Source organism: Alnus glutinosa, chromosome 5 (genome assembly GCF_958979055.1).
Source record: "Alnus glutinosa chromosome 5, dhAlnGlut1.1, whole genome shotgun sequence".
Lineage (NCBI taxonomy): Eukaryota > Viridiplantae > Streptophyta > Magnoliopsida > Fagales > Betulaceae > Alnus > Alnus glutinosa.
This window is the reverse complement of record NC_084890.1, coordinates 5,643,919-5,700,956: the sequence shown is the minus strand read 5'-3', so window position 1 is coordinate 5,700,956 and position 57,038 is coordinate 5,643,919. Positions and strand designations below refer to the sequence as shown.

Genomic DNA, 57,038 nt, shown 5'->3' with positions numbered 1-57,038 from the left:
AAAAAAAAACAAAACAATGGAGTGATTTTTTTTTTTTCATCAAATGAAGTATGCAAAATCTATGATGAGGAAAATTGCATACTATTAAGAAGAAGGCAATAAAATAGAATAAAAAAAAAAGAATTTACAGGACTCTTGGATCGAATACTGACGTTAGCTTTTAGCTCTGATACCATAAAAGAAAACATAATCTAATGAAAAACTTGAGAATAAAGTGTGGAAATAAAGAAATAATAATCTTAATGTACTAAAAGATTATATAGGTTAACCCTAGTTAATTTGACCTATTTAATTCAACGGGTCAAGCCCCTTAATCTCAACCCGTTAATTTTGTATTGAATTTATATCGAATCTGCGAAACGCATTAAAAATTGTTGGCATTAATTAAAAGGTAGGGCATGGATCATGCACTTTGCATTCTTTGTCCCTACTCTATAAGAACGAGTAATGATATATATGACTCTTGTGTCCTTCTTTTGTCTCTTCAAAATTGATGTGGGTCTTAAAATTACCATTGAATATATGATAGACCATTATTAGATTTTGATTCAATTATAATTTTAAAAGCCATATTAATTTTGAAAGGACAAAAGAGAGACACAAATATGATATGTAACACTACTACTTCATTAACTGTCTTTATATAATGACTAAAAAATTGATGAATACATTAGCCTTTGACTCACATTTTCAATCAAAACACCCTTGAGAGCACTAGTAGCAGTTACCCTATATTGGTTCCCTTCCCTATATTTAGGGAAAATTTCATAAAAAACATCAAAAAACCTCCCACAACAGATGCCCTATATTTAGATTAGGGGGTTGAGAATGAATAATGATTCCCAATGTATACATATCTACTATTCATTCCCCATGTATTATTTTAATATAAAAGAAGTATAATTAATTGATATAGGGAAGAGAGAAAAAATAAGAAAGAGAGAAAAAGAATAAAATAAGAGTAAAAAAATAATATTTAATTGATATAGGGAAAAATAAGGGAATCTATTGTGAGGTATTTTTTTATAGAGAAACAAAAAGTAGTTTTGTTTCCTAAATATAAGAAAAATGATTAAAAATCTGCTTCTAGTGCTATGAAAGCACAAAAATTGAAGAGACGTAGAAAAGGTGATAGAGCAAGGGATAAACAAATGCTTCGAGAGTAGAGAGATAAAATTAAAAGATTTTAATATGAGACACGTGAATGGTGTGGTTGAGGAACCCATGCCTTCTAGAACAACATCATGTCTCAATTATGGCTTTGATGTCCATATATATGGGTGGTTAGATTGATTAATTTATGACGCTTGATCTCTAAGTGGAGACAATTCTAACCAGAGAAGTATTTGTTTCCATTTCTGTATACACAAAAGCTTAAGAAGGTGAACTGGATCCCATTTGACGGTAGCCACAGGACAGGGACCTTCTGGCATCTCTGCTACTCCCCACCTTTCTCTTCCACAAGATTGAGATTGATGTAACCCTAGCAGTACCAGCTCTTGAATCCCACCTATCTTTCAGGCCTACTTCACCTAATCCACTGTCAGCTGACTCAGCTTTTTACACCAACTAGGAAACAAGTCCAATCTATAAATTCACAGTTTTAGTAGTAATGGACTAATATCTATTGATTTCCAATTATGGTATGCCTATTTGGTGCAACTGTGTACAAGTAGGATTGAGATCCTTAAGATTATTTACAATTAGCCCACCTTTTTTTATTTTTATTTTTTATTTTTTTTAATGCATATGCTTTTGATGGTTAACTTTATCAATAAAATTGTATTTATTTAAAGTAGAGAAATGTTTAAAGAGTTTGTTGTTTACTAGTTTTAAAAAGTGAAATAAAAAAAGATTTTTAGAGTTAAATTTGAAGAAATTTTAAAGAGCTCTTTGTAAATGCTTTCAATTCTTCTGACTCGATAGAAGGAGATCTCCTGCAATTATGATAGGCTTCTTATAGGGCCACTTATATGAACAAGTGTTCAAAATTATTTGAACACCTGTTCGAACAAGTGAATCCTATCAAAAACTTCTTACAATTGCTTCTTCGATTCTAGGAGACATACAATTATTGGAAATTTCCATTGATAAGAGATCGTTATCCCTAGAAGTAGTGCCTATTATGATTGTATTACTAATATATTTGATTAAGGGTAATGTTATTTAGTAATATTATACAACTAGGATGGTCCCTAGATGTTCAAATCAGTTATTTTTTTTTTTTTTACAAGTGCTGATCCAATCGCTAGTTTTTACTGTCATATCATTAAGTTATATGGCAATTACATAACAGTCTACTAAATAACATTACTCATTTTTGTGGTCAGTATCTCTCGTACATCTAAATCAGCGTGTCAAGATGAGCTTAGGCTAGCTCAAGCAAGGCCCATTAAATATAGTTATTGGGGCTTAAGTTTGTCGGGCCAACATTACCTTCATTAGCAACATAATATAGCCCATCAACATTTTGGACTAAACAGAGAGCCCATATGAGTTTAAGGGAAACCCCAACTCGATGTTGGACAATCAGAATATATCATTTGTGTAAACCTCTGTATATGAGAAACTCTTCTCAAGAAGGACCAGAATAAATTTAGAAAGCAATTGCACCAAGCCTTTTCTCTTTTGTTTTTGTGAGATTTCGATAAAGAAAAAACAATAATAAAAGTAAATTCATTTGCACAAAATGTTGTCGTTTGATGTGGCAGCATATGACTAGTGACAAACAATTTGATAAACTGCTTACATTTTAGTTGAAGTATGTTATATAACCTCATTTCTAAGTAAGTTTTGATGTATTTGGAACAACTTAGAACATTACACATATATCCTTCAATTTATGTAATCTTATCAAGCAGATTGTTATGAAGATTATTATAATTTTCCTAAAAGCTTGTCTAATTTTGTCATAATTCCTTTGAATAAGGAAATGGTGGTTTAATTTAAGCTATCTGTTGGCTTCCCAAATGACTTTAAAGAAGATGATAGTTTATGTTAGAATACTAAATCCTAATTGTACTCAAATAAAATCCTCTTAATTTCACTTAAAAACAGAATGGTTCAGATTTAGTAACTCAATATAGGATTAGGATCTTCTACAATTATTTGTCCGAATTTGAGAGAGTTCGGGCAAGTAATTGTGAGAGACCACTTATGGGATCTACTTGACCAAATAAAAATTAGGTTGCGTTGTCCAACCACTTATCCGGTCAGGTAGGTTCAATAAGCTGTATCTCGCAATCACATGCCCGAAGTTTTTCAAATTCGAACAAATAATCGTAGAGGATCTTGATCCCTCAATATATATGGTATCAAGTCATTTAATTTAATTTTTTTTAAAACAATTCAAACACAAAATAGATATCAAAATAGAGATGATGCACTAGAAGAACAGAGAGAGAGAGAGTACATTTTTTTTTTTTTTTTTGTTGGTTACAACGGGCCTACATTTCACTAACAAATAGCTTCCTCAACAACACAGAATCCAATCCGACCAGAACTCAAGTAAGAACAGAGAAGATGACCTAGAACAAGAACAGAACAGCTTTTTTTGGTTTTTTTTTTTTTTTTTGGTGGGGGTGGAAGGCAGCTAAAATTCAGTAACAATGGCTTCCTCCAACAAATCTCTTGAAGATTCCATCAATCCAGGGCTCAACCTAAACATGAGAGTGCAAAACTCCATCTCATTCAAAGCCCCATCCCCATCCAAATCTCCTTCTCTAAGCATGCACATTACCTCCTCATCGCTCATCCCTTCCAATCCCAGCAAAGCAGAGTTCCTCTTCAAGCTCTCGAACGTGATCACACCCTTTTCCTCATCCACCAGCAACCGAAACCCGTTGCACAGCTCCTTCATAAACCCCTCCGTCCCCAGTTTCTCCACCATGGCCGGAAAGAAATCTTCGAACACAATGCCACTCCGCGACGCCATTGATCAACAGACGAGTTTCAGAGGCCACGTACGTACGTCGTCAAACAATATATTCAAGATATATATGTTTGCTTGCAACCTTAGGTGACTAGGTTGTCAACTGGTCGCATATATATATATACGAGGACAGCGGAGAAAAGTTCGATCTAGAAGAAGTTAAATCAAGGAAATTAATTGAAAGGAAGTGTTCGAGGAAGGAGGTTGGTGAGGATGACAACAAAGTTACGGATCAGAGAGAATTTTGTTTCGTGAAGAGGGTTACTGCCAGCATCTATCTTGCTCTGTATTATTCGTTCCCGTTTCACGTCTTTGGAGAGTTCTCCTTCCTCGAAGCTGCATGGGAAGGTACCGTTGGTCGTGTTGAGCATTTTCCTATCCAAATATCGATCAACTGGGAGGCAATAATTTACAAAAGTTCTATATACTTTACGAAAAAATCCATTTTTGATAGACCATTTTTTTTTAAATGTATTTGACCGATCGGGAAATGTGTTGCGACGTTCTACATCTTCTGGTATGAGATAAAGATGTGTTTTTATGTATATTCGCACCCTTCTTGACACAATATATTTTAAAACTGTGATGTCTGTGAACTTATCAAAACTCTACAGTTAAACGTGCTGATTCGGAGAGTAAAAAACGGATAATATTGTGTCATTAGGGGTGAGTCATTACATGTGTACACTTTGCCAGCCATGAGTTGGGCTTTTGACATGTAATATGAATGTTTAATTAAGACTTAATACACTCTTTTTACACGGTTGACTGAAAGACGGTATATGTGAAATGGGTGTAAAGATTAACATTACTCAATTTAAATAACCAAATTAACAGCTTTAACAATAAAGAAAACATGCGATTTAAAAGAAATTTGTAGACCCTAATTGATAAGAAATTTCTTATAAATCAGTACTGTTTAATTGGCTATTGGAGACAAATACAAGGAGTTGAAATCAGGCATGTAGACGTGGACGAACATATTTCAGACAAAAGGAAAAACCAAGAGTTAAATAAAAGAATAAAATGTCTGATTACTTTCTTTCCTTTTACAGCTTTATGGCATTGGATACTGGGAGGGAGTGCAGCGCGGATGCTTCGGTGAAGATGGCCTTGGTCAGGACCCAGGTGGTATTATAGGCACCCGTCTTGTCATGGACCATTTACGCCTATTTTTATTGAAAGATCTGGGCCTACTACCATAAGCTCCACTGGTCCAGACTCAAAAGACTCTTATTTCAATGGGAGCTTTTTTTTTTTTTTTTTTTTTTTTTTTTAAAAAAATTAATCTATTAAACTGATATGTATTTTAAAATGAAAGAGAAAATTACGAACACGTATAAATCAAACGGGCTGGATTTATGAAAACTTTTGTTCGACTTAGATAGTCGATCGGTGACATTAATGCTCAAGGAGTTTTAAATTCCTAGTCTCTCTCCCTAATCCCTATGTCCTAAAAACAATCCCAATAAAATGATAAAGAATGTTAGGGCATATTTATGTAACAATTATTATTATTTTTAATTTAAATTCTACTCAGATTTTATCTAACTTTCTCTAATTTTGTTTCGAGTTTTTTAAATTATCCAAACATAATTTTAAAAAAAAGTTTTCTTGGTATTCATAATTTTAAATATAATATAAAATAGTAGAATATAATACAAAAAATATCCCTTGTAATTACTGCAAAGGCAATTCTTCTTCTTCTTCTTTTTTTTTTTTTTTTTTTTGGCGAGAAATTTATAATATAATACAAAACTATGAAACAAAGAAGATTAGAACCAAGAAAACTCATGAGATTTTATATAAAAATGAATTAAAACTTAAAAAAGGATTATCTCAGTTAACAACTCTAAATAGTTTAAATTGGGCCCTTCGAGAAGCATGATGCAAAGGATACGCCACTGATGTAATTGACCGGTTGAGATGACGGTGGTGATTTATGAGAGCGTGTATATTATTGTCAATAAGTTAATCCCATATGGAAAGTTCCGAGCAAAAACAAGAACAAAAAAAGCTCACAAAGGAAAGTACCCTCTCCTCCAAGAAACTTGAGAGTCGAGAGATACTACCAAAATACGAGAAAGCTTGAGCAGGCGCGCAGCTATAAGAGATGGCTTCCCTTTTGTCTTGGCATGGATTGCCGCCACTTTCCTAGAAAACTCCCTACACAAACCTTCTCCAGGCAATGGGAGAAACTTGCCGTACGCAGTATCTGGTCAGAGGCCAAGTCAAATCAGACTTTGTGCATATACAACTGATCATCGAACCTTCGTTGACAAACTATTTATCACTTCATTTATTTATATTTCCTATTTGAATCTTCGTCACAAGTTTTAACATTCATTGACCCTTTTCTATCTTCTCTTTCCCTGCTGTTTCTTCTTTGTTCCTATCTCTGTTTCATTGTTTGCTGTGTTACTCTGTTTTACTGTTTTCTTTCTTTGATCTGGGGACTTTCTAATATTTTCATAGTGCTAAAGCTTTTACGTAGAGTTGTACTCAAGCCGAATATTGAATATTTATTTTATTTTATTTCAAATGATCCTAGTTCAAATTTATTATCGAGTTAGATAATTTGTTTAAAATTTAGTTTATAAATTTTTCGAGCAATTTCATGCTAATTAAGTTAACTTATTCATTCTATATATATCAAACAAATATCATGATTGTTTATTTTTTGGTAAATTAGCACTAATTATTTGTTAATTAATTATTGTTAAAGTTTTCTCATTTGAGTTAATTAAATAAATTGGCTTGAATCTTAAATAACCTAATCTCGAGTTTATATTATGTAAATAAATTAATTATGTGCACGCACACATATATTTATACATACACACAAACTCACACATAAATCTTTATCAAGACCAATAATAATAATAATTTAAATTATATCTATTACATTTGGAAGAGAATTCCTCTCTACTTAAGATGTTCTAATTAGAAAATTAAAATATTTCTAAAAAAAATAATAAAAATAAAGTTATACGAGTCAAACCAAGTTTATACAATGATAGCTCGTTTAATAATTGACCCGAATTTTGTGTTCACAATCGGCTCATCCATTAAATAAATTGAATTCGAGTCGAGTTTATACGAGCATGTTGTTGAACAGACTTGTGTAAGAAATTCCATATAGGTCCCTATGTCTTTATTACAATTATAAAATAAATACAATTACGGTTTTAATGTAACGTTAATTATTTAATAATTGTAATTATTGTATTCAATACGATTTATTCCATATAAATAATTCATGAGAAAACCGTTATTATATTTAATTATTCTAATTTTATTCTTTTGTGGGAGGAGAAAAATCAGCTAACCAATAAAGATTGAGTTTCTGACCTACATATATATAAGAGCCATGTGTAACCATCTACTGTCACTGGCTGATAGGCATAAGTCAGAAGAACATCTCTAAATTTCTATTTTTTAACACTCTTTGATTATTGTACAAAAGGTTCATCCCTTCGCTTGAGCAAAGCAATGGAAGTAGGTGCATTGTTAATTAACATTTGATTTATATTATTAACAACATGTTCATTTACAACCCAACTTTTACATGTAGATACATACATCAAATGTACTGCCTCTGGAAGGGGAACCCTTTAATTACGTACCAAATCACTACTACCTTTCTATAGGACTATTTGTACGATCGAGTCTTTGTAGGGTTATCCATCTTTTACTTTGCTTTGCGAGTTTGTTGTCCAAGTTCCACTTTGTTGGGCTACATGGACTTCCACCAATCACCATCATTCACATTGCAACACAGTCAAAGATTGAGGAAACCTACAATAATGGACGATTTCCTTTGGATTTGATATTTCTTGGACACTCACTTTCCTTTTTTTCGAATCTTCAAAAGTTTTACATTATTAATCTTACAAGTTAAGCATTTCTAAAGCTTTTATAGGAAGATATAAATTTTCCCAGGCCAAATCATGTTAATTAACAACGCAATTAATTAAGCTAATGAATCTATATATCATATATACATCTTCTCTCAAGTCTTAAGCTAGGAAGTGGTTCACATGTTTGTACTTGCAGTCTTGATTCTTGATTAATAGATCGATCGGGATAAGAGAAAAGTAACTATAATTTTACCCAAAAGATACAAGTGAAACCCATCAATATTAAAATCTATATATCAAGAAATAACTAGCTAGGCCGTCCAATCATGAAGTTATGTACCTTCAACGATATCCAACAATTCATTGCCCTTAATTCAGAACAGGGACAATTTGAGTTAGCCACGTTAAATAGTTATTGCTGTCAAGCTTGACAAGAACAAGATGGGAAACATACTCTTAGGACATGTATCCTATTTTACAAGACATTTGTGTTGCGAAAATAAGAAGAAAGCGGAAAAAAAAGATTATTTTGTAATCATGAAAGAATATAAGATTTATGTGATTCACCGCTAAGGGTTACATGCATGGAGTTGTAGAAGATTTCATTATAATGGAGAAAATAATACAAGAGGCTTTACAGTTTACAATACTGAGACGCTGATGAAACTATTAAACTTTTAAACTATTAAAATCGCACATTTTGTTTATGAAATCGCAATCTCAAATGCACTGCACCCTCACTTATTACTAATATAATCTTTATCGTTTAAACGATGAATACAAGATAAACATTAGGGAAAAATACAATTTAGCCTCCCAAACTACCATCATTTCTTCAGATAACTCTCAAAACTACTAAAACCTTTGAAAACTGCTCATTTTGACGAAATATCCTCATAAAATCCTTAACACGTGTCATTTTTCAATTAAAAAAAATTAAAAACTAAAAAAAAAAACTAAAATTTTATTTATTTTAAAAAAAAATTATTGCGATCTACCAGATGATGTATTGCTTCTTTCCAGCATTGTCGTTGTGGATGATGCACGCCTACATTTCAGCGAACTCGTCCCCGCCTATCCGATCGCGGACACGGCTAATTTCCTATCCTTCGATGTCTATAATATTGATCTTTCAAAGGTTATGAATGATTCCAATCTAAATTTTATTTTGTTACAAACGACGAGTAATTCTATCATCGTTGTAGAAGACTTTGATCGGTTTCTGACGGAGAAATCAACGGTTGTGAGCTTGTTTATTGATGTTCATATCTATTTTCTTCTCTTTGATTTTTTGGCATTCAAAACGTTGGCCAATAGCTACCTGGGGCTCAAGGATCACAACATTTTCTCTCAGGTGGAGGTCATTTTCCAGAGCGGGGCGAGCTTGTGCTCGGCTGAGATCAGTGAGATGATGATTGTAAATCAGAACTCGCTGAGCTAGGCTATAAAATCGGTCATCACAGCATTGCAAACGGACGGTGACCAAAAGGGTGTTAGGAAGATTGGGTCACAATTGGGAAATAATGCCACCGCAAACACTCATTTTTTTTAAAAAAAAATAAAAATAAGAAATAAAATTTTAGTTGATTTATTTTTTTAATTTGTTTTTATCTTTTTAATTATTTAATTATTTTTTTAATTGAAAATTGACACGTGGCAAGGGGGTATTATGAGGATAATTTGTCAAAAATGACATTTTTTAAATGTTTTGATAGTTTGAAAAACTAGAGTACAAATCTTAATAATTTGAGAAGCCATCCAAAAAAGAATGATACTTTAAAGGCTAAATTGTATTTTTCCGTAACCATTATCATATGTTTGAACTTGAAATGTGTTGCTGGTCTTGTGGATGATCTGTTTGAACTCGAACCACAGCTTTATCTCTAACCTTGCTGATGTTAGACCTCGTTCATATAAATATTTTAAGCTGTAGTCCAAAAGGGCAGCTTTGAAGGATAGAAAGTCTAAGCATTGACAAAAAAAAAAAAGAAAAAAAAAAGCGCTCGATAGAAATATCTGTGGAAGGAAAAGTATGAGGACGACAAGTAATGAATCAATGATGCTGCTGGCTCCTGTCATCCATAATTTTAGATGAGGTATTTTTATATTTAATATATTTTTTTAATTTTTATATTATATTTTTATATAATATTTAATTTTTTCGCTTTTGAAATACACCTTTATCATATTGATAGTAATAAATTTGTTAAAAAATTTTTTTAGATTCAATTAATTTTTTTATTATTTCATTTTTAACATTTTTCATGCCCATTGCATATTTTTAGCTAACATTTATAATGAAAAATATTTATAAATAAAAATTTTACACAAGAGAATAATTGAACCTGATTTATTAAAAGAAACTTCATTTCATAACGAGATAATCTAATACTTTTGACCTGGACAAATAAAGATAAATAATAATTAGTAATCTGCTAATTAATAATTTACTAAAATCATTTTATTTGCCTAATATTAATTTAGGAATTTATGTTTTTATTGACAAAAATAAAACATAATACTGTTTTATAAAAAAAAAAAATGTAAAATATACTGTTTCCGAGTACTACTTCAATGACTCTTTTTACTTAATTACGTTCTTAATATTAATTTGTTAATTTAAGTTTTTATTGACAAAAATAATATAATACTATTTTATACAAAAATAAAAAATAAAGTGTGGCTCTTAACAAAGCCACGCATGACACTGAAAAGCAAAAAAAAAAAAAATACAATTTAATAAAAAAATAATACTTTTTGAAATGATTGAAAAGGCACGTGGCAAAGGACTGAAAAGAAAAACAGTCTAAGACAACCACACATTTTTCGTTTTTATCCTGACAGAACAGGGCATATTGTTTGAAATGAAGGAAGAGAACGGTCATTGGTTCGAATATCAATGAACTATAAGATAAAATTGAAATGTTTTTATATCCACACATTTGAAGCTGTAGTCTAAAAGGGCAGCGTTGAATGATAGAAAGTCAAAACATTGAGCTCTAGGTAGAAATATCTGTCGAAGAAAAAGTATGAAGACGAGAGGCAACGAATCAATAATCTGCATCCTCACAATCCACAAACAAGAAGCGTTGAACCTATGGCACTTCTTCGAAATACCCACTTATCAGTTCTTCTTGTCTTGCTATTTTGCTTTTGTTTAGAGTTTGGCTCTTCCACAGACACCATCACAGCCGCTAAATTCATCAGCGACCCTGAAACCATAATCTCCAATGGGGGTTCCTTCCAACTGGGATTTTTCAGCCCTCCAAATTCTACCTATCGCTATGTTGGGATATGGTATTCTAACATTTCTGTGACCCCTGTCATATGGGTTGCAAACAGAAACCAGCCCCTCAAGAATTCCTCTGGAATTCTCGCCATATCCAAAGATGGCAATCTGGTAGTATTAGATGGGCAAAAGAAGGTTCTTTGGTCATCAAGTTTAACAAATTCTGTTGTTAATTCGAGTGCCCAGCTTTTAGATGATGGAAACCTTGTCTTGCAAGGAAATGCTACAGGGACAATCATATGGGAGAGTTTTCAACATCCTTGTGATACAGTCCCGTCAAAGATGGAAATTAGTACTAATGTTACAACAGGCAAGAAAGTGCAGCTGACATCATGGAAAAGTCCTTCTGATCCATCCATTGGAAACTTCTCTGCCGCTATTGATGTTCGTAATCTTCCTGAATTTTTGGTTTGGAAAGACAGTAGCCCATATTGGCGGAGTGGTCCATGGAACAGCCGGATCTTTATTGGAATACCGGACATGCATTCTTCATATCTTAATGGATTTAGTCTTAAAGATGATAAAGAAGGAACATTCTCTTTAACTTTTTCCTATTCGAGCATACCTTTCCCGACAAAATTTGTCTTGAATGCGCAAGGAAATCTACTGCTAACATATTTCGACAATGGGGAGGATTGGAAGGTCCAGTGGTCAGCTTGGAAGAGCGAGTGCGATGTTTATGGCAAGTGTGGGGCATTTGGAAGCTGTAATCCACAGAATTCACCAATTTGCAGCTGTTTATGGGGGTTTGAGCCAAAGAATACAGAAGAATGGAACAGAGAAAATTGGACTAGTGGATGTGTGAGGAGGAGACCCTTGCAGTGTGAGAGGGTGAACAATGGCAGTGAAGGGGAAAAAAAAGATGGATTTTTGAAACTGACGATGATGAAAATCCCAGACTTGGCAGATTGGTCATCTACTTCGGAAGAAAAATGTAGAACCCAATGCTTGGAGAATTGTTCATGTATAGCTTACGCATATGATTCTGGCATTGATTGTATGACATGGACAAGAAGCTTAATTGACTTACAGAAATTCGCGAGTGGCGGAGCTGATGTTTATGTTCGTTTGGCCGATTCAGAACTTGGTAGGTGGTTTTTGTTTTCTTTCAAAATTCATCTTATGCTTTAAATCATCCACTGATGGTGCAGTTGTTTGGCTACTTTATGTTGCAAAATAGATAAAATCTTATTTCAACCCAACCACCATCACTCCTCAACTTCCCAAGTTAAGGAAGTCCCTGTAAAATATGATTCTATTTTACAAAAAGAAGGGTGCAAACTCTCTAGCCTATTTTGGATGAATTAGTTGGATGTTTTCTCTGATTTACAGATAAAGAGGGAAATGTAAAAGTAATCGTCACAGTCACAGTGATCACAGGAGTAATATTCACTGGCATCTGTACTTTCATATTGTGGTATTGGATGGCTAAACAAAAAGGTAATTTTCACATCCCTATTAGCTCAGTGGACTAAGAACAGCTACCACATTTCTACAAAGAGATTACTAACTACTATTGTATAAACACCCAGCAAGGAAAAGGAAAACGAAGATGTTTTCGTTCCCGCATCAAAAGTTTTCTGGTGAAGACAATCTTGGAGACAACGTGAACCAAGTTAAACTCCAAGAGCTACCATTATTCAATCTTCAGGAGCTGGCAAGTGCAACAAACAACTTCCATCAATCAAATAAGCTTGGGCAGGGTGGATTTGGTCCCGTATACAGGGTAATGGTTGTTCTTGTAGAGGGTTATTGCCTAACAATTTGAATATGTAGTCAGTTGATTGTTGTTTGTTTATAGGGGAAAATGTCAGATGGACAAGAAATTGCAGTAAAAAGACTTTCAAGAGCCTCTGGACAAGGGCAAGAAGAATTTATGAATGAGGTGGTGGTGATCTCTAAACTCCAACACCGGAATCTCGTTAAACTCCTTGGTTGCTGTGTTGACGGGGAAGAAAAGATGTTGGTCTATGAATACATGCCAAACAAAAGCTTGGACGCATTTCTTTTTGGTTAGTTCATGACTTCATGTTGATACCCTTTGTTAGTATCTTCCAATATTACAATCTAAAATTATATCCATCTATAGACAAAAGGGATCGAATGATATTCTTGGTTGTGGTATTTTAGTCTCTAAATACATACTATTCTGATATGACTTCACCAAATTTACTTATATTACAAACATGATGTTCACCTTACAAGTTTAATCGGAATGCATTTTCTTTCTCTTATTTGGTTTGAATATATAATTTCATTAGATTCAGTCAAACCAAAGCTACTAGATTGGAGAAGACGATTCAACATTATCGAGGGAATCAGTCGAGGTCTGCTGTACCTTCATAGGGATTCTAGATTAAGGATTATTCATAGAGATCTAAAGGCAAGTAACATCTTGTTGGATGAAGAGCTAAATCCAAAAATATCAGATTTTGGCATGGCTAGGATTTTTGGGAGCAATGAAGATCAAGCCAATACTAAAAGGGTCGTTGGAACATAGTAAGCATATACCTTTGTTTGGCCAAATTCACTATGATAACAACTCTAATATTTGATATAATAAGATTTGGATGTGTCATGTTAAAATTCAGCGGCTACATGTCCCCTGAATATGCAATGGAAGGGCGATTTTCAGAGAAATCAGATGTCTTCAGCTTTGGAGTGTTGTTACTGGAGATAGTTAGTGGAAGAAGAAACTCTAGCTTTTATGATGATGAGCAGGCCATGAACATTCTAGGATTTGTAAGTCTCCCTTATCTCATTGCCTCATTTTTTTAGAACTTGGATTGCTCGTTTTGTATGAGTTTTAGTATTGATGCTAAGAATTTCAATCCTGTTTTCATGTTTCTAGGCATGGAAAATGTGGAATGCAGATGACGTAATGGCGTTAACAGATCCAATGATACGTGAAGCACACTTTAAAATGGAAATTTTGAGATGCATACATGTTGGGCTGCTGTGTGTGCAAGAGTTTGCTAAAGATAGGCCAACTGTATCTATTGTTATTTCCATGCTTAAAAGTGAGACTATTGATTTGCCTCTTCCAAAGCAACCTGCATTCATCGAAAGACAAATTGCCCCACATGCTGGCTCCTCTCAACACAACCCAAGTACAGGCTCCCTTAACAATGTTACTGTTACAATGGTGGAGGGCCGATAACTTGCATGTGTTCTTTGAAAAAACCACTTTGTGCTTATACATGTTGAAAGACTTTCATGGTTATATTGCCTCTAGAAGGAGAAGCCTTTCCCTAGGGTCATTTACTCCTAGATTTTTGTTACTCCCTTACTCATGTTGTTACATATCTGTGGAGATATATTTTACTCATGTTGTTACATATATGTGGAGATATATTTTACATTGTTAATATTTACATGTTAAGCATTCCTAAAGCTTTTACCTGAAGATTTTTTTTTTCATAGGTCACGTCATGTTCACAACTAAGTTAAGCTAATGAATTTATCAAGATTTAGCAATTTTAAAATATTTGAAAAAATAGCAATTTCAAAAAGTAATTAATAAAAAGAAGAATGTTGCACATACTCTCAAGTTCACTTTTAAGTGCTTATTCTTTGATATGTCAGTGAAAATTTTACTGCCATATTGTATATATATATATCCAATGGTAATTTTACTGCCACGTTAGGGAGTGAACACTTGAAAGTGAGTATTTAAGAATATGTATTGCATTTCTCTAATAAAAAACGCAATTTTTAAAAAACAGAGTCAAACGTTTTGTAAAATTATAATTAAAAAAAATAGTACCTTAAACTTTCTTTAAAACCGTGCCACACCTTCACTTGCTAAGCAAAAAGTAAATTTTTTTCACATTTTCAAATTGTCATATTTTTCACTTAAATGAGACAATTTTTTACCATTTTATTTAAAAGCGTGTATTGACCTTCAAAATTTCAAAATAAAAAATCAAAAATCAAACGCACCCTTCATCTAAGAAGTCATTCACAACAATAACCAGTTCAACCGGCAGGTTTCCATTTTATACGTTTCCTCTGCACGATCCAGCAGACATTGGCATGATCCTCCTTGGATGCCTTTTTGAGGCCTTTGTGTGCTTTTTTCAGGCCTATTTGGATTATATTTGTTTCAATTTTTTTTTTTAATGTTTTAATGTTATATTATTTGTTTCATGTTTTTATCTATAAATATATAAAATAGGCTATTGAAATTAGAGAAATGTTACACATACTTTTAAGAGCTCACTTTCCTAACGTGACAGTGAAAATCATTATTACATGCTACATGTACTTCCATTTGTTATTTTATCCAATTGTGTTTTTCACTGCCACATAAGACTGAAAATGCGGTTACGGTTAGTGGTTATCACTTCTAATTATAACCGTAACAGCCTTAGGCGATTAGTCTAATTTGCTAACCGCCTCTGCACCATCTTATGCGATTAGCAGTTATTTAAATTTATAACTTAGCCGGCTTTTAAAATTGTGCATTTTGAACCTATTTTGGATGTTGGGCTCATTCCAGACTTCATACATTAAACTGTCCTTAAATATAATCATATACAAAAACCATAAAATCCCAAATACAATTAAAAAGAAATTAATCGAAGAAAATAAAAAAAGAAAAAGAAAAGGAAAGAAAGGACGAAGAATAATAAGAACAGCAAAATCTGAAAAATTAGAAAACATGAGAATGCACGGCTGCCACATTCTGAGATACAATATCATAGAAAATGCAATAGTTCCAACATAATTCCCTTATCACAATTTTAGATCATCAAACATAAATTCCAGAAGGCCACTATTTCAAAATTGAAATTCACTCAATGGCGAGAGTCAATCAGTTCTGAGCTCAGTCAATTTAGATTCATAACTCAATGACCCAGATCACAAAATCCTAAAACAAAAACAAGTTCTGTTGTCAATTCGAGTGCCCAGGTTTTAGATTCTGGAAACCTTATCTTGCAAGGAAACATTTCAGGAACAATGATATGGGAGAGTTTCCAACATCCTTATGATACATTCTTGGAAAAGATGAAAATTAGTACCGATGTTAGAACTAGGGCTGAGCATGGGACGGAGGGGGGGGGGGATTGGGTTTTTTTGCCCCCGTCCCGCAGAGGTGCGGGTTCCCTTTGGGGAACCCACACCCCGCAAATTATCCCTTGCACCCGCACGGGGCGGGTGGGGATGGGGCGGGGTTGCGGGCCGGGGATCCCCGCGGGTTATGAAATATAAAAAAATTGGGAAAAAAAGATAGAACCAAATGTGCACCGGAAATAATAGAATCATTGAATTTTATAGAGTGTCAAAAGAGTTAAAATGATTCATATTCTCTTGTCTATATCAACTAATATAATGAATCCATAAAAATCTTTTAACAATTCACCATATCAACTAATATCAACTAATAGTAATATCCATAAAAAACTTAAAAAGAAGAAAGAAAACATTTTTGCTTGCAATGTTTTTACTCACTTAGTGCAGAAAAAATTGAAAAAAAAAAATAAAATTACAAATTACAAATTACAAATTACAAATTACAAAGCAGGGTTTAACTGCTAATTACGAATAGAAATTCAATCCCATAAATGAACAAATTACTGACAACGCAAAGAACATATTACAAGATGAAGAAAACCGAAATGTTAAATGTTCCAAAACATCAAGCACCTCCCAAGTCCCAATCGGTCACCACAAGCATCAAGCACCTTCCAGTCGATCACCACAAGCATGAAGCATCAAACACCCAAATTTCAACCAAAGTTTTGAGTCTTCACTTCACTAATCCTCCTCAAGCAAAATATTGATGTTCTTCAAATTTATTTCTACAAAGATTGGAACCGATAATTAGAAATTTAGAATATTTAAATAGAAAAATAAATTAAGAAGTGAATAATAGAAAGCTAAAAGCTTACCTGACTCGAGCTTATAACTTTCAAGATCTTCAACCATCTCTGTGTCATAACCATTGATGGGTTTTGATCTTAACCAGTTTTGTGTACACACCAATGCTTCAACCGTTATTGAGAATAGGATCCAACACACTCCCTCCAGTGCTAAATGCCGACTCTGAAGCAACTGTAGTAATGAGAATGGCCAACACAATACGTGCTATGTGGGCTAGTACTGAGAATTTGGTTGAATTCACCTTCCACCAATTTAAAATATCGAAGTTCTCATTCGGTTTTTCAATCTCCTCCATCAAATACCGATCTAACTCCGATTTGTGTTGAACATCACTATTAGAAGTCATGAGCTTTGAGTACCTATTCATCAATTTATATGGACGTTTCCCAGTTTCTCCCGAGGAACCTTGAGGAAGTGCACCACGATGTTCACCTTGAGAGTTTTCTCCAGTGTTGAAGTGATCAAACAATTGTTGAAGGCAGTTCTTCAATTTTAATATCATATCATTGCATTGCTCAACACCAATAATATCATTGAACCAACATTCTAATGATCCCAACTTGGTCCGTGGATCGAGTATAATAGCAACAAACAACAACACATTAACCTTACCAAGATCCCCCCAATACTTTTTATACTTTAACATCATTTTCTCCGCCATAGAACTCAATATATAATCATCATTTTCACAATATTCTTGTAAATGCAGTTGAATGTCAGAAACTTCTTCAATGTACATATTACATGTCACATACAAAGACCCCGAAAGTCGCATTGTGGCTTCATAAAAAATTTTGAGGAACTTGAGAAAAACCCTAATACGAGCCCAATCATCACAAGTAGGAGGTCCTAAACCATTTTTACTATCCCACAACGTAGGACCATAATATCCATCCAACTCTTCTATAAGTTCAAAAGCACTTTGACATTTTTCTGCACCTTCCAACATCTTAAATGAATAGTTCCATCTAGTTGGAACATCCAAACACAAGAACCCCTTGAAATCAATGTTTTCTCTTTTCAGACAAGTCTTAAAACTCTCAAATCTTACAGGAGAAGACTTTACATATTTAACCGCACTTCTAACCCTCATAATGGATTCATCAACCTCTTTCAACCCCTCAGTCACAATAAGATTTAAGGTGTGTGCACAACACCTCACATGCATAAACCGATTTTCTAATATGGCATTAGGCTTATGAGCACTTCTCTTCCTCAAGTACTCCAAAGCAGCATCATTGGAAGAAGCATTATCAACCGTGATGGTGAAAATGCTATCAATGCCCCATTCATGCATACACGACTCAATCTTTCCCCCAATGGTCTCACCTTTGTGATTAGGAATTAAACAAAAGTTTAAAATTCTTTTGTGTAAGTTTCATTCATTATCAATAAAATGACCAGTAATACACATGTAATTAAGGTTCTGTATTGAAGTCCAACAATCAGTGGTAAGACAAACTCGAACACCAGATGTCAAGAACATTCCCCTCAACTTTTCTTTCTCAGACATAAAGAACTTAAAACAATCCCTCATCATAGTAAAACGGGAAGGAATTGAAAACTTAGGTTCAACTGTTTTCATAAAGTCCTTAAACCCTTCACCTTCCACAAACCTAAATGGCAACTCATCCACTATGATCATCCTAGAAAGTGCTGTCCTTATTTTTGAAGCATTAAACTTCGCAATCACAAGGTTACCACTAGATCCTTCACCCACTGCCGCTTGCCCTTCCCTCTTAGCCTCAAAGCTTAACTTTGATTGTGTCTCATCAAACCTACCAGGATATTTTTTTACAGCTTTTTATGATATGTTGTAGCATAGATGAAGTACCATGGCTTCTAGGGTGACAATTAAACTCCCTCTTACAATAATTGCACTGTGATTTATGATCATCGAGGTCACTCGATACTAACTTAGTAAAATGTTCCCAAACCGTTGATGTTTGTTCACTATTTTTAGGTTTTGGTGGGAGAGATGCACTAGGATTTTGAGGGCCCATAGTTGAAGAACTAGAACCCATATTAGTATCCAAAAGACTAGGCCTAGATGAAGCAGAACTAGAACCAATAGGTCCAATAGTAGCACTAGTTGAATCGTCCATGACTTGATTCTACAATTTAAGTGGAAAAAAAAAAAAACATAATCAACAACAGATAGAGACCTAACATAATCATACATTAATAATCCTAACATATTCTATTAAGACCTCACATGCCCCTTGATTCCTTGAACCATAAATTCAAATTTAAATTATAGGCACACATGACCTAATTGAAAACTTGAAAGAATGGGCATAAAACTAAAGTTAGAAATTTTGAGCAATCAGATCTCACAACAATGCATACTAAGTCAAACCCAGAAAATTTCCGATCCAACAGAAATAAATCCAAACAATTAACACTAATAACCAAGATTTCTTCAAAACCAGCAATGCAATTGAAAACTCTGATGGGCATATAGGAATGGTGTAGGCAAATTCAGAAGACAATATTCTTCTAAACCCAATATTTACACAAAGCAAATTAAATATATGTTTATCAGAAATATATGGGCATATAGGAATGGCATAATTATACGTCACTTCCAGAAAGCAAAACAATAGTCTTTTCTAGGGCCCGTTGGAGAACTGGGCACAAGAGTCAATAGAAGGGGTTAGATAGGACTCCCTGGATCACTGCACCTAAGGAAGGGCCTTGAAAGAACTGACAACGGAAAATTGCTATAGCTTATAACAAATCTTACATTGGGCATAATACTTGGGGCAAAACTGTTGGCTCTACAATTCCGTTATTATCTTGTGTATACTTCCATCTCATTTTAGAACACTCTATGGCATGCAAATCAAAACAGAAAAAAGAATAAATTATTTCCAAAACAGATTTCTGGGTACATTTGTGCATTCAATCAGATCACATTAATGGGTTTCTAAAAAATGTTAAAAAGTAAACAAAGGATTTAACAACAAAAACCCTAGAAAAATACTTGCCGAGTGCCGAATTAATTTGGGGAGGGCTGGTGACTGGCGACTGGTGAGGGCTGTGTGGGCCGGTGACTGGTGACTTGGTGAGGGCCGTGAGGCGACGACTAGCGAGCTGGCTAGTGGTAGGGCTGTAGCGCTCAGGGCAGGGCAGGGCTGGACCGGCTGGTGACTGGTGATGCGGGCTAGTGGCGCTCGCCGCTCAGGGAGTTGTCTGTGGCTGGGTAGCCTGGGTGAATGCCTGGGTCAGTGAGGCTGTGAGGCAGTGAGGGTGCTGGGTGCATAGCCTGCGGCGCTCAGGGAGTTAGAAGATAAGTCGTAAGTGTACTATGTAGCCGTGTAGGGTTTTGTTTTTCATGTTTTTCTCCTTTTTTTTTTTTTTTTTTTTTTTTTTTTTTTTAAAAAACCTACGGTGCGGGGAGGGGACCCGTGAAAATTTAAGGGTCCCCCCCGCAACCCGCCCCGCACCGCGCGGAGGGGCCAAAAAAAGCCCCATGGCCCGCACCATGGGTGCGGGTTTTGGGCTCTACGGGGCGGGGCAGGTTTTGTGGGGATTTGCTCACTCCTAGTTAGAACGGGTAAGAAAGTGCAGCTGACATCATGGAAAAGTCCTTCTGATCCATACATCAGAAACTTCTCTGTTGGTATTGAAGTTCGTAATCTTCTCGAATTTTTTGTTTGGAATGACAGTAGCCCATATTGGCCGAGTGGTCCATGGAACAGCCGGATCTTTATTGGAGTACAGAAAATGAATTCTGCATATCTTTGATAGGGTCAGATTAGGTAAGAGCCTAAATGGTGGAGTCAGAATGGAATTCCAACTTATTAGGATTAGATTATTTAATATTAGAATTAGAGTATATTTGAATTTGAATATTAGATATTATTACTTTAGACGTTATCTATTTGTATTTCTATTTAAAGGCTATTTGGTTGTTAATGAGAATAATAGAGAATTGATATAGACTTTTATCTTGTGATTTGATTTCAGTTTTAATTGGATTCACTTGATGTTTGTCTTTAACTATTAATTGGAGTTCATTATTAATACCATTCTCCTTTCATTTTCACATTCCTCTATTGTTCATTCATCTCGATCATCAGAAAGTACCTATCAATCTTGATGGATTTAGTCTTGTAGATGATAAAGAAGGAACATTCTACTTCCCCTTTTCCTATCCGAACGAGTCTTTCCGAAAGGATTTTGTCTTGAACGCGCAAGGAAATCTACAGGAAAAATATTCCGACAAGGGGGAGGATTGGGAGGTCGTGTGGTCAACTTTGGAGACTGAGTGCGATGTTTATGGCAGGTGTGGGACATTTGGAAGTTGTAATTCAAAGAATTCACCAATTTGCAGCTGTTTGCAGGTGTGGGGCATTTGTATTTTTGTCCTTTTTTTTTTAGTCATATTTAATTTTTAATTTTTTAAGAATTTTTTTATAATTTTATGAGGGGTATTTTTGTCATTGAAGCACAAAAATGTCAGCATCAAATGCTATAATGGAAAGTGAACTTATTGAGTTGAAAATGAATACTGACATCACAAAACTAATTGGGCATGCAGAATAATGATAGTCAAAGACGACATTAGAACAATTTGAGGACTAACTAACTAAAATACTAATTAAGTTTTCTAGAAAGAGTTAGTAAAAGTGGAGCCCCCCCCGCATACAAAACATATATAAACGACGAACATACAATAATAGAAGCAATATGCCATTAGTAAAAGTGATCTCATGGGGTTTCATTTCATCATTCTTTATTGGCCATAAAGGGCCATATCATGCATCACAACCTTGAAAGTGATTTGGAGCAGCTAAAGGAGGCTACCACCTTGAAAAGTTAATGCATTAGCTTGTCACAAATTAAAACCATACTTTTAAATAATAAGAATGTGACAAACCAATTGAGTTTTTCAAAGAAAGGAAGATAAATGATCCAATTATCAAATTATTTTTTTGCTTCAGGCCTGTCCAACTCAATTAAGCTAATGAATCTATCATACATACATCTTCTCTCAAGTCTTAATTAAGCTAGGAAGTCGTTCACGTGTTTGTACTTGCAGCTTGATTCTTGATTAATAGATCGGGATAAGACAAAAGTAATTATAATTTTACTCAAAAGATACAAGTGAAACCCATCAACATTATTTTGACTTTTACTTTTTTACAAAAGAAAAACTTTGTCTGATATTTCGCTCTGCTCTCTCTCTTCACGAAGAAACATTCTCTGCTAATCATAGTTGCCAAGGAGGAGGTAGTGGATCTCCCTTCCTTTATATTTACTCCCCTCCTCCTCCTTCCCCCTCCCCTTCCCCTTCTCACCTCCTTGAAGGCTACTATCCTTCTAGAGTTTACTCTAACCCTATCCATGTCTTCTTTAGATGTATTTTATATACTTTTCTACACGTCAATGTAGCTCTCATGGGTCTTCTCCCTCCTTCACTGTGTCCTCCATCGTGTCTTCCATTGAGTTTGATTCGGATCCAAGGTCGAAGTTTTCCAACCTAGATCTACGCTCCTCGTTAGCATGACGCGCCTCTCCATTGTGATCGTCGTCGTCTTCCGCCTCCACCGACACCAGCCGCATCCCCTCTAGACACCCACGCACCAGAGTGTGGCTTGCACGCGCCAACGAGTGATTCTCACCTGTCGGCGCGTAAAGGCCACGATTCTCCTCCCCGCCTCCCCCTGCTTCTACTGTTGATGGTTTACGGTAGCTTGCGACGTTCACAGCTAGAAAGAGGTATTCCAATGCTGGCGTGTTGTCTATACGCGTCGACGCCGATGCCTCCCAACCCCAGCTCCTCCTCCCTATAGATGCTGTGTAGTTTTTATTTTCCCACTTTTGTATTTCTGGGCATTTTGTTTTCTGTATCTTCTCTATGTCCCCTGTAATTATTACGTAATCAGTATTTGAGTCATTTGGACTCTATATACACCTTTAACCACCTTTACTGGTGGCTTGGTTTCTTGGTATCTATGTCAAGAATCAATAGACTCGCATCTCAATTTGATGCATTTCCTCCGCGTACTTGCATTCTTAGTGTTTATTTTTGAGTCTCCTAACCCTAGTTTAATGTAATTTCTTTTTTCACGTATTAAAAAAAGAAAAAGAAAAAGAAAAGAAACCCATCAAGATAAAAATCTATCAAGAAATAGTTAGGCCGTCCAATCACGAAGTTATGTACCTTCAACGATATCCAACAATTCATTGCCCTTATAAACAGGGACAATTTGAGTTAACCACGTTAAATGGTTATTGCTGTCAAGCTTGACATAAACAATATGAGAAACATATTGTTAGGATATGTATCCTATTTTTCAAAACACTTGGAGATGCGAAAATAAGAAAAAAGCGAAAGAAATATTAGTTTGCAATAACGGAAGAACAAAAGATTTGCAATTTACGTGGTGAAGAAGCATATAGTTTCAACTACATCTTTTGTTAGGAGTAATGTAAAATGAAAAACATTTTACATAGAAATAAACGGAGCATTAATATTCGGAGTAATGCTCAAAACGTGCTGCACCCATGGTCAAGGGGACACTTGAAGTGTCGCAAATGTAAATGTAATCATGTTAAACATACATACTTTATCAAACTACCATCTCATTGTCAAATGCCAATGTCCTGTCTAAATTACCAATTATGTCAATTTCTCCCCGAAACTAATTAACAAAACAATGTCAATGTCCACCTCAAGGCCAAGAAAAAAAAAAGAAAACAAAAATGACCTTAAGAAATTGTCAATAAGACAAAAATATTCTTATAAATTCGAAAAAAAAAACTATTTTTTTTTGAATAAAAATAAAAATAAAAACAACAAAAGTAAAAATAAAATGATCGCTTTGGTTTTTCATTTTTTTAGTTTTTAGAAAAAAACAATAAAAAAAAGAAAAAAAAATAATTGTCTTGGTTTTTTATTTTTTAATATTTTTTTAATAATTTTTAGTTTTTAAAGAATTTTTTATAATTTTATGAAGGATATTTTTGTCATTAAAGCACATTGATATTGTTTTGGTGATTTAAGAAGAGATTGACACAATTAATAATTTGTTAGACATTAACAATAAAGTGGTAGTTGGGTGTACTTTTCACTCAAACATTTCAACCTGCAGTCTAACAGCACTAGTAGCCGTCTCTTTATATTGGTTCACTTCCCTATATTTAGTGAAAATTTCATGAAAAATACCAAAAAACTTCTCATAGCAGATGTCCTATATTTACATGATTCCCTAGGAGTTACTGTACATTCCCAATATATTACATACTGATAAACAATTGACAAAAAATATGAAAGAGAAAAAATGAGTTGGTTGGTAGAGTAAAATGACAAAAAGCAGGAAAGAAAAAAAAAAAAAAAAATAGTATTTAATTGATATAGAAAAAAATAAAGAAATTTGATGTGAATTATTTTTTTATAGAAAAGAAAAAGTAATTTTGTTTTTTAAATATAAAAAAAAATGATTGGATAATTGTTGTTAGTTGTCTAAAAGTCAATGAGTGATAGACAGTCTAAACAATTGACAAAAAAGCATTGATAGAAATATTGTCGAAGAAAAAGGTGAGAGGACCAGAAGCAATGAATCAATAATGCTTTCAAAATCTGCATCCGGCCATCCAAAACTGAATTCTCAAAAACAAGAACCGTTGAACCAATGGGACTTATTCGAAATACCAACTTCTCGGCTCTTCTTGTCTTGCTATTATGCTTTTGTTTAAAGTTTTGCTCTGCCACAGACACCATCACAGCCGCTAAGTTCATCACCGACCCTGAAAGCGTAGTCTCTAATGGCGGTGATTTCAAATTGGGATTTTTCAGCCCCGCAAATTCTACCGATCGCTATGTTGGGATATGGTATGCTCAAATTCCTGTGCCCACTGTCATATGGGTTGCTAACAGAAACAAGCCCATCAAGAATTCCTCTGGAATTCTAACCATATCCGAAGATGGCAATCTGGTAGTATTAGATGGGCAAAAGAAGGTTCTTTGGTCATCAAGTTTAACAAATTCTGTTGTCAATTCGAGTGCCCAGCTTTTAGATTCTGGAAACCTTATCTTGCAAGGAAACACTACAGGGACGATCATATGGGAGAGTTTCCAAAATCCTTCTGATACATTCTTGGAAAAGATGAAAATTAGTACTGATGTTAGAACGGGTAAGAAAGTGCAGCTGACATCATGGAAAAGTCCTTCTGATCCATCCATTGGAAACTTCTCTGCCGGTATTGATGTTCGTAATCTTCCCGAGTTTTTGGTTTGGAATGACGGTAGTCCATATTGGCGGAGTGGTCCATGGAACAGCCGGGCCTTTATTGGAATACCGAATATGAATTCTGTATATCTTGATGGATTTAGTCTTGTAGATGATAAAGAAGGAACATTCTATCTCACTTTTTCCTATTTGAACGAGTCTTTCCGAGCAGATTTTGTCTTGAATGCGCAAGGAATTTTACATGAAAAATATTCCGACAATGGGGAGGATTGGGTATTCAAGTGGTCAACTTTGGAGACTGAGTGCGATGTTTATGGCAAGTGTGGGGCGTTTGGAAGCTGTAATTCACAGAATTCACCAATTTGCAGCTGTTTATGTGGGTTTGAGCCAAAGAATCCAGAAGAATGGAACAAAGGAAATTGGACTAGTGGTTGTGTGAGGACGACACCCTTGCTGTGTGAGAGGGTGAACAATGGCACTGAAGGGGGAAAAAAAAGATGGATTTTTGAAACTGACGATGATGAAAGTCCCATACTTGGCAGATTGGTCATCTACATCTACTTCGGAAGAAAAATGTAGAACGGAATGCTTGGAGAGTTGTTCTTGTATAGCTTACGCATCTGATTCTGGCATTGGCTGTATGACATGGACAAGAAGCTTAATTGACGTACAGAAATTCTCGGCTGACGGAGCTGATCTTTATGTTCGTTTGGCCTATTCAGAACTTGGTGGGTTGTTTTTGTTCTCTCTCTAAATTTATCTTATTCTTGAAATTTATCAATGCTGCAAAATTGGTAAAATTGTATTTCAATCCAACCCAACTTCCCAAGCTACGGAAGTCCTTGTAAAGATAGTTGTGTTTTATTTTGGTTGGATGAATTAGTTTGATGTTTTCTTTGATTTACAGACAAAAAGGGAAACGTGAAAGTAATCGTCACAGTCACAGTGATCATAGGAGTAATATTCACTGGTATCTGCACTTACTTACTGTGGCGTTGGAGTTCAAAACAAAAAGGTAAAATTGTCACTGTGATCTTTGTAGCTCCTAATCCTCTCTCATTACTATTTGCAAAAAAAGTAGACATGTAAATTCCTATTAGCTCAGTAAATTAAGAAATGTTACAACATTTCTACATAGAGGTTACTAACTACTATTGTATAAATACCATTATTGTTCTATATGACATATCCTTTAAAATTTTGTGGTGAAGACAAGCATGGAGACAACATGAACCATGTTAAACTCCAAGAGCTACCATTATTCAATCTTCAGGAGTTGGCAAGTGCAACAAACAACTTCCATCAATCAAATAAGCTTGGGCAGGGTGGATTTGGTCCCGTATACAGGGTAATGGTTGTTCTAGTAGAGGGTTATTGCCTAACAATTTAAATATGTAGTCAGTTGGTTGTTGTTTGTTTATAGGGGAAAATGTCAGATGGATTAGAAATTGCAGTAAAAAGACTTTCAAGAGCCTCTGGACAAGGGCAAGAAGAATTTATGAATGAGGTGGTGGTGATCTCTAAACTCCAACACCGGAATCTCGTTAAACTCCTTGGTTGCTGTGTTGACGGGGAAGAAAAGATGTTGGTATATGAATACATGCCAAACAAAAGCTTGGATGCATTTCTCTTTGGTTAGTTCATGTTGATGACCTTTTTTAGTATTTGCCAATATTACAATCTAAAATTATCTATGTCAAGAGTAAAAAATGGAATTATATTCTTGGTTGTGGTATTCTGATGTGACTTCACCAAATTTACTTATGTTACAAACATGATGTTAGTTCACTTTACAAGCTTAATCCGAATGCATTTTCTTTCTCTTCTTTGGTTTAAAAATTTTCATTAGATTCAGTCAAATCAAAACTACTAGATTGGAAAAGACGATTCAACATTATCGAGGGAATCGGTTGAGGTCTATTGTACCTTCATAGGGATTCCAGGTTAAGGATTATTCATAGAGATTTGAAGGCAAGTAACATCTTGTTGGATGAAGAGCTAAATCCAAAAATATCAGATTTTGGCATGGCTAGAATTTTTGGGAGCAATGAAGATCAGGCCAATACTAAAAGGGTTGTTGGAACATAGTAATTATACACCTTCGTTTGGCCAAATTCACTAAGATCATAACCCTAATACTTGATGTAACAAGATTTGGATGTGTCTTATTGTTAAAATTCAGCGGCTACATGTCCCCTGAATATGCAATGGGAGTACGATTTTCAGAAAAATCGGATGTCTTTAGCTTTGGAGTGTTGTTACTAGAGATAGTTAGTGGAAGAAGAAACAGTAGCTTTTATGATGACGAGCAGTCCATGAGCCTTCTAGGATTTGTAAGTCTCCCTTGTCTCATTGCATCATTTTTTAGAACTTCTATTGCTCGTTTCTAAAAATTTCAATCTTGTTTTTATGTTTCCAGGCATGGGAAATGTGGAACACGAACAACATAGTGGCATTAACAGACCCGATGATACGAGAACCATGCTTTGAAATGGAAATTTGGAGATGTATACATGTTGGGTTACTATGTGTGCAAGATTTTGCTAAAGATAGGCCAACTGTATCCGTTGTTATTTCCATGCTTAAAAGTGAGACTATTGATCTGCCTCTTCCAAAGCAACCAGCATTCATCGAAAGGCAAATTGCCCCATATTCTGGCTCCCTTAACAATGTTACTGTTACAATGGTTGAGGGCCGATAACTTGCATGTGTTCTTTGAAAAAACCACTTTGTGCTTATACATGTTGAATGACTTTCAGGGTTATATTGCCTATGGAAAGAGAAGCCTTTACCAAATCACCACTAGCCTATATATGCCTTTCCCTAGGATCATTTACTCCTAGATTGTTGTTATTCCTTTCTCATGTTGTTGCATATATATATATATATATATATAGATATATTTTACATTGTTAATCTTTACATGTTAAGCAGTGCTAAAGCTTTTTTATTTATTTTTTTCATGCCAAATTATGTTCACAACGAAATTAAGCTAATGAATTTATCAAGAATTATTGATTTTAAAATGTGTCGTTTAAAAATATAACGATTTCAAAATGCAATTAACAAAAAGAAAAGCGTTGTACATACCCTCAAATCTTAACTTTTAAGGTGGGCTGGGTTCATGGGATATCAGACATATGAATATGGGTTATTGTGGAGTCTATGAGGCGGGAGGGGCTATTTTGTAAAGGTTGGGATTGGATAAGGGTTAGAAAGCAAAGATATTTGGTGATATTGGATTTTGAAGCGTCCAAAATGTTTATATCCACGTATTTGAAGCTGCAGTCTAAAAGGGTATCTTTGAATGATAGAAAGTCAAAACATCGAGCTCTTTTTGATAGAAATATCTGTCGAAGAAAAAGTATGAAGACGAGAAGCAATGACTCAATAATGCTCCTGCCTACTGGCACCCAAAATCTGCATTCTCACAAACAAGAAGCGTGGAACCAATGGGACTTGTTCGAAATACCAACTTATCTATTCTTCTTGTCTTGCTGTTTTGCTTTTGTTTAGAGTTAGGCTCTTCCACGGACACCATCACAGCCGCTAAATTCATCAGTGACCCTGAAACCATAATCTCCAATGGGGGTTACTTTCAACTGGGATTTTTCAGCCCTCCAAATTCTACCTATCGCTATGTTGGGATATGGTATTCTGACATTTCTGTGTCCCCTGTCATATGGGTTGCTAACAGAAACCAGCCCCTCAAGAATTCCTCTGGAATTCTCGCCATATCCGAAGATGGCAATATGGTAGTATTAGATGGGTAAAAGAAGCTTCTTTGGTCATCAAATTTAACAAGTTCTGTTGTAAATTCGAGTGCCATCAACCTTGACTTGCAAGTGAAACCCATCAACATTAAAATCTATCAAGAAATAACTAGGCCGTCCAATCATGAAGTTATGTACCTTCAACGATATCCAACAATTCATTGCCCTTAATTAAGAACAGGGACAATTTCAGTTAACCACGTCAAATAGTTATTGCTGTCAAGCTTGACATAAACAAGATGAGAAACATACTCTTAAGATGCGAAAATAAGAAGAAAGCGGAAGAAAGATTATTTTGCAATCATGAAAAAACATAAGATTTACGTGGTTCGCCGTTAAGGGTTACGTGCATATATAGAATTGTAGCAGATTTCATTATGATGGAAAAAATAATACAAGAGACTTTACAATACCGAGACGTTGATGAAACTATTAAACTTTTAGACTCATAACACCTTTGAAAGAACCTTTGTAGAAAATCTAGAAAAGACTTTTGTGTTTTTTTTTTTTTTTTTTTTTTTTTTTTTTTTTTTTTTTTTTTTTAAATATTTTCTTATAAAAACATAGTCTCATAACAGGTCTTTAAATAGAAAACCGAAGTCTAATAGGCGGTAGCATCCAGATGCCCTCCTAGCCGTCCTGGCACTCCTAGGGTTACGTAGCTTAATGTCCCGAGTGTCTCGACATACCGCACTACAAAAAACTTGTAGTTTAGCCACGTGGCTACAGTACTCGGTATTGTAGCCATGTGGCGATTTCGCTACGTGGTAGATTACCCACGTTGCCGATCTTCGTCGACCACAAGTACTCTCTCTCTATCTCTCTCACTCTCTCTCTCTTGTGCTGATCTCTCTCTCTCTCCTATCCCTTGATGTTTCGGTGATGCACGGATCGGAGGATTGGCCGGATTTTGAATCTGATTTTGGGTTTTTGTTGTCTTGGTTTGATGATTTCCGTCGTGTGGGCGACTGGGCTTTTGTTGTTTAGGTTTGATGACCGGCGAATTGATTTTTTTTTTTTTGGTTTTGGTTTGATTTCCGGCGACTGGGTTTTTGTTATTTTGGTTTTTTTGAATCTAATGTGATTAGGTTTTTCCCATTTTGGGTTTTTGGTTTGATGGGTTCGAATCCGGCAACTGGGCGATTGCCCGTCCCCACTTGGATGTATGCCGAAAATATCGTATATATACGATATTGGGAGAAAAAAATAATAAAGAATTTTAGCAACGTGGCTTTAATTGCACGTGGCTAAAAGTGCCCATTTTTTTTAAAAAAATAAAATTGCATTTAGCTACCTGGGGTGGCATGTGGCTAAACGTCACGTGGCTAAATAACCACATATATAAAAGGCTACGTCTCTAAATGTACATTTAACAACAACCGGATTCACCACGCCGAATCCTAGTAGCTAACTGCACGTGGCTAGTAGTTAGCCACGTGGATGACCCTCATCCACGTGGCTAAAAAACAAGTTTTTTGTAGTGCCACCGCACCGTTTGGATATCCCAAGAATTAGTTACTCTCTAGAACTCCCGTTCGGACATGCCAATGATTTGACACTCCCTGTTACTCTCGTCCGGACGTGGTAAACTCCCGTTTGGACACCTCTTGAATAAGTGATTCCTTGGAGTGCTTGTTCGGATAGAATTTCTTGCCCGTTCGGACAGCCTCTACAACATAACAAAACATTAGTGAAGGAAAATGAAGAAGCAGACACTATGGAAGAAGCGCCATAGGATCGCAAAAAAGAAAAATAAAAAAAATAATATTGAAGTGTGAACTTAGAAGAGCACTGATACCATGTTAAATCATCGTATTCCAAAAACTTAAGATGATATGAAAGAAAGCTAAAATGTGTGATTTTAAAATGCGCGATTTTGAAAAAGTTATTTTTAAAAACTCAATTAATCGTTTGGCAAAATCGCAGTTTGGCCTTTATAATTGCATGTTAGTTTATAAAACTCTGTGTTTTCAAAAAAGCATCCCCTTGGCTGCGATTTGAAAAATCAATTTCTTGCGTTTTCAAATCGCAATTTTTTCTACGATTTGGTTTAAAATCGCACTTTTTTGTCTATGAAATCGCAATCCCAAACGCACTGCACCCTCACTTATTCCTAATATAATCTTTATCGTTAAAACGATGAATACAAGATAAACATTATGAAAAAAATACAATTTAACCTCCCAAACTACCACTCTTTATTCGGATAGCCCCCAAACTACTAAAACATTTGAAAAATGCTCATTTTAACGAAATATCCCCATAAAACCCTTGCCTTGTGTCATTTTTCAATTAAAAAATAATTAAAAAAATTGAAAAAAATTAAGAAAAAACTAAAATTTTATTTTTTATTTTAAAAAAATATTGCGATCGACCGGAAGACGTACTGCTTCTTTCCAACATTGTCGTTGGGCATGATGCACGCCTGCAGCTCGGTGAACTCGTCCCCGCCTATCCGACCGTGGACCTGGTTAATTTCCTGTCATTCGATGTATATGATATTGATCTTTCGAAGGTTATGAATGATTCTAATCTAAATTTTGTTTTGTTTCAAACGATAAACAAGTCCATCATCGTTGTAGAAGACCTTGATCAGTTTCTGACGGAGAAATCATCGGCCATGAGCTTGTTCGTTGATGTCATATCTATTTTCCTCTCTATGATTTGTTTGCATTCAAAATGTTGGCCAATAGCTAGCTGAGGCTCAAGGATCACAACCTTTTCTCTCAGGTGGAGGATATTTTTCAGAGCGGGGCAAGCTTGAGCTCGGTCGAGATTAACAAGTTGATGATTGCGAATCGAAACTCGCTGAGCCAGGCTATAAAATCGGAGGGGTGTCGGGAAGATTTGGTCGTGGTTGGGAAATAACGCCACCCCAAACACCCATTTTTCTTAAAAATAAAAATAAAAATAAGAAATAAAATTTTAGTTTATTTAATTTTTTAATTGAAAAATAACACTTGGCAGGGTATTATGGGGATATTTCGTCAAAAGTTGCATTTTTCAAATGTTTTAGTAGTTTGGAAGACTAGAATGCAAGTCTTAATAATTTGGGAGGCCATCCAAATAAAAAGTGGTAGTTTGAATACTAAAATATATTTTTCTGTAAACATTATCATATGTTTGAACTTGAAATGTGTTGCTGGTCTTGTGGATGATCTGTTTGAACTCGAACCACAGCTTTATCTCTAACATTGCTGATGTACATCTGAAACGCCCAAATATTTCAAGCTGTAGTCCAAAAGGGCAGGTTTGAATGATAGAAAGTCTAAGCATTGACAAAAAAAAAGGAAAAAAAAGCGCTTGATAGAAATATCTGTGGAAGGAAAAGTATGAGGACGAGAAGTAATGAATCAATGATGCTGCCGGCTCCTGTCATCCAAAATCTGTGTCATCGGCATATTGTAAGGCGGATTAAGGCAATAATTTTAGATGAGGTATTTTTATATTTAATAATTTTTTTAAATTTTATTTATATACAAAATTTATTTTTTTTGCTTTTGAGATACGACTTTATCATATTGATAGTAATAAATTTGTTAGAAATTCTTTTCTAGGTTCAATTAATTTTTTTATTTTTTTATTTTTAACATTTTTCACGTCTGTTGCATATTTTTAGCTAACATTTATAGTGAAAAATATTTATAAATAAAATTTTTACATAATAGAATAATTGAACCTGATTTATCAAAAGGAGCTTCATTTCATAAAGAGATAATCTAACACTTTTGACTTGGACAAATATAGATAAGTAATAATTAGTAATTTGCTAATTAATAATTTACTAAAATCATTTTATCTGCCTAATATTAATTTAGGAATTTATGTTTTTACTGACAAAAATAAAACATAATACTGTTTTGTAAAAAAATAAAAATGTAAAATGTACTGTTTACGAGTACCGCTTCAATGACCCCTTCCATGTAATTACGTCTTTAATATTAATTTGCTAATTTAAGTTTTTATTGACAAAAATAATATAATACTATTTTAGAAAAAAAAATAAAAATAAAATCAAGTGGGGCTATTAACACAGCCACTCATGACACTGAAAAGCAAGAAAAATACAATTTAATAAAAATAATACCGTTTTGAAATGATTGAAAATGCACGTTGCAAAGGACTGAAAAGAAAAACAGTCTTAGACAACCACACATTTTTCGTTTTTATCCTGATAGAACGGTGCATATTGTTTTAAATGAAGAAAGAGAACGGTCATTGTCTCATTCTCTTAAAAGAAAAGAAAAAAAAAATAAAAAAAAAAAAATTTGAAGACTTATGGTGCGAGAGATTTTCGAAAGGGGAGGCGGAGAGGACGATGCAAGAGCTATCTATGGTCAAGCGGTTGAGCTCATAGCGGTGGTTATGTGTCTCCTACTTTTAGACTGTCGGGAAAAATTGCAGTGCATTTTAGAGAGTTATTTTGATAAGAGATATGATTCGTTGCCAACTTTTCACACAACTAAAAACACAATTATCTTATATGACAGAGAATCATAGAATAGTTGCGACTTTTTTTTTTTTTTTTTTTTTTTTCAAAGAGCCTATGATTCCTTGCCACATAGGATATTTGTATTTTTAGTTATGTGAAAAGTTAGCAATGAATCATATATCTTTTAGTAATTTGCTAGAGAGAGACTATTCAAAAAATAAGATTTGTGTGTTTATATCTCCTTTTTTTTTTTTTTTTTTTTTTTTTTTTATTTATTAAAATAAATTATTTGTGTTCTTGAATTCTAACCGTTGATTTTTTCTATGCGGGAGTTCTAGAGTCTCCCGATGGACGAATCAATAATCTGCATTCTCACAATCCACAAACAAGAAGCGTTGAACCTATGGCACTTGTTCGAAATACCCACTTATCAGTTCTTCTTGTCTTTTTTTTTTTTTACTTTTGTTTAGAGTTTGGCTCTTCCACAGACACCATCACAGCCGCTAAATTTATCAGCGACCCTGAAATCATAATCTCCAATGGGGGTTCCTTCCAACTGGGATTTTTCAGCCCTCCAAATTCTACCTATCGCTATGTTGGGATATGGTATTCTAACATTTCTGTGTCCCCTGTCATATGGGTTACTAACAGAAACCAGCCCCTCAAGAATTCCTCTGGAATTCTCGCCATATCCAAAGATGGCAATCTGGTAGTATTAGATGGGCAAAAGAAGGTTCTTTGGTCATCAAATTTAACAAGTTCTATTGTCAATTCGAGTGCCCAGCTTTTCGATAATGGAAACCTTGCCTTGCAAGGAAATGCTATAGGGACAATCATATGGGAGAGTTTTCATCATCCTTGTGATACAGTCCCTTCAAAGATGGAAATTAGTACTAATGTTACAACAGGCAAGAAAGTGCAGCTGACATCATGGAAAAGTCCTTCTGATCCATCCATTAGAAACTTCTCTGCCGCTATTGATGTTCGTATTCTTCCTGAATTTTTGGTTTGGAAAGACAATAGCCCATATTGGCGGAGTGGTCCATGGAACAGCCGGATCTTTATTGGAATACCGGACATGTATTCTTCATATCTTAATGGATTTAGTCTTAAAGATGATAAAGAAGGAACATTCTCTTTAACTTTTTCCTATTCGAGCATACCTTTCCCGACAAAATTTGTCTTGAATGCGCAAGGAAATCTACTGCTAACATATTTCGACAATGGGGAGAATTGGAAGGTCCAGTGGTCAGCTTGGAAGAGCGAGTGCGATGTTTATGGCAAGTGTGGGGCATTTGGAAACTGTAATCCACAGAATTCACCAATTTGCAGCTGTTTATGGGGGTTCGAGCCAAAGAATACAGAAGAATGGAACAGAGAAAATTGGACTAGTGGATGTGTGAGGAGGACAGCCTTGCAGTGTGAGAGGGTGAACAATGGCAGGGAAGGGGAAAAAAGATGGATTTTTGAAACTGAAGATGATGAAAATCCCAGACTTGGCAGATTGGTCATCTTCTTCGGAAGAAAAATGTAGAACCTTGGAGAATTGTTCTTGTATAGCTTATGCATATGATTCAGGCATTGATTGTATGACATGGACAAGAAGCTTAATTGACTTACAGAAATTCTCGAGTGGTGGAGCTAGTGTTTATGTTCGTTTGGCCGATTCAGAACTTGGTAAGTGGTTTTTGTTTTCTTTCAAAATTCATCTTATGCTTTAAGTCATCCATTGATGGTGCAGTTGTTTGGCTACTTTATGTTGCAAAATAGATAAAATCTTATTTCAACCAACCACAATCACTCCTCAACTTCCCAAGTTAAGGAAGTCCATGTAAAATATAATTCTGTTTTACCAAAAGAAGGGTGCAAACTCTCTAGCCTATTTCGGATGAATTAGTTGGATGTTCTCTGATTTACAGATAGAGAGGGAAAGGTGAAAGTAATCTTCATAGTCACAGTGATCACAGGAATAATATTCACTGGCATCTGTACTTTCATATTGTGGCGTTGGATGGCTAAACAAAAAGGTAATTTTCACATCCTTATTAGCTCAGTGGACTGAGAACAGTTACCACATTTCTACAGAGAGATTACTAACTACTATTGTATAAACACCCAGCAAGGAAAAGGAAAACGAAGATGTTTTTGTTCCCGCATCAAAAGTTTTCTAGTGAAGACAATCTTGGAGACAACGTGAACCAAGTTAAACTCCAAGAGCTACCATTATTCAATCTTCAGGAGTTGGCAAGTGCAACAAATAACTTCCATCAATCAAATAAGCTTGGGCAGGGTGGATTTGGTCCCGTATACAGGGTAATGGTTGTTTTTGTAGAGGGTTCTTGCCTAACAATTTGAATATGTAGTCAGTTGATTGTTGTTTGTTTATAGGGGAAAATGTCAGATGGACAAGAAATTGCAGTAAAAAGACTTTCAAGAGCCTCTGGACAAGGGCAAGAAGAATTTATGAATGAGGTGGTGGTGATCTCTAAACTCCAACATTAGAATCTGGTTAGACTCCTTGGCTGCTGTGTTGAAGGGGAAGAAAAGATGTTGGTCTATGAATACATGCCAAACAAAAGCTTGGACGCATTTCTTTTTGGTTAGTTCATGACTTCATGTTGATACCCTTTGTTAGTATCTTCCAATATTACAATCTAAAATTATATACATCAATAGACAAAAGGGATCAAATGATTTTCTTGGTTGTGGTATTTTAGTCTCTAAATACATACTATTCTGATTTGACTTCACCAAATTTACTTATGTTACACACATGATGTTCGTTCACCTTACAAGTTTAATCCGAATGCATTTTCTTTCTCTTAATTATTTGGTTTGAATATATAATTTCATTAGATTCAGTCAAACCAAAACTACTAGATTGGAGAAGACGATTCAACATTATCGAGGGAATCGGTCGAGGTCTACTGTACCTTCATAGGGATTATAGGTTAAGGATTATTCATAGAGATCTGAAGGCAAGTAATATCTTGTTGGATGAAGAGCTAAATCCAAAAATATCAGATTTTGGCATGGCTAGGATTTTTGGGAGCAATGAAGATCAAGCCAATACTAAAAGGGTCGTTGGAACATAGTAAGTATATACCTTTGTTTGGCCAAATTCACTATGATAACAACTCTAATATTTGATATAATAAGATTTGGATGTGTCATGTTAAAATTCATCGGCTACATGTCCCTTGAATATGCAATGGAAGGGCGATTTTCAGAGAAATCAGATGTCTTCAGCTTTGGAGTGTTGTTACTGGAGATAGTTAGTGGAAGAAGAAACTCTAGCTTTTATGATGAAGAGCAGGCCATGAGCATTTTAGGATTTGTAAGTCTCCCTTATCTCATTGCCTCATTTTTTTAGAACTTGGATTGCTCGTTTCTTATGAGTTTTAGTATTGATGCTAAGAATTTCAATCTTGTTTTCATGTTTCTAGGCATGGAAAATGTGGAATGTAGATGACGTAATGGCGTTAACAGATCCGATGATACGTGAAGCACACTTTGAAATAGAAATTTTGAGATGCATACATGTAAGATTGCTTTGTGTGCAAGAATTTGCTAAAGATAGGCCAACTGTATCCATTGTTATTTCTATGCTTAAAAGTGAGACTATTGATCTGCCTCTTCCAAAGCAACCTGCATTCACCGAAAGACAAATTGCCTCAGATACTGGCTCCTCTCAAAACAACCCAAGTAAAGGCTCCCTTAACAATGTTACTATTACAATGGCTGAGAGCCGATAGCTTGCATGTGTTCTTTGAAAAAACCACTTTGTGCTAATACATGTCGAAAGACTTTCAAGGTTATATTGCCTTAGAAAGGAGAAGCCTTTCCCTGTGATCATTTACTCCTAGATTTTTGTTACTCCTTACTCATTTTTGCATATATGTGGAGATATGTTTTACATTGTTAATATTTACATGTTAAGCATTGCTAAAGCATTTACACAGATTTTTTAAAATGATTGAAATAAGGGAAAACTTCACAAAAAGGGTATCAAACTAACGCGTTTTTTCAATTAAGGGTACCGATATAGCAAAACATTCAATTGAATGTATGCATTTATCAAAATTGTTCAATGTAGGGTATTCCATCACCCTCCGTTCTAAATCGATGACGAAAGTGAAGTCACGTGACTTTCACGTGATTCTTTTAATGTGATCAACCCGTTTTGCCACTATCACCCACATGCATCTAAACACAACCCATTTAACGCGATTAACTCGTGATTCCATGCAAACCGTTGATCCCCAACAACGAGTTGATTCCCCACGGCGAGGTCCACAGCCCTGACCGAAGAGCCGAAATTGAAAGCTGGTTGAAGCTCATCACCCATGTGCTCTGGGTCTTGTGAATCTCCCCATGCTATGCCCGGTGGCCGGGGAGGACTGCTCGGAGGTGCCTAGGAACGAGAGCGAGCACGTGCGTATTATGCTTGGTCCCCATTTGAGCTTCCCATGCTGCGTGAAAATGGCAAATACAAGAGGACGAGAAGTGGTAGTGTAGCAGGGTGAGAATTCCGAGCATGTTCGCTGAAAACTCGAAGGAAAGCTCGCCAAAGAAGTGGTTGTCGTGGACCTCGATCTGTTTCACCAATGGCAAGTTGAAAATTCCCGCCGAAATCGTCCTGTTGAGATGGTTCTTCATGATTCAGATCTTAGTAAGAGACTTGCACTCGCCAAGCTCTTCAGGGATTGGTCCGATGAAGAAATTCTCTATCAATATCAGCGTCTTTAACCTACCTCCTTTGCACAAATCGTGAGGAATGAACCTTGTGAGATGATTGGTCGCCACGTCCAGTTGCTTGAGCATTATCAGAACATTATCAGGCTTCAAGTCACAGTGAACGAAGCCACGAGCATGAATGTGTTTCAACCCCACAAGCATAGACTTTATGTACTTTCTGTTAAAGTATGTCATTCACTTGGTTTGGTAATCGCAGAAGATAGGTTGTTAAAGTGTCTGCCAAGTATTTTAGCTTCATGTTTCCTTTGCATAAATCATGCATAGTTGTAGAACAACCCGTTTTCCTGAACATCCCATGTCCTTATTTTCCTCCTAAATATAATCCATGCCAGTCCCAGACTTTCTTGGTGTCAACAGTTGATAGAAGTTTGCTACAGTTGGAAGTCTTTTCCTAGTTTCTTGTTTTTAATTTCCTTATTGTACTAGTTGCATGTCTCTCTTATGTTTTCATCTGTATCCAAATCATTGGAAAAGCTATTTGTAAAAATGACCCTACGAGTTTTTGCTATAAATAAGATCATTTCCTCTGTTTTGGTTAAGTAGCCAAAACAAGAGTTTCTCCAACTATTTTCACTTTTTGACATCGCTCTCAGACAACCCATGTTGTAGATATGCTTTAGGCAAACATGATAATAAATGTTCATCTTAATATGGGCTTCTCGAATTTCTGTACATACGAGTAGAATTCTAGTACAAGAAATAGATTAAAGCACCTGAAAACACATGAGAGCAGAAAACCAAATCCTCTGTTTTGGAACACAAAAACAGAGTTGAACAGAGACAATTTGGTTTTAAACTGGGCCTACTGATTCCCTTTGTATTAAATCGTTAACATCAATATAAGCCTTTAGAACACTCACAAGAGCTATCCAATCTGGTTTCAGATTGCTCTCTATCATTTGACTAAATATTCTCAACACTTCTAACTTTTTTTGCAGTGTGGGGTCTCACATGGGGGAGATGGTACGCCAAACACCCAATCAAGAACATTTAAATATTTGGATCGAAAAACTTATCTTTCCTGCTCATAGCAGTGCATGGTTTCATCCAAAAAAAAAATCAAAATAGCAGTGCATGGTCCCCTGGGTCAAGAACAATTGCAGGTTAGGCTCGGCATTCGTCCGGACCACCAAGTCGGGGAACTCCGTGTCCATCGAGATGCATGGGTGCGAATCTATCACGGTCGAAGAAGAAGAGTCTTCTTGGATTAATTGTAGTTCACATGAAGGCTACATCTGGTGGCCATCGTCCATCCCGTGGAAGAAGAAATCGTTTTTTCAACTGAATAAATATATATTTTTAACAGATTTAAATGAATGTATTTTTTTTTAATAGAGGGGCAAAAAGGAAATAAATACTTAAGAAATTACGTGAAACGCACGTGTTTTGAGCTCCGTCATCGATTTAGAACGGAGGGTGACATAATACCCTACATTGAACGGTTTTGATAAATCCATAAACTCAATTGAACGTTTTGTTACATCGGTACCCTTTATTGAAAAAGCGCGTTAGTTTGATACCTTTTTGTGAAGTTTCTCCTTGAAATAATAACAATTTCAAAATGCAATTAATAGAAAGATGAGCATTACACATACTTTCAAGTGTTCACTTTTAAATCCTTATTTTCTAATGTGTTAGTAAAAATTATATTTGAAATAAATAACAAATGAAATTACATCCAATGATAATTTACTGTAACGTTAGGAGGTGAATACTTGAAAATGAATATTTGAGAATATGTGTAGCATTTCTTTAATAAAAAAAAAGCAATTTTTACAAAGAGAATCAAACGAATTTTTTTTAAAAAATAATAATACCTTAAACTACCTTTAGAATCGGGCCACACCTTCACTTGCCACGCAAAAAGTAATTTTCTTTTCACAATTTTAAATCGTCATATTTTTCAAACATACACTTAAAAGCGTGTATTTGACCTTCAAACCGCAAATAAAAAATCAAACACGTATTTGTGGTTACGTGTACTTTTTGCCAAAACAATTCAACATGCAGTGCAGACGGAAAGTTTTGAGTGGTAGAAATATCTGTCGAAGAAAAAGGTAAGAGGACCAGAAGCAATGAATCAACAATGCTTTCAAAATCTGCATCCGGCCATCCAAAATCTGAATTCTCGAAAACCAGAAGCGTTGAACCTATGGGACTCGTTCGAAATACCAACTTGTCAGCTCTTCTTGTCTTGCTATTCTGCTTTTGTTTAAAGTTTTGCTCTGCCACAGACACCATCACACCCGCTAAGTTCATCACCGACCCTGAAAGTGTAGTCTCTAATGGCGGTGATTTCAAATTGGGATTTTTCAGCCCTGCAAATTCAACCGATCGCTATGTTGGGATATGGTATGCTCAAATTTTTGTGCCCACTGTCATATGGGTTGCTAACAGAAACAAGCCCCTCAAGAATTCCTCTGGAATTCTAACCATATCCGAAGATGGCGATCTGGTGGTATTAGATGGGCAAAAGAAGGTTCTTTGGTCATCAAATTTATCAAGTTCTGTTGTCAATTCGAGTGCCCAGCTTTTAGATAATGGAAACCTTATCTTGCAAGGAAACACTAAAGGGACAATCATATGGGAGAGTTTCCAACATCCTTCTGATACATACTTGCTAAAGATGGAAATTAGTACTGATGTTAGAACCGGTAAGAAAGTGCAGCTGACATCATGGAAAAGTCCTTCTGATCCGTCCATTGGAAACTTCTCTGCTGGTATTGATGTTCGTAATCTTCCCGAATTTTTTGTTTGGAATGATGGCAGCCCATATTGGTGGAGTGGTCCATGGAACAGCTGGATCTTTATTGGAGTACCGGACATGGATTCTTCATATCTTAATGGATTTAGTCTTAAAGATGATAAAGAAGGAACATTCTCTTTCACTTTTTCCTTTTCGAACGACCCTCTCCGAAAAGATTTTTTTGTCTTGAACGTGCAAGGAAATATACGGCAAAAACATTCCGACAATGGGGAGGATTGGAAGGTCAGGCGGTCAAGTTTGGAGACTGAGTACGATGTTTATGGCAGGTGTGGGGCATTTGGAAGCTGTAATTCAAAGAATTCACCAATTTGCAGCTGTTTATGGGGGTTTGAGCCAAAGAATACAGAAGAATGGAACAAAGGAAATTGGACTAGTGGATGTGTGAGGAGGACACCCTTGCAGTGTGAGAGGGTGAACAATAATGGCAGTGAAGGGGAAAAAAAAGATGGATTTTTGAAACTGACGATGATGAAAGTCCCATACTTGGCAGATTGGTCAACTACTTTGGAAGAAAATTGTAGTACCCAATGCTTGGAGAATTGTTCTTGTATAGTTTACGCATATGATTCAGGCATTGGTTGTATGACATGGACAGGAAGCTTAATTGACATACAGAAATTCTCGACTGGCGGAGCTGATCTTTATGTTCGGTTGGCCTATTCAGAACTTGGTGGGTTGTTTTTGTTTTCTCTCTAAATTTATCTTATTCTTGAAATTTATCAATGTTGCAAAATTGGTAAAACTGTATTTCAATCTAACCCAACTTCCCAAGCTAAGGAAGTCCTTGTAAAGATAATTCTGTTTTATTTTGGATGAATTAGTTTGATGTTTTCTCTGATTTACAGACAAAATGGGAAATGTGAAAGCAATCGTCACAGTCACAGTGATCATAGGAGTAATATCCACTGGCATCTGCACTTACTTATTGTGGCGTTGGAGTTCAAAACAAAAGGGTAAAATTGTCACTCTGATCTTACAAAAAAAAAAATGATGTTATGTAAATTCCTATTAGCTCAGTGAACTAAGAAATGTTACAACATTTCTACATAGAGATTACTAACTACTATTGTATAAACACCCAGCAACTAAATATCGTAGGGAGGACAAGCATGGAGAAAATGTAAACCAAGTTTTACTCCAAGAGCTACCATTATTCAGTCTTCAGGAGATGGCAAGTGCAACAAACAACTTCCATCTATCAAATAAGCTTGGGCAGGGTGGATTTGGTCCCGTATATAAGGTAATATGGTTGTTCTTGTAGAATGTTATTGCCTAACAATTTGAATATGTAGTCAGTTGGTTGTTGTTTGTTTATAGGGAAAAATGTCAGATGGAGAAGAAATTGCAGTAAAAAGACTTTCAAGAGCCTCTGGACAAGGGCTAGAAGAATTTATGAATGAGGTGGTGGTGATCTCTAAACTCCAACACCGGAATCTGGTTAGACTCCTTGGCTGCTGTGTTGAAGGGGAAGAAAAGATGTTGGTCTATGAATACATGCCAAACAAAAGTTTGGACGCATTTCTCTTTGGTTAGTTCATGCTGATGCCCTTTGTTAGTATTTTCCAATATTACAATCTAAAATAATCTACGTCGAGAGGCAAAAATGGAATTATATTCTTTGGTTGTGGTATTCTGATGTGACTTCACCAAATTACTTGTGTTACAAACATGATGTTCGCTCATCTTACAAGTTTAATCCGAATGCATTTTCTTTCTCTTGTGTGGTTTGAAAATTTTCATTAGATTCAGTCAAACCAAAACTATTAGATTGGAGAAGACGATTCAACATTATCGAAGGAATCGGTCGAGGTCTGCTGTACCTTCATAGGGATTCCAGGTTAAGGATTATTCATAGGGATCTAAAGGCAAGTAATCTTGTTGGACGAAGAGCTAAATCAAAAAATATCAGATTTTGGCATGGCTAGGATTTTTGGGAGCAATGAAGATCAAGCCAATACTAAAAGGGTCGTTGGAACATAGTAAGTATATACCTTTGTTTTACCAAATTCACTAAAATAATAACCCTAATATTTGATATAACAAGATTTGGATGTGTCTTATTGTTAAAATTCAGCGGCTACATGTCCCCTGAATATGCAATGAGAGGGCGATTTTCAGAAAAATCTGATGTCTTTAGCTTTGGAGTGTTGCTACTAGAGATAGTTAGTGGAAGAAGAAACACTAGCTTTTATGATGAAAAGGAGGCCATGAGCCTTCTAGGATTTGTAAGTCTCCTCTATCTCCTTGCCTCTTCTTTTAAAACTTTGTTTGCTTGTTTCTAAGAATTTCAATTTTGTTTATATGTTTCCAGGCATGGAGAATGTGGAATGCAGAAAACATAGTGGCATTAACAGACCCGATGATACGAGAACCATGCTTTGAAATGGAAATTTTGAAATGTATACATGTCGGGTTGTTGTGTGTGCAAGATTTTGCAAAAGATAGGCCAACTATATCTGTTGTTATTTCCATGCTTAAAAGTGAGACTATTGATCTGCCACTTCCAAAGCAACCTGCATTCACCGAAAGGCAAATTGCCCCACATGTTGACTCCCTTAACAATATTACTGTTACAATGGTTCAGGGGCGATAGCTTGTATGTGTGTTTTTTTTTTTTTAAAGAAAAAGCACACAATCAGCTCCTGCTACAATGGTTATTCATGTTGAAAGACTTCCATTGCCTCTGGAAGGGAAAGCCTTACCAAATCACCACTAGCCTTTCTCTAGGATTATGTGTTCTAGTCTTTGATTTGATTACTTTGCTTTGTGAGCTTCTTGTTCCTGGTCCAATTTGAAAAGGGATTATCGTTGTTAGAATATGTGGTAAGGATAAAAATCCTTTATGATAAATGAAGATTGGATTACCCTAAAATTTGGATTAGAATACAATTGAAATTAATCAAATCATTTGTAGACAATCAGATTAGTGAATGAGAGCATCATGTATCACTATTGGCCCTTTTCTATTGGTGAACGTGAGTATCCCTGTAAATCCGGTGTCTTCATTTTCTTTATTTCTTTCTCTTCTCTTTCATTTTCCATTTACTTGGAAACTTCTTCAACCATCGTCCACTTTGTTGGGCTATATGGACTTCCACCATCATTCACCTTGCCACATGGTCAAAGATTGAGGAAAGCTACAATGGATGTGTAGCACCCAGTTCAAAAAAAAAAAAAAAAAAAAAATTGATATACTGCCCCCTTTATATATATATATATATATATTGCACCTCAAGTTTCTCTCCAAGCTAACCGTATGGTTTCAAAACAAGCTGCCACTCCCTCACATAATTCATTCCACAGAATTTAAAAAACCTAAAGGACCATGAGTCATATGTTCTGCGGCATGCCGTTCTTTCGTGATTTGTTTGAGATATTTAATACATAGATCCCAATAAGCATATTTGGGGTTGGTAAGGCAATAGAATCCCCAATAGCTGGAGACAAGATTCATATGAGAAAATATAAGTAAACAAGCCTCCGTTTGAGCCTCCAAAGATAAAGGTACATGAACCACCATTTGACCCCATCAAAATCTGCCTCTATTCTTCTTTAGTTAACCGGGAGACGATCCCTTTGTTTCTATTGCATTTTACTAATTGTATCACATTCTGTTCTGCGATATTATTTGGGAATCATCGTCAATACCTCTGTGGCGACCTTTTTTTTTTTTTTTTTTTTTTTTTTTTTTTTTTTTTTTACACAAACAGAAATGAGTCATCACAGTGGCACGACTACTTGTTGCTCAGCCAATATGTGGTATACATCCCATAATATGTATCTGATATTTAGAGTCACATCTATGCAATGGAGCATAAACATAACTGAATAGTGGAAAATACATTTATAAACATAACTGTATACACCAAAGAACCATACAGAAGTCTATCTAACATACATTGCTCTGTAGATACATGTGTCACAGGCGACACTAACCATATACAAAAGACTATAAAATGATGGACAACCCATGGTCCAACAATTACAACCGTCGCGGTGAGCTTTAGTTGTAATATCTCAAATACTGTGCTACGTGGTCATCCTCACATCCGCGGTACCTGTAGCCTAAGGAACATCATCTATATGGTTGTGATCCGTGGCGGAGCCAAGATTTTGGTTCCGGGGGTCAAAATTAATTTTTCTTTTTGCTCTGTTCTGATAATTTTTTTACTATACACCTACGATGCTTTCAACAAAAAAGAACAAAAAAAAAACCTAATTACCTTTGCTTTTGCAACTAAAACATTGACAGTGTGATATTAATATATTAAGTTGGTAACATCAGTGTGACGCATTTTTTTTTTTTTAAAAAAAGGGGGAGAAATTGGGCAGGCATGGCACGCTAAAAATGTTTGGACCTTTGGTCAACTAACATTTATTTAAACGACTCGTTTTGGAGAATACTAAAAGACACTGTGTCATCTTCGTCTGCCTTCATCTAACCTAAAAGCTGAAACTAACAGGAAAAAAAAATCAAAGACATTGTCGGCATTGCGTGAGTCTTTGCTCGTGAATCTTGATGTTTGATGAGTAAAGGGGCCTCAAGGCAATGATTGCCCTTGATGAATGGACTAGGGTGGGCAACCAAGGGTCAGGAGGATTTTCCATCCGAATTAGGAAAATTTCTGGGGAGTGAGGGAGGGGGGGGGGCACTTGACCCCTCTGGACTCCCCCTCCCCCACTCCCTCCCTCCCTCCCTCCCTCCGCCCCTAGTTGTGGTGTTAGAACATTTACAGCAGCTTCTCAACAATTTTCCCTAAATATAGAGAATAAAACTACCTTTTACTTACTTCTAAAAAAAACACATGCTTTTCTTTATCTTTCCTTATAACATTAAAATATTATGGGGTAATTACCTTTTCCCCCCATGAACTACCAAAAAATGCGCGATGCCCCCATGAACTACCAACTCGACCAAAATAGAGCATTCAACTACCAAAGATAACCATTTTCCCCCCTTCCATCAGTCACACGCCGTTTTACCTTCATTTTCTTCCTCTTTTCCCCCTATGAACTACCACCATCTTCCTCTTTTCCCCCCATGAACTACCATCATCTTCCAACATGCCCCCATATAAAACGGCACATGACCCGTTGACCGTTTGTTTTAACCCCTTTGACTGACGGAAGGGGGGAAAATGGTTGTCTTTGGTAGTTGAATGCTCTATTTTGGTTGAGTTGGTAGTTCATGGGGGCATTGCGCATTTTTTGGTAGTTCATGGGGGAAAAAGGTAATTACCCCAAATATTATTTTTAATTTTTTTCTTTTACTTTTTTTATTCATTTCTTTTCTTCTCTCTCGTTGACTTGTCTTTGTCTTCCTTTTGACGCAAGATGCAAAACCCAGCCGTCGATATAGACGAGATGCAGGTTACGCTAGCATCAAGGACGAAGAGGTATACCCTGATCGGATGGTGTCGTAGAGCTGAAATTTTCAAAATTCCACAACACGACGCCGTTTAATAACTCTTGCACTTGCAGATACTATCATCCTATCTCTCTAGAGGCCTCCGCCACATAGGAGTTGCAATCCTGCATCTCCATCTTCAAAGCCTTTGACGCGCCTTCATCTCTCCCTCTCAAAATCAGAAAATCTAACCCAAATGAGAATATATGTAGAAGCTTCAAGATGGGATGGTTTTTATGTGATTACTATTTTTTTGATGTATTTTATTTCTTCACAAGGAAAAGAGGAGCAGAGATAGTTGGTGATCGGAGAGAGAGAGGAGCAGTGATTCCGATGACAAGTATGAGAAGGAGAGGGAGAAAAAGAAGCAGAGAGAAGAAGAGGGAAAAAGAGAGGGAAGATAGAGAGAAGAAGAAGAGATGTGTGTTGCTGTCAGAGAGGAGAGAGGCATTAATGAGTACATAATTTTACGCTCAAATCAATATATCTTTACATTTTATGTTAATGCGTACATAATTTTCTCATATAAACACAAATATTTGAACGGGTCATTTTTGCAATCACAAATCTCTCCTTTTATATCTTAAATTCAATATACAATAAAACTCAATTGAAATCTATATTAATTCATATTTGTCATTTCAAAACTCATAAAACTACATCAAAGCACACTTCAAAACATGCTTTCATATTCATATCATTTTCTCCTTCACAATTTGCATAATTTAAATCTCAACCCCAGCAGGCAATAAACCATCAAAACATGTCTCAAATCATGTTTACATACTCATATCTCAAATCACTTAAACATCATTGTCATATCTCAACATGCTTGAAAATATTGAAATCATCCAAAACACATATCATCAACATATTGTCAGTTTGAATCAAAACGACATATCATATGACATTTCTATGAAATATTCAAAATGTAGTAACTTCTCTCAATGAGTAGAATATTCACCTTTGGTTGTGAGGATATTTGGCTCAACTATGGTTTCTTAGCCAATAACTTGCAATGTACCGCTGCATTTCATAATGCAATAACACATTAAAACTAAATTGAAACACTTTTAATTCTAAACACCACATAGATTCTTGGTTTGTCTCAAGAACCCATCACTATGGCAACCTATGTAGTTTCTAGGGTTTACTTTTATTACTCATTAATTAGCTAGACCAATATTTAGAACACTCATTGGTTTTTAATTAAAACTCCAAATTTTATAGAACTCATTAACATTAGGACCTAATCCCATAATTAACCATATTCTTTGGAACCCATAGATAACATAGGATTACTTAACACTCTAAATGCAATTATCCACAAGTTAATAATTTAAGGTTTAAACACCTAAAAGCCTCAATTTAACTTAACCCATCAAATTTAAGGTTTATGCCCATACTTCAACAATTAATAGAATCGAAGTTTTGATCCTTTAATCCAACTACCCATGGCTTATATAGTGTATAGGAATTCACTATACACAAAAGCCTCAAGCTAATTTTAGCAATTTAGTCTAACACCCAAAATTGACCAAACTTAGAAAAAATTAAGGATTATGAAATTACCTTAAAAGAATCGGTAGATTGGAAGTTCTAACACCAATAATCATTACCCAAGGCTCAAAAATGATGAAAAGTTCAATTTGGAACAATACCTATGCCAAAAACTGAATCCCACGTTAAAGATGAAAAATTTTGTGATGCTATATTCAAAAGGCTTAAATTACAATGAGACGACGGTTGGCTTTATATACATAGCCATCGATAATTCAAACTAGGAAGTAAACTATGAGAAAAAAAGAAAATAACTCTACCATGATTTGTTACAATAGAGCACAGATTTTCCTTTGCGTAATTGGTGCTGGATCTTTCCTTTCGACGCTTTGATTCTTCCCTTCTCTCGAGGATTTGATCTTGAGTGGCATGCTGACTTTGAGACTTGACGTTGCCGAGGGAATTACTCCTGACTTAAAGGACACGTTTGATACCATAAGAGGATGGGACTTTATGCGGCTGCTGGTATGGTTGATTTCCTTCCATCTTGGGTTGTTAGACTTAGATGGGAAGTTAAGTGTAGAATCTTGGGGATATTTGGTAGCATGACATGTTGTAGACATGGGGGGATAGGCTGCTATTATAGGAAGATTTGTTGCATAATATGCAGCATGATATGCGGTTATTGGTGTGGAAGGGTAGGCTGATATGGGAATGTGATTTGCTGCATAATATGCGGTTGATGGTGTGGAAAGGTAGGCTGATATGGAAAGGCTTCCTGGGCTAGGAGAGTCGGCTACTGAGGTGGTTTGGTGGGCAGCATGGTGGAAAGTGGCTGGTGTGACGTCCCACATCGCCTGGGAATGAGGATGTGCTTATATGTATAAATGCACCCTTTATGACACAACGCGTTTTAAAGCCGTGATGGTCATGAACCTATCAGAACTCTGCAGTTAAGCGTGCTTCTACGAGAGTAATCCTAGGATGGGCGACCTCCTGGGAAGTCTGGTTCGGGGGAGCCAAAAGCGGACAATATTGTGTCATTGGGGGTGGGTCGTTACAAATGGTATCAGAGCCATTGCCCAGCCAGAAATGGTGGGAGCGTGCACAAGCCCAATGAGAGACGCCAGCAGGGACGCTGGGTCCAAAGAGGGGGTAATTGTGACGTCGCACATCGCCTGGGAATGAGGATGTGCTTATATGTTTAAATGCACCCTTTATGACACAACGCGTTTTAAAGCCGTGATGGTCATGAACCTATCAGAACTCCGCAGTTAAGCATGCTTCTGCGAGAGCAATCCCAGGATAGGCGACCTCCTGGGAAGTCTGGTTTTGGGAGCCAAAAGCGGACAATATTGTGTCATTGGGGGTGGGTCGTTACAAATGGTATCAGAGCCAATGCCCAGCCTGAGATGGTGGGAGCGTGCACAAGCCCAATGAGGGACTCCAGCGGGGACGCTGGGTCCAAAGAGGGGGTGATTGTGACGTCCCACATCGTCTGGGAATGAGGATGTGCTTATATGTATAAATGCACCATTTATGACACAACGCGTTTTAAAGCCGTGATGGTGATGAACCAATCAGAACTCCGCAGTTAAGCGTGCTTCTAAGAGAGTAATCCTAGGATGGGTGACCTCTTGGGAAGTCTGGTTCGGGGGAGCCAAAAGCGGACAATATTGTGTCATTGGGGGTGGGTCGTTACAGCTGGTGTGCCATGTGTCCTTGCTACTGATGTGGCTATTGCTTCATGTGTGGCTGCATGTGTGCTTTCATTAGGATGATGTCTAGGTGATACGTTAACAGCCCCCCTCAAGCTGATAGGGGGTGTAACCACCAACAGCTTGGAGTGAAGGTAAAGGAATCGGGGTGAGGGTAAGTGTGACAACCTAATTTTTTTTTTTTTAAACATTTCATAAATATTAATTTCTTAAAATACTAATGGATCCTCACAGTGGCACGACGATGTGTCGCAAAGCCAACATATGGTACATACCCCATAATATGTACCTAGTAAATCAGAGTACAACATCTAACTACTATGCAGCGGAAAACATAAACTCAATAGCGGAAATCACATCTTAAACATCTATCATAAATTAATAACAACAAGAGCTATTTAACATCTATGTGTTTAAGTCTTTCCTCAATATAAATACATAACAGAAATGGCTTTATACAATAACGAGTGACACATGCGTCACAAGCCATAACAAAACCTATAAAACTGAGGACGCCCATGGTCCCGCATTTACAACCGTCGCTGCGAGCTCTGGTCATAATATCTCAAATGCACGTCTACACTCCCATCAACTACGACCCGAGTACCTGCAGCCAAAGGAACACTATCTATACGGTTGTGGGGGTTTGCCACATCCGTATAGGTGAAATGATGAGTTCACCGCCTCAGTGATATTAAACTAACTGAGTTTTCGCAAAGAACCAACTTTTCTTTTTAGTCTCGCGTACACTATAACAGCTACCAATTTATAAAATTTTGTTTGAAAACCCCCATAACTGATATAGCGAACACCGACTATCAGAAAACATTTAAAGCATACTATGTAGTTGGACTCATACGTAGAAGTTTCATTGGCATGGAAGCAACCACGTATAAACCCACCTACAATAATATTTTTATGTTGGTAGCTCAAATGCACATAGGTCTAACGTTATTAACTGTGATAACACTGTGCCTCAGGGCATTACAAATTCATGTCAAAGCACATAGTTGTCCATGCGGTAACTAGAGTAAGACTCTGATATCCAAGCACTTCTTACTGATGTGCCACGAGAATCCATCTACCTACTCCCAAGCCACACTGATATTGCAACCAATAGCGTCATAACCAAGCACACTAAGCTTAAAACATGCCATCTCGCTCTTTAGTACAAGCTTACTATCATTTTTCGAACATGGTTAACACGGGATCCTAGGGCATTACAACTTCATGTCGAGCACGTAGTTGTCCATGCGGTTACTAGAGTAAAACTCGGTTATCCAAACACTTCCTACTGACGTGCCACGACAATTCATCTACCTACTCCTAGGACACTATATTACTCATACCGAACCATGACAATACTCTTGTTCATCCAAGCTCAATGTTCTTAAATCATGCAACTAGACGTTAGCATTATACATAAGCTCTTTTGCCATTAAAACTCTTAGGCATACTAATACGTCTAGTATAAAAACTACAGTATTCTATATCATGAAAACATCACATAATTTAAATCATGCTATGTATGCTATGCATGCTAATGTGCTGCTGATAACAGCTGAACTGAACTGTTACTGGGCTACTGCTGGGTTACTGCTGAGTTACTATATGCTTTATGCTCTATGCTACATGCTCTATGCTCTTTGCTTGACTAGTAAATATTGTCTTTCTGTATCATGCTGGTAAATCATACTTTGCTAAGCATTTTACTATTTCATCTCAAAACATACAACATACTATACTATACTCTGAAACTATCATTGATATATTTGAACACACTCTAAAGTACTCAAACCAAGCAAAACAGATATATTCAACATACAGTTGGTTCGGATTTATAGAACAACATATATATTTGCGATTCTATAATATATAAAAATAACAGTTTCTTAGTGAGTAAAATATCACCTGGCTGCATTGGACTCACAACTCCAACTCTACATTGAAGGACCCATTGAAGCCTCCAATGATGATACGATCTTGCAAATACTTATAACATTAGACTACGCTATGGAACTCTACACTCTATGACACATAGACTACCCGCGTGCTCACACGTCCCATGACCTATGTTAACCGTTTTTATAGCTCATCATTTGTTTACTAAGTTAACAATATATATATACTTAAGCCATATACATATATATGTATACGTATATACATACTACACTTAATCCTAATCCATTAGTACACATAAATACAATGTGGATATGGGTAGGTGAATTAGTCATTAGGTTGTCACGTAATGGATTTCTAGTACACCTATATGTTCTATGAGTCTTCAAACTTATATTTACAAGCTTAGGGTTATTTGAGTAATTTATAGTTCTCTAACATTATTATTAATTACTAACAATTTAGGTAGTTTAGATTTAGGACTTTAATCTTATACCATTCCAATTTAGTAACACCTATTAGTTTAGGTTACTAATATTTACATATACAAAAACTTGTGGCATATACATAGGCCTAAAAGCTAAGCACTATAAATGGGTTTAATTTACTTTTAGTCCACCACAATTCTAATAATGTTGCCTCATAATCTATCACCCATTTTACTTCACCATTTGTTTCCCTTCTTTCTCTTAGATTCTTCTTTTAATTTATCTAAACTCATTAGCCATATGCTACCAAGATTATCCTCCAACAATTCCAACAACCAACCTATCCAAACATCAACCCTACATCTTAACAAAAGCCCCCAAAATTCACAAACAAAACCCTAGATTCGGATTTAACAAAGGCCATAGCAATCCACCATCATAACATAAAATTAAAAGGAAAATGTAACCCACATCAATCCAAAACAAGGAATCCCAAAACCAACCCTCATTTACACCATGATTCCATCAACAACAATATACATTCAGTCAAGCTTCATAGAACCCAATCGGAATTCCAACATCACTAAAATCCACAACTTAACCAATCAACCAATGTCCAATGCCAATTCATCAATATTCAATGAAAACCAAAGTACCTAAATACCCCAAAATCACCATTCAAACACAATACCATACTGCCATTCATTTAGGAATTGTTCCACAAATCCATCAAAACTCAAACTCAACCGGTTGTTACAAAAACCCAAGGAACAACAACAACAACAACCATTTCCAAAATCAGTCATCAAAATACTAATTAAAAGCCATTAATCCATAATAACAAATCATCTAAAACATCACCGCATAATCCTCAACCAACTAAAGCTACCAAAACCGAAATCCATTTAAGGAGAAAACATCATTTCTCATCCATCATCGGTTAGTATTAACTCTAAAACTCAAGTCCAAATAATAACCCATAAAAATCAAGAGTTACTAAATCAACACCCAAACACCAAACAATCAACTATAAACATTAATCTCAACCATTAACAAATAATTATTAGCCAATTATCGCTAAACTACCAATCCAACCAGATTTGGTTCTACCAAAACATCCATCTAATTAAAATGCCAAACCACTCCAAATAGGGAAATCCATACCAAGGCCACAACTAAAATCAAACCCCAAATCAGCCCCCCATTCACAACTAAATTTCATCAAAACCTCAGTACATTAAACTCACACATAGCCGACACCTAAAACACATATTAACTGAATCATCAAGGCACTCAACATCACACACACGATCGGCCAAAACAGGGGAACAACAAAAATCAAAGGATCGGGCTACACAATTTAGTCGACAACATCAACTAAAATACCCACAAAACACCAAGTCCAATCCAAGTTCCCAAGATAAAATCTATCGATAATAACCCATAAAAAATCAATGGGATCACAAGAAATAATCTTGAGGATTTTCTCGGGAAAACTACTGAAAAATGGCTGGAATTCGCACCACAATCTACCGAAATCATGCGTCGGCGTCACCCACCAGAAAATCGGGCCAGAAATCGTCTCCTTGGGCTCCACCGGTGCTGACCCAGTGAGGATCGGGCCATGTGTTGGGGTTCAGGGAAGAGAAAAGAAGAAGGAAGAGGGAAAGGGAGAGGGAGTCGGGCTGGGTGTTGTGCGTGCGTGGCGGAGAGTGACGAAGAGAACAAGAAGAAAGGGGAAAGGGGTTGCTGTCGGGTGGGGGTGAGGAGAAAAAGAGGAAAAGAAGAAAAGAAAAGAAAGAGGGAAAGGGAGAGTGGTCGTGTGAATGAGGGAGAGAAAAGGGGAAAGGGAAAAGAATGATGGCTTATCCTCAAGAATGATGGCTTATCCTCAACATTTTATCGAACCGATTCATTAATTCCTTACTATTTCCCCGTCATCAATACTTTCAGAATATAATTTTTTTTTTAATATCAGTTTCACCACCGAAAATATGCTATGACACCATGATCTCATCAAAGATCAACTAGCAATTAACTCTTTTCTAATACTTGAACCTAATTCAACAATATTCTCTAACACGAACAACCATATATTGAAAGTTCATATTTGAACTATCACATTTACTTTAATGATTATTTGTACTAAATTTCATATCTTACACACACAACATGTTTGAACTTCAAAATTTTTTTTTTTGAAACTAATTCTAGTGTTAGAAATTGTGTTTTAAAAGTATTCTAGTTTAGCCCTTAAATTTTATTAAACAATCATACTTAACTACTTGTTTTTAAAATTATTCTTAAATTCATGATTTATTATAACGAGATATCTTAAGATTTATCATTTTTAGTCGTTCACTTGTTTAGTCTGTTTTACATTAACATTTTATTATTTTAACTCGTATCGATAGGTTGAATCCTTAGAAGATACATCTCTTGTCGTTTGAGTAATTATCACGATTGATGGTCGTCTCCCTCAATGCGCCCTAAGATTACGTCATCACTTCTCAAAAGGACGGTTATTAGTCTACTCTCACGAGAAGCTCTCTCTTACATTGCCTATAGCCTAACACATTCTTGTTAGGTTCTTCTAAAAGCCTAAGTGACTCAAAACTTGGGCCTGCCCATTATAGCGTCACCACAAGAGTGGCCACACATGTTTCATCCTAAGGGTTTGTACCCTTCCTACATGACTCCACATACATGGACGAGACAAAGGAATGTGTCGCACTCGAATTTATCGAGATGCATACAACACTTCCGAACAACAACAAAAATGTGATTGTCCAAGTGGCATAGCTTGTCTACACAGAGTTATGCTACGTAAACAACACAGATCCGAACATATGCATTACAATAATTATGCAATGCATACAAGGAACTTAATTTAAATCTTTTTTGTCTTTGTCAAAGCTTTTAAATTCCTAAGGCTCTTTTATTATCCCAAGACTCTAACACAAACCTAGAGTTCCGCTTTTCTAACAAACCCTAGGACAAACTGCTCTGATACCATTAGCTGTGACGACCCGTTTTTTTTTATTATTATTATTTTTTTATTTTATACAAAACATCCACATAATCATTAATCCCTTAAAATATAAACGGATCTTCACAGTGGCACGACGATATGTCGCAAAGCCAACATATGTACATACCCCCTAATATGTACCTGGCAAATCAGAGTATAACATCTATCAACTATGCAGCAAAAAACATAACCTAATTGCGGAAGTCACATCTTATACACCTATCACAAATAATTACAACAAAGAGCCATTAAATAACTATATGATTAAATCTTTCCTCGAATTAAATACATAACATGAATGGCTTAACAAAGATCATGTGGCACGAGCGTCACAAGCCATAATCAAAATACCTAAAGGAATAGACATCCCGCGGTCTAACACATTAAAACCGTCGCGTTGAGCTTCAGTCATAATATCCTCAGTATACTTCTACAACACCATATACTACGACTGGAATACCTGCAGCCAAAGAAACATCATCTATACAGTTGTGGGGGTTTGCCACATCCGTATAGGTGGAATTATGAGCTCACCGCCTTAGCATAAATAATTACACTAAGACCTCAGAGGTATACTATTCACTGAGTTTTCGCAAAGAACCAACTTTTCATTTTTAGTCGTGCGTACACTATAACAGCTACCAATTTTATAAAATTTTGTTTGAAAAACCCCATAGCTGATATAGCAAACATCGACTAATAGAAAACATTTAAATACACTGGGCAGCTAGTATTATACATGAAAGATTCGTTATAGAACACAATGGCATTTAAATCATGCAACCATCCGATACCAATATACATAAGTTCTTTTTCTATCAAGACTTTTATGCATACTAATACGTCTAGCAAAACTACAATATACTTTCATAAAAATCACACAATCTGATACCAATATACATAAGTTCTTTTTCTATCAAGACTCTTATGCATACTAATACGTCTAGCAAAACTACAATATACTTATCATGAAAACATTACACAATTTAAACGATGCTATGCATGCTCATGATAGTCTTTTTGTTCATTATGAGCCTCACACTCTCTTCATTATTATGAGCCTCACGCTCTCTTCTTTATTATGAGCCTCACGCTCTCTTCATTATTATGAGCCTCACGCTCTCTTCTTTATAATGAGCCTCACGCTCTCTTCTTTATTATGTGTTCGTGCATTATGCTTTACAACTCAAACTCTATACTCCTATTCTTTACAAATCATGCTCTCTTCAAATACAATGAACCAATCAACATGAAGTTTTCTTTATTTTTCTTTGCATAATTGCAGTACATATTCAGACACTTTAAATCGATTCAAACATTTCATTTATGCATCATTTCATAACATCATTGACATTTCAATGTAATTGAAACTACTTAAAACATTCAAAGCATACATGTTAACATATCGTTGGTTTAGTAGAAAATTATCTATCATTTGCATTTCTATAAAATACGAAAATATCTTTTCTCAGTGAGTAGAATACTCACCTTGGCTGCATTGAAATCACGACTCGAACTCTACATTAGAGAACCCATTGAACTCTCCAATTATGACACGATCCTACAAACACTTATGATGTCAGACTATGATATTAAACTCTATACTCTATGATGCACAGACTACCCGCTTGCTCACACGTCGCGTCACTCGCTTCTAAAGCTATCTAGATATCTTAAGCTATTATTAGATTTACCATTGGTTCTTGGTTCCTATTGTTTCTTGTTTATTAACATAAAAATGTTTTTACTCTCTTTACTAGCTTATTTATTATTGTTGCACCTCATCATCTATGTTAACCATTTTTATAGCATGTTGCTTATTTACTAAGTTAATAATATTTTTTTAACCTATATATATATACAACGCTTAACCTAATTCGATGACACAAATATTATGTGTGCATGTATATGTGAATTAGCTACTACGTTGCTACATAATGGTTTCATATTACATTTAGGTGTTTCTATAAGCTTACTAACTTATATTTACCAACTTAGGGTTATTTGGGTAATCTATAACTCTTTGACATTCTTATTAGAATTGTTGTCCCCTTTAATATTATCCTTAGGCTTTAGATTTATAAATACTAACATACTTAGTACTTAATCTCTTTTAACTACTAACCATCTAAGTAGTTTAAATAATAGGGCATTAATC

The 57,038-nt window shown here is 35.7% G+C and overlaps 2 protein-coding genes, 1 long non-coding RNA gene and 3 pseudogenes across 4 annotated transcripts in view; 4 read left to right on the top strand and 2 right to left on the bottom strand.

Moving 5' to 3' along the window:
- Positions 1-3,381: 3,381 nt before the first annotated feature.
- On the bottom strand, positions 3,382-4,066 carry LOC133868056 (calcium-binding protein KRP1-like). Its single transcript, XM_062304861.1, has one exon. It carries the CDS (start codon positions 3,932-3,934, stop codon positions 3,593-3,595), a length of 342 nt encoding a protein of 113 aa, XP_062160845.1. The 5' UTR covers positions 3,935-4,066; the 3' UTR covers positions 3,382-3,592.
- Positions 4,067-10,788: 6,722 nt separating this feature from the next.
- LOC133868050 (G-type lectin S-receptor-like serine/threonine-protein kinase At1g11330) lies at positions 10,789-14,399 on the top strand. 2 transcript variants are annotated; one of them, XM_062304853.1, is made up of 7 exons: positions 10,789-12,167; positions 12,413-12,520; positions 12,613-12,806; positions 12,882-13,092; positions 13,342-13,579; positions 13,672-13,822; positions 13,932-14,399. In XM_062304853.1, exons 1-7 carry the CDS (start codon positions 10,889-10,891, stop codon positions 14,238-14,240), a joined length of 2,490 nt encoding a protein of 829 aa, XP_062160837.1. In that variant the 5' UTR covers positions 10,789-10,888; the 3' UTR covers positions 14,241-14,399. The 2 variants fall into 2 exon arrangements, with proteins under 2 accessions (XP_062160837.1, XP_062160839.1); XM_062304855.1 differs by having other exon boundaries at positions 13,954-14,096.
- Positions 14,400-24,609: 10,210 nt separating this feature from the next.
- Positions 24,610-27,963, top strand: LOC133868881 (G-type lectin S-receptor-like serine/threonine-protein kinase At1g11330; annotated as a pseudogene).
- Positions 27,964-28,619: 656 nt separating this feature from the next.
- LOC133868880 (G-type lectin S-receptor-like serine/threonine-protein kinase At1g11330) lies at positions 28,620-37,127 on the top strand (annotated as a pseudogene).
- A 2,997-nt stretch (positions 37,128-40,124) lies between these two features.
- Positions 40,125-43,758, top strand: LOC133868058 (G-type lectin S-receptor-like serine/threonine-protein kinase At1g11330; annotated as a pseudogene).
- Positions 43,759-55,067: 11,309 nt separating this feature from the next.
- The window catches only part of LOC133868059 (uncharacterized), a 3,443-nt gene continuing 1,472 nt past the window's right edge, over positions 55,068-57,038 (bottom strand). The window contains exons 2-3 of the long non-coding RNA XR_009900278.1: positions 56,369-56,441; positions 55,068-55,361 (exon numbers count right to left, since the gene is read on the bottom strand). This is a non-coding gene — a long non-coding RNA (uncharacterized LOC133868059). The remainder of the gene's footprint in view (positions 55,362-56,368; positions 56,442-57,038) is intronic.

Coding starts and splice junctions, on each gene's coding strand:
- LOC133868056 (XM_062304861.1), bottom strand. CDS start 3,934: ATGGCGTCGCGGAGTGGCATTGTGTTCGAAGATTTCTTTCCGGCCATG.
- LOC133868050 (XM_062304853.1), top strand. CDS start 10,889: ATGGCACTTCTTCGAAATACCCACTTATCAGTTCTTCTTGTCTTGCTA. Junction 12,168..12,412: donor TTTGGCCGATTCAGAACTTG/GTAGGTGGTTTT, acceptor TCTGATTTACAG/ATAAAGAGGGAAATGTAAAA. Junction 13,580..13,671: donor AAAAGGGTCGTTGGAACATA/GTAAGCATATAC, acceptor GTTAAAATTCAG/CGGCTACATGTCCCCTGAAT.